This window comes from Pan troglodytes, chromosome 1 (assembly GCF_028858775.2).
Source record: "Pan troglodytes isolate AG18354 chromosome 1, NHGRI_mPanTro3-v2.0_pri, whole genome shotgun sequence".
In the NCBI taxonomy this organism is placed as follows: Eukaryota; Metazoa; Chordata; class Mammalia; order Primates; family Hominidae; genus Pan; species Pan troglodytes.
Genome location: NC_072398.2, coordinates 118,458,716 through 118,519,663, shown reverse-complemented (window position 1 = coordinate 118,519,663; position 60,948 = coordinate 118,458,716). Strand labels below are relative to the sequence as shown.

Below are 60,948 nucleotides of genomic sequence, written 5' to 3'. Positions count from 1 at the left end.
GCTGGACTCATCTAGGTTCATGGGATGCTTGGCAAACTTGGCATATTCTCTTCAAACTCAAAGAATGATAAATATTTGAATGCCAACTTGTGAATTTACAATTTTCTATAAAACTACCAAGTAAACCAAATGCTGGTGACCACTGTCTCGTTTTTCAGCTACCTACTATGTGAAAAATCAAAGGAAGATTGGTAAATATGAACAAAGCTGGATGGTCCTGTAGTTTAAGTTGAGCTAACTTAAATTTCTTCTTTGAACAGATAGGGTATATATAAATGCACAGAGTATATATAAGCTCTCTGAGCACAGAAACAAATCTCACATCTGACGGCCAGAGGTCACTCTCCTCACCATCTTGATTTTGGTGGGTTTTAGCCAGCTTCTTTACTGCAGCCTGTTTTATCAGCAAGGTCTTTATGACATGTATCTTGTGCTGACCTCCTGTCTTATCCTGTGACTTAGAATGCCTAACCTCCTGGGAATTCAGTCCAATAGGTCTCAGTCTCATTTTACCCAGCCCCTGTTGAAGATGGAGTTGCTCTGGTTCAAACAGCTCTGACAATAACAATTAGAACCCCATGTGAAGTAGATTTTTCTGGATGAAATTGTTTAGAGAAGTTCCATTGTAAACAAAGCCACATAGCATCACACTTTTTACCCAAGTTTTTACTATACTGCAGCCTTTTGTGTACGTTTTGAGAACATCCAAGACATAAACCTGACCAGAGAAGAAGGGAGATTGTATCCAAGAATAATAGGGATTTAGATTTGCTGGTCAGAATGGAGCCAGACATTCAGTTTGAGTACGGTTGATGGTACGTTTTTGAGATGGTAAGTAACAAGGCAATTTTTAAGAGTTCACCCTCTCTACTCTTCTGGAACCTCATCAGGACATTGAGGGAGAAAAAAAGGTAAAATCTTTGGCTGCTTTTCTAGTTTTTTCTTCTACTTTGCATAATAAGTTTGTAAGATGTTTTCCTCTGCCCTATTTTACCCATCCCCGTAGCTTTGGTTCCCACTGACATTGCATTTCCTGTTGCTAAAGCCTGTTATTCCTGGCTTCATTTGGTTGTTGGCCTGAGAGAAGGTACCGGGTAGCCCAGCTGGAGTATGACCTGGGTTCTGGACTTTCTTCAATTCCGTAGATTGAGTGTGTGGCCTCCTGCTGGTAGCTACTATGGAGAACAACACTAGCTTTGATTTATTTGAAAGTGATGTATTTGATTTAAAACTTTGTAGTGTAACTTAGCTTGTCCCATTCTAGTGTGTGTGTTATTTCATTCTGCGGGAAAAAAAATAGATGCAAAGGTTTGTTATTGTAGCCCCACCCCCTTAAATTTGTCTATACAGTCTTCTGAAGCACACTGCCCTTTTAGTTCTCTTCTTGGTACTGATGCTGTCACTATTAACCACTTATTATTGCCTAACACAACAGTCCCTTACGCTCAAGATGCTAGTATTTTGATGAATATAAGGGGCCACCTTATATACCAGTAAAAATTAAAGAGCAATACGGACTGGAATGCAACGAAGCGCCCAAATATGTGGCTCAGGGGTAAGGGTCGGTCACCAGCCTTTCCACATAAGCCGATGTGGCAGAGAAAAGCAATTACTGTGTATCCTGGCAGAGCCCCTTGTCCCTCCCTCCCACACGTACACACCTTTATCTCAGAGACACTGGGTTCTTTTCCCCAAACTTCTTTGACCCTTATGCCAACTACGTGCGTCTGAAAGCCCGAGAAGGGAAAATGGGGGAGGGGGCGTGTCGCCCGCTTCCACGGGTTTACGTCCCTGGAAGGCTGGGGGAGGCGCTGGATGAGCTTCCCCATTCCGGCCGCAGCCGACCTAGGTCCCAGTCCTGCCCTTTGCTCTCCTGCTTTTCACTGAGTCCCGAGGCTCTGGAGGGTGGGCGTGAGGGTAGCCCTGGCTGAGGCTCGGAGGTCCTCCCGGGCTGTTCAGAGGGCCCCAAGCGGTAGCCACGTTCTGATACTGGCTAGAAGCCAGGGGAGGGAGCTTGGGGTAAGGGGAGGGCCCTGAGGGAGGGGTCAGACGCTTTAGGAAAGAGTTAATGCGAAGAGGGGGAGGGGATAGGACGAAGAAACCGAAGGGAAAGCTCAGGTAAGAAAAGAACGGAGGAGGGAAGCCTGGTGGGGAGAAGGGAGCCCGCAGGATCAGGAGTCAGAGTTAGGGGGCTTCCCTCCTGCTGCACCCTCATCTCAGGGCCGCCAACTTCCAGCTGCAGCGGCGACTTTCAGTTTCATTTCCACGGACCCTCCTGCCTGGGCCGCAGCCGCCGCCGCGATGCCCAGTAAGTTCAGCTGCCGGCAGCTCCGGGAGGCGGGCCAGTGTTTCGAGAGTTTCCTGGTCGTTCGGGGACTGGACATGGAGACAGATCGCGAGCGGCTGCGGACCATTTATAACCGCGACTTCAAGATCAGGTACGGGCCGGCCCACTCCCGGCCCCGAATCGCGGGCCCAGCTTGCTGCCACGACCCCCGCGCGGGGGCCACCTTTCCCGCCCCGGGGCGCAGAGGGACGCAGCTCCCCCAGCGGCTCAGGCCAGTCCCGGGGCGGCGCAGACCTCCCCTCCCGCGCCTCGCCCACGCCCCACCAGCGCCGCCCGGAGCCCGCCAGTTCTGCCCGAGCTGGGCCCCTGCGCCAAGTCCCCGCGGAGAGCCTCCCGCGCTGCCCGCGCCCCCGGAGGCCGGAACCTGGGGCCGAGAGCTGGGTCCCGCGTCCATGCGCCGCTCGCGGGGGCTGAGGGACAGCGCTCGCGGTGGGGGAGGGGAGCCTCCAGAGGGGGCCCAGGCATCGCGGGAGCGCGGGTTAGAGGCTGCCTGTTGGGGGCTGCGAGCCCGAGCGCGGGCTTTACAGGGACCTTTGCCACATTGTTGAGGCGCTGCTGCCTCGGGGGTCCGCTATCTGGGAGAACTGAAGAGGCCCAGGGTAGAAGGGAGAAGCTCAGGAAGCTCTGGAAAGAAGAAAAGGGCACAAACTACGTGCGTACCAAACCTCCATTAGCACCTGTGGCTTCTCCATGGAGACCCAGGGGCAGGGCCAGCCTTCTGGAGGCTCCCTTTCACCCTGTGGCTGAAGGCTCTTTGGTCTCCTTTTCCTGCTACCACCCAAGTGAAAATCAAAGAGTCTTCTGTCACACCACAGAATTGTGCTTCAAAAACACGTTTATCAACAGGCTGCTGCCTTGCGTGGAAAACCAAGAAGCAGTTTAACAAGGGTAAACGTAAAGACTTGTACAAATAAACATAAGGTAGTGGGAATCTGGGCTTAATAACAGACCTCCCGAAAAAGACCTTGGGTTTTAGCAGACCAGAGGGCCAGTATGGGTGAGATATGGCTGCTAAAACAGCTGAAGTCTAAGATTGAGCTAACAGAAGTGTGATTTGGGGTGGGGGAAAAGGGTAGAGACTCTCCATATTGGTGAAATCGTGTCTGGAATATCGTTTTCACTAATGGTTATCACATTTGGAGAGGGATATTAACAGGCTTGAACAACATCTGAGAAGGGGCAAAGATGATGAGGCCCTGTTTTATGTCACCATGCTGGACACTATGGGGACTCTTAAGATGAAAAACACACAATCCCAGAGGAGCATCAGAGGCTATGATATGCATGCAATATACATGTACACAATATAGGATAGTACATGGTAAAATGGAGGATTATACTAGGGATGGTAAGAGAAAAATGCTGGAGGAAAGAGCGAGCATTTGCATCACATGGTATCAACACTTAAGGTACGTGAATTCACCTATATCCACAGAGTACAACATGGCTAGGAAACAAGTCACCTACTTCTTTTGGCTCTGTTAAGGAAAAAGTAATTGGTTAAAACAGTAAGGCTGACTTGACTCAAGGCTATGGTAATAGGGTATTGCAATAGGAAAGAAGAGAGTTGGAGCTCAATTCCGAATACAGCAAAAACAGCGGGGGATTTATGACCAATGAACAGAGTAAGGGGATCAATATATAGAAAATTACTAAGAGGAGCCATAAAGAGTGGGAGGATTTTTGCTCACCTGACCTAACAAGATTCTTGTTAAAGGCAGACCAAGGACTTGTACATCAAAGGCGGGAATGAGGAACTTGATCAGATATCAAGCGTGGTCATGCATCAAGGGTGAGGAGTCTCACTAAAATGACTTCAGTATTCTTGCTAAAACTGAACTAGGTGGGCCTAAGACTGAAGGGTTTGGGGAGGCAAGGTCAAGGGCTAGTCAAAAAGAGGGCTCAGGGGAGCCTAACAAAAGTTTGATCAAGGAGAGTCTTTGTCAGCTCTAAACCAAAGGTACATAGTATGTTTTAGTACTGGGGAAAAACTGGTTGTGTTGGATTGCATACAGAAAGCCAGATATACTGTATATTATGGGTGAATGTAGGCATTTTCCAAAGTAGTTTTTACTGTATGCACTTGTGTTTATGCAGATAAGATACCACTCCTCTGTAATCATTGGGGGATGTGATGGAGAAAATGGCATTGACTTTAGCCTTGAAAGAGATAAAATTTTAGTACATAGAGGAGGTGGAAAGGCCTTCTATGTGGGTTCATATTCTATCCTGAGACCCAGTGAAAGAAACTCAGAAATATTTGCCTCAAAAATAGAAAAATCAGACAGTACAAGGTAATTATCCTTGACTATTTTGGAGTGTTATAATGGATAAGATTGCACTCCTGTGTGACTCCAGAAGACAGAAGTGGGTTTCATCAACTATCCCCGCTCTGTACCCTCATCATGTTGGGGAAATGTATGTTCAGATTAAAGAACTTGCCTACACATCCTTTAAAGCCAGGCTGGAATGCTGTGAAGTCAACCTTCATTTCCCAGTAGGAATTACTTGCTTTTTCTCTGGGCTCTCATGGCTCATTCTTTATACCTTGGGTATAGCCTGGTATTATGGTCACGTTACACTCTGCTTTATGGCACGTGGTCATCTCCTCCTGGTACCAAATCAGTGTAATATGCTAAAGCCAGTGTATTATGCTAGCCACGCAAATGCTAGATCCTCTACCTTTAGTCAGGTTTATATCTGTCTGCAGTCCCCAGCATAGAGCTTTGTATGTAGTAGATGCTCAATAAATGCTTGCAGAATCTAAGTGAACTAGCAACTAGAGTTAACTAACAAAAGAATGGGCCATATAGCGGGGGGTATAGCAAGTCACACTCTTTAGGAATTCTAGGAGATTCCTACACTGAGAGGGGATAGGTCTCTCCAGCTAGGTTATTTTATGATGTTATAAAGTGCTCTGCTCTGAACTCTTGCCTTTTCCCACCTACCTTTATTCATTTAGCAAATATAGTTAATGAGGCTCTACTGTGTGCCTGTGCCTTGGTCCTTGCCTCCAAAGAATATAATCTAGTAAAGAGCAGCAGATAGGTGTAGACAAACAAATGCAATACAGTAGTATAGGTGCTAGTAATGGTGTTTAGATAGCCCTGCCATTTAGTGGTTGCATTTAACTTTGAACAACTCTCTAAATTTTCCATTTCCCCAACTGTAAGAGTATGTAAAATAGTACCTTTCTCTCGGGGTTGTGAGAGACCAAAATGAGTTGTCCTAGGCAAAGCATTTGTGTGGCTAGCATATTACACTGGCTTTGTAAGTGGTACCCCTCATTAGTGCAATGATGATTAGGAGTCCATTGTATGGGGTAAGGACTGATGTCACGAAAAGGTTTCTGAGAGAAGATGATTCTTGCTTTGGACAGGAGACTCATTCTTCTACAAGTACTGGCTGAGTGCTTCCTATGAATGGCAAAGCAAAAGTGAGTTGCTAGAAATATACAAAAGGAACCCAACTAACTAAGGAAGGAGGCAGCAGTTAGATAATTATTTAATTACGGTTGTGATGAGTGCTTGTACAGAAAAGTCCAGTATGCATTGAGAATATATAATTTGGAGATCTGTCCTAGTCTAGCAACCTAGACTAGATCAAGAAACTTAGGCAGAGGTTTCTTGGGGAAAGTGATATTTGAGTAGAATCTTGAAGGATTAATGGGACTTAGAAGGTGTAAAGGGCAAGGGGAGAGTGTACAGGCAGGAACAGCACCTTCAAAGGCTTGGGATGACCTCAGAAGAACGGGAGGCCAGCAGGGCCCTGGGTAGGCATTGTGAGGTGTTTTGTTTTGTCTTTAATCTTAATGGAAATAGGAAAACACAGAAAATTTCAAAGTAAGAGACTGACATAATCAGATTTAGAAAGATCATTCTGGCTTCTGGCGTGGAGAGTGGCTTGGTGGTTGGACCCCTACCCACAGTAAAAAACACATTTTACTTTGGGACCTGGCATACACAACCTTCACAAAACAATGCCTGCCCTTGAAACAATACATAGTTTCACTCCCTGCTCTCTGATATTTTTTATTCTATTTTATTTCAATTTTATAAAAACCCTGGCTTTGACCCGCTAATGGGAGTTGGAATCCATAGTCTATAGATTATGAAACTAGATGTCTCTTTAAGATCACTTCCAAATCTGATCATATGTGCTGAAATACCATTCCTCTAGCTTTTGGCCTTTCCTGAACTGGGTCTAAAAAGATTAGCCATTGTTCACCCAACAAACAGCAGGGGCGGCCTAAGGCAGGGCAGTGCAGGCTAAGGATGTCCACAGCACAGAAGTCTGCAGAGGGGCACAGTGATACAAGTAGTTGGGAATGGCTGAAATAAGGATGGATTGACAAGAGGCCAAGTGTGGTTGAGGATGTGTACCTCAATTTCTTTTTCTCTAAAATGGGATGATAATAATTACTACCTCAAAGGGTTGTTTTGAGGATTGAATGAGATAATGCATTCAGGAAACGTTTTCTGTTGATGTTATTGTATTTGCATTATCGTTGTTACTATGGAGGATCTTGGAAGGTGCCATATTAAAGACTTAATTTTGTGGACTATGGAGTTGTAAATTGAGGGAACAAGATCAGATTTGTGTTTGATGACAATTCTGCAGATATAGGGGGTGGCCTAGTGTAGGGGTATGAAGCCAGAGGTAGGCAGAACAGTTAATTGGGACCTAGAAAATTGAGCAAGGGGTATGATCAGGCAGCTCACAGAAGAAATATAAATGACTAATAAAAGAAGGAAAGATCCTTGACTATATTGGTGATCAGAGAAATGCACAGTTTAAAAAGATAGGAGTTTTTGTAATCAAATTGTCAAAAATTTAAAACATTGAAAATTTCTGATGTTAGAGCCTTGGGAAAAGGGCATTTTCTAACTCTTGTTAGTGAGAACATAAATTTGTACAACCTGTTTAAAGGACAATTTGGCAGAACTTATCAAAGTTGTAAAGGTTCATTCTCTTTGACCCAGGTGTTGTACTTTAAGGAATTTATCCCATTAGACTTGCCTACAAGTACAAGGGTTTGTGTGCAAGGATAGTTATTGTAACATTAGGAGTAGCCAGAAATTTCAGGCAGCTTGTCTATCACTAGAGAAAAAAACACACCATGATGCATTCATACATGCTATCTTTTGTAGCCATTCAAAAGGTCATGGTGGTTCTGTAAAGCATTGTTATGGGAGAAGATCCATGGTGGGAAGACACCTGCTGCAGAATAGTATGTGTAGCATGTATCATCTCATTATTGTGTTTCATATGCACAGAAAAAAATCAGGAAAAACATACATCAAATAGTGGGTTTAATTAATTGCTCCTAATCAAGCAAGTAGTTGGAAACAAGGGAATTAAGGGCTTTAATGTTTTATGTTAGATACTTGTTTAAATGTTTTAAAAATACTTTTGGGCCGGGCGCGGTGGCTCACGCCTGTAATCCCAGCACTTTGGGAGGCAGAGGTGGGCGGATCACGAGGTCAGGAGATCGAGACCATCCTGGCTAACACGGTGAAACCCCATCTCTACTAAAAATACAAAAAATTAGCTGGGCGTGGTGGCAGGCGCCTGTAGTCCCAGCTACTCAGGAGGCTGAGGCAGGAGAATGGCCTGAACCCGGGAGGCGGAGCTTGCAGTGAGCCGAGATTGTGCCACTGCACTCCAGCCTGGGCGACAGAGTGAGACTCCGTCTCAAAAAAAAAAAAAAAAACTTTTGGTGATCACCTTTTCATTTATCTCTCTTTTTTTTTTTTTTTTTAAATCTCTCTCTGTCACTTAGGCTGGAGTGCAGTGGCACGATCTCAGCACACTGCAACCTCCACCTCTCGGGTTCAAGCAATTCTCCTGCCTCAGCCTCCCAAGTAGCTGGGATTACAGGCGTGAACCACCATGCCTGGCTAATTTTTGTGTTTTTAGTAGAGACGGGGTTTCACCATATTGGTCAGGCTGGTCTTGAATTCCTAACCTCAGGTGATCCACCTGCCTTGACCTCCCAAAGTGCTGGGATTACAGGCGTGAGCTACTGCACCCGGTTCATTTATCTCTTTTTGCAGGCATGCTTATATCACACCTACATAAGTTTACACACGTGGGATCATTATCACATATCATTTTTATTGTGGACCCCTCCCCTTATGGGCATCCAACCTCCATTTCCACATTCCGCCCTATACTCAGGTACCTCTTGATATCAATCAGGGTGGTTTTTTTAGTCATTGTTTTATTTAAAAAGAATCATGTTTGGCTGGGCTCAGTGGCTCAAACCTGTAATCCCAGCACTTTGGGAGGCCAAGGCGGGTGGATCACCAGAGGTCAGGAGTTTGAGACCAGTCTGGCCAACATGGCGAAACCCCGTCTCTACTAAAAAATACAAAAAATTAGCTGGGCGTGGTGGCGGGCGCCTGTAATCCCAGCTACTCAGGAGGCTGAGGCAGGAGAATCGCTTGAACCCCGGAGGCGGAAGTTGCAGTGAGCCAAGATGGCGCCATTGCACACCAGCCCGGGCGACAGACCAAGACTCTGTCAAAAGAATCATGTTATTCACATCATCCACGTCCTACTCTCTCAACTGCGTGATGGGAATCACTCGTAGGCATATGGCATAGACCTCTAATGCATTGTTGGGATTTTTTCCCCAATATCATACTATAATAAATTTTAAACATAAAGAAAAGTTGAAATGAATCTACAGTGAACATCCACATACCCTTACCTGGATTTCTTTTAACGTTTTACACATATCTGCCCATAGATCCATCCCGCTATTCATTTAGCAAGTCATCTTAATTTTCCTGATGCATTTCAAAATAAGTTACAGACATCAGTGCACTTCACGCCAACAAATTATTATTAATTATTTAGCGTGATTATGATCAGCTAGAGTTCAAAATTTATGTTATGTTTGCCTAGAAATAAAAAAAAATTGTTTATGGGTTTTGTTTTTTTTTTAGACCGTTTTGCTCTTGTTACCCAGGCTGGAGTGCAATGGCGCAGTCTTGGCTCACTGCAACCTCCACCTCCGGGATTCAAGCAATTCTCCTGCCTCAGCCTCCCAAGTAGCTGGGACTACAGGCATGCGCCACCATGCCCAGCTAATTTTTTGTATTTAGTAGAGACGGGGTTTCACCATGTTGGCCAGGCTGGTCTTGAACTCCTGACCTCAGGTGATCCACCCGCCTTGGCCTCCCAAAGTGCTGGGATTACAGGCGTGAGCCATCGCGCCCGGCCATGGGTTTTTTGTTGTTGTTGTTTGGGTTTTGGTTTTTTGTTTTTTTAAGTCAAGGTCTTGCTCCGTTGTCAAGACTGGAGTACAGTGGCATGATCACAGCTCACTGCAGCCTCAACCTCCCAGACTCAGGCTATCCTCCCACCTCAGCCTCCTGAGTAGCTGGGACCATAGGCGTGTGCCACTATGCCCAGCTAATTTTTCATTTTTTGTGGAGATGGGGTCTGTATATATTGTGCAGGGTGGTCTTGAACTTTTGGGATTACAGGTATGAACCACTGTGCCGGGCCTTTAAGCAAAATTTGCAAACAGCAAAATGTTCAAATTGTAAGTGTACTGTTCTGTGAGGTTTAACAAATGCATATATCTGTGTGCAAACCCCTGTTGAGGTACAGAACATCACATCACTCCAGAAAGCTCCCTCGTGCCCTTTCCTAGTCAGTCCTCACTCTTACTCACCCAGAAGCAACCACTGCTCTGATTTTTTCATGACAGTACCTGTTCTAGAAATTCATTTAATGGAATCATATAGTATGTACTGTTGTGTAAGGCAACTTTCACTTAGCGTAATGTTTTTGAGATTCATCCACAATGTATCAGTAGTTTCTTTTTTATCACTTAGTAGTATTCCATTGTATGAATCCAAATCACAGTTTGTATATTTATTCCCCTGTTTATGGACAGTGTTTTTAGTTTGGGGCTCTTCTGAATGAAGCTCCTAGGAACATCTTTTTTTTTTTTTTTTTTTTTTTTTTGAGACAGAGTCTTGCTCTGTTGCCCAGGCTAGAGTGCAATGGCATGATCTTGGCTCACTGCAACCTGCACCTCCCAGGTTCAAGCAATTCTCCCGCCTCAGCCTCCTGAGTAGCAGGGATTACAGGTGCCTGCCACAACGCCTGGCTAATTTTTTTTTTTTTTGTAGAGACGGGGTTTCACTGTGTTTGCCACGCTGGTCTCGAACTCCTGACCTCAAGTGTTCCATCCGCCTTGGCCTCCCAAAGTGCTGGGATTACAGGCGTGAGCCACCGTGCCCAGCCAGGAACATCTTATACAAGTCATTTTGTGGACTTACATTTTAATTTCTTTTGGGATGTAACTAGGAGTGGAATTTTTGAGTCATAGGGTAGGCATATGTTTAGTTTTACAAGGAACTATTAGACCTTTTCCCAAAGTGCTTAAACCATTTTACAGACCAACAAACAATGCATGAGAGTTTGGGTTGTTCTATTTTTTATTTTTTTGAGACAAAATCTCATTCTGTCACCCAGGATGGAGTGCAGTGGCAGAATTGTGGCAGACTGCAGCCTCAAGGGCCCAGCTAATTTCTTAATTTTTTTGTAGAAACAGGGTCTTGCTATGTTTCCCAGGATGGTCTTGAACTTCTCAGTTGAAGTGATCCTCCTACCTCAGCCTTCCAAAGTGCTAGGATTACAGGCATGATCCGCTGTGCCTGGCCTGGTTGTTCCGTATCCTTACCAGTATTTCGTATTGTGAGCCTTTTAAATGTTAGCCATTTGAGTGGGTGTGGTATATCTTTTCAATGGCTGCATAATATCCCATGGTATGAGTGCTTACAATGTGTTCACCTTTCACTCTGTTGATGGGCATTTGTTTAATTTTCAATTCTTGACCACTGTGAGTGACTCTGCAGTAAGTATCCTTGCACATATGTCTTTATACATTGGTACTTTTCTTCCCATGGGACACATTCCAGGAACAGTGTTACTGGGTTTTGTGGGGTTTTGTTTTATCTTTTAAATTTAAATTTTATTTTATTTTATTTTTTGAGTCAGGGTCTTGCTCTGTTGCCCAGGCTGGAGTGCAGATCTGCAATCATAGCTCTCTGTAACCTCAAAGTCCTGGGCTCAAGCAATCCTCACACCTCAGCCTCCTGAGTAGCTGGGACTACAGGGGTGTGCCACCACACCTGACTAATTTTTTTTTTTAAATTCTTTGTAGAGACAGGTACCTGCTATGTTTCTTAGGCTGATATCAAACTCCTGGGCTCAAGTGATCCTCCCACCTCAGCCTCCCAAAGTGCTAGGATTAGAGGCGTGAGCCACCATGCCCAGTCCCTGGGATTTTTTTTTTTTTTTTTTGTGACAGAGTTTGGTTCTTGTTGCCCAGGCTGGAGTGCAATGGTGCGAACTCAGCTCACTGCAACCTCCGCCTCCTGGGTTCAAGTGATTCTCCTGCCTCAGCCTCCTGAGTAGCTGGGATTACAGGTGCCTGCCACCATGCCCAGCTAATTTTTTCTATTTTTAGTAGAAATGGGTTTCTCCATGCAGGTCAGGCTGGTCTCAAACTCCCGACCTCAGGTGATCCGCCCGCCTCAGCCTCCCAAAGTGCTGGGATTACAGGCGTGAGCCACCGTGCCCGGACAGTCCCTGGGTTTTAAAGGATACCTGTATTTTAAATATTTGTAGATGTTGCCAGATTGTTTTCCCAAAAGATGGCAATACTTGACTCTTCTACCAGCAATTTATGAGTTCACTTTTCCACATACCCATTATAGCAATATATGCTAGAACTATGTTCATTTTTGTCAGTCTAATGGGAATAAAATAATATCTCATTTATACTTTAATTTGCATTTCTCTACATTTGGAGCAGTTTTTCATACTCTTTTGGCCATCTGGATCTGTTCTTTTAATTGAACATTCGATTTTTCTGTTGAATTGTTCATCTTGTCAATTTGTAAGAAAATTTATATATTATAAAAATTAGCCCTTTGCCTGTCATCTGCATTATGAGTATTTATCTGGTATTTATCTGTTGAATGTGTTTGTATTACCTTTTGCTAGAGAAAATATTTTTTAGTAGTCAGAAATGTTTGTTTTCTTTTTTAGAGACAGGGTTACCCAAGCTCTGTTAACCAAGCTGGAGTGCAGTGGCGTAATCACAGCTAACTGCAGCCTTGACCTCCTGGGCTCAAGTGATCCTTCTGCCTCAGCCTCCTGAGTAGCTGGGACTACAGGTGTGCACCACCATGCCTGGCTTTTTTTTTTTTTTTTTTTTTTTTTTTCACTATTGCCCAGGCTGGTCTCAAACTCCTGGGCTCAAGCAGTCCTACCACCTCAGCTTCCCAAAGTGTTGGGATTAGAGGCATGAGCCACCACACTTGACCTAGTTTTATTTTATAGCTGCTGGTTTCCAGTCTTGGTTAGAAAGTTTTTCTTAGAAATATAGGGGATTATGGCCGGGCACGGTGGCTCACACCTGTAATCCCAGCACTTTGGGAGGCCGAGGTGAGCAGATCAGGAGGTCAAGAGATTGAGACCATCCTGGCTAATATGGTGAAATCCTGTCTCTACTAAAAATAGAAAAATTAGCTGGGTGTGGTGGCGTGCACCTGTAGTCCCAGCTACTTAGGAGGCTGAGGCAGGAGACTCACTTGAACCCGGGAGGCAGAGGTTGCAGTGAGCCGAGATTGTGCCGCTGCCCTCCAGCCTGGTGATAGAGCAAGATTCCGTCTCAATAAAATAAAATAAAATAAAAAATAAAATATAGAGGATTACATGTATAATACAAGGATTGGGGCTTTTTTCCGACAAGAATATAATAAGTTTGTGATTTTTTAAAAATAATTTTTGTATGACTGTTACCTAGACCAATGTTAGGTGAATTTGGGTAGTGATGAGAGACATAGAGAATAATTTGAGAAATATTTAGGGATAGCATCTGCAGTAGAATTTGGAAAATTTACAGAGATGAGTTCTGTCTGCCCTTGTGCCATGCAGGTTTTCAAAAATAGGAGGTTTCATGTTAAAATTTTGATTTTGTCTTTTCTTGAAAGTCAGATCTGGCCATCCGGGGCCTGCATTCCCTACTGGCCCCGTTCGGAGATAAGCAGTTACCTGCTTCAGACAGGGCATGCACTTCCCAGTTTGTTCAGTCCCCACAAAGCCCTCTTTCTGCCCAGCATTGATCTGGGAGCCTGGAGCCACTTTTCTTGGAGGTTGCACTTTGTTTTCTTAGCGTTGTGAGGGATATGCATGCAGTATTCTTACACTAGGGACTCTCAAAAATGGACTGAACAGGTGTCTGAAAGGGCTGCAAGGATCAAGATACCTGTGAAGCATAGCTGCTGTAGGCATTAGCTTGTGCCTCGATCCATGGGACTTTGATGGACTCTAAGAAGCCCTTGTGAAAGTTACTGATGATCTCCTGATTTCAGTCCCTGTATTACTGGACCCCTCAGCAGCTTTTGATCCTGATACCTGATTTTGAGACTTTGCTGATTCTCCTTTCTCTCTTGAGGGTTTCTTGTTTTCCCTTCCTCCCCGGGTTGTCCTAGTAGCTGCTCTCAACTACTCACACTCCCTGGGGAGATTCCTACACTTCCTTGATTATAACCACTACCTGGGGACTCCCTAATACTAGGCTGTAACCTTGACTTTGGCCTGAGTTCTCAGCTTCTGACTCGTGGAGCTGGTTGCCTCTGGACCACAGGAATCTCAAACGCATCATATCCAAATCCAAATGTCATGGTCAGTCCCTCCAACCCCTCCTCCTCTTGTCTTACATCCTATCTCAGAGATAGTCCTAGAAGCCAGGCCATTGATTTGGGGATACTAGACTCATCCCTCTTCCCAGCCTTCATTCCCCCTTCTGTCAGTCACCAAATTTCTGCTAATTTTACATTCTAAGTATTAGCGAATCTTGCCGCTCTTTTTCTGTATCTCTACCCACTGCCTTGCTCAGGCCTTTGTTATCTTTTAACTGGACAATTGCAAGGGCCTTCTTCTAACTGGTCTCCCTGCCTACAGTCTTGCCTCCAGCAAATCCATCCTCCAATCCTGATGCCAGAGTGATCTGAAATGCAAATATGATCTTGCCACTCCCCTGCTTAAAACCCACCAACCGCAGTGGTTCTGTAACCACAGTGTAGCCTCTGACGTGGGCTGAAAGTAAGTTGTTACTACTCCTACTACTACTGCTACTATTAGTACTACTATTTCTACTAATATAAATACTAATAATAGTAGCTAACATTTACTGAGCATTTTCTATTATGCTTTTGAATGATTTATTACCTTTTTAAAACAAATCATAGCCAATTAAATGTTTTCCAAATTGTACCAGTCTCATTTGCTTGGGGTGAAGGAGAGGGGCAGAGTTACAGGCAGCGGGCACCTGAAAAATACTCATAACCGTAAATGATCTTATCACATACCCTAGTGAGTGACCATGATGATTTAGCCTGAAGAGTTAAATAGGAATTACCATAGTCCTCATAAACAAAGATTTGCTTTTAAGGGAGGGTGTCAGTCATCTAGATCTTGAATATGTCCCTGAAGTATGTGGCATGTGGGAATGTCCTCAGGCTCCTGGGTATCAGTAGAGCGGGGAAAAGGACTGCAGACATTCAGAGTCAAGTCCAGGCTTGGCCTGTTGTGCAAAACTGTCCATGATCTGGTCCCTGCCCACCTCTGCTCCTCCTGCCACTCCCTTCCTTGTGCATTTCACTCTAGCACAATGAAACTGTATGTGATACTAATCATGGCTCACCCTTACTGAGGTCTCCTATGTGCCAAGCACTGGGCTAAGTGGTTCTCTGCCGTGTCAAAATCTCGTGTAAACCTCACAGCAACCCTACGAGGTAAGTCTCGCTTTCCTCCAATTTTATAGAGGAGGAAAGCGAGGCTCTGAGAGGTGAGGTCAACTGAGCTGACCTGGCTAGAGTTGTCAAGTGGGCCGCCCCCCTCTGCCCCTCCCTGCACATGTTCTTGCGTACCTCTCACATCTGCTTACACTTCGCGCTCCCTCTTGTGCCCAGGTAATGCCCACTCATCCTCAGGACTCAGTTCTTATGCTGCCTCCTGGGAAGGCCTTCATGGACACCTCCTCTGCCCCCAGACTGGGCTCAGTGTCCCTCTGTGGCACTGAGCCCCTCTGTGGCCGATGAGCTGCCCTCCAAGCACCACACTGGAATGTATGTGTTCAGTCTGTGTGCTCCTCGAGGCAAGCGCTGAGTTTCTAGCATCTTTGAACCCCCAGCATCCAGCATAGTGTCTGGCACATAACAGGCCTCCGTAAGTGTTTGTTGAATTGACTGAACTGAACTCCAGGCACTGAGCCTTGAGGTTATTGTCCTTCTGACCAGTTTTCCCTGTCTTCACCTTCTCTAGGCACAAAGCCAGGCTATTTGATCTCTGGAGAAGGATCCTTTCCCTTCCTGCTTGGGTTCCACCTGCACCCTATGACTTCGGGTGGAAACTGCTGTCTGATCAGCCACCTTGCCCACACACTTGGACATCTGTACTGTCTCTGATCCCTTCTCTCCTCACCAACAGGCTGGACCCCACATCCACCCCTCTGAATCAAATCATTCCGCTTCCCCTTAGCCTCAGCTCTTTCTTCTGGGTTGTTTGTATTTTCTTTTCTGTCCCAAACAGTTTCCCCCACAAAAAGAACTTTATGTCTTTCTCTGTCTTCCCTCAGTCCTTCCAGTCAGCAGCCTGTGATTGGGCTTTTCCCCTCAGAAACGAACAATCCAGAACCCACTGTTTAAAACAACTGTATTTTGCCTTGGGAAGTCCCATTGCCTTCCCTGAAAACATTAAACATTCCTCCGATCCCCAGCCTGAGTCTGTCTGTCTCTGGGCCCCATCCTGCTCCACAGCAGGGCTGGTGTGTCCAGCACAGAGTGACCCTCCGATGCCCTTTCCCACCCGCCGCCCTGCCTCCCTCGAGCCCTGCCTTCCCTCACTTCCCAGTCTCCTCTGCTTCTGGCAGCTTTGGGACCCCCGCCCCTGGCTTCTCCTCCATGCTGTATGGAATGAAGATTGCAAATCTGGCCTACGTCACCAAGACTCGGGTCAGGTTCTTCAGACTCGACCGCTGGGCCGACGTGCGGTTCCCAGAAAAGAGGAGAATGAAGCTGGGGTCAGATATCAGCAAACACCACAAGTCACTGCTAGCCAAGATCTTTTATGACAGGTGTGTGTGTGTTGTATGTTGTGTGTACGGGGAGGCCTGCAGGGTGTGAGGGAAGGGGGCTATCTGTGTGAGGAAAGAGTGGGTTACACAAGTGGGAATAAGTCCCCCTCCTTCAGGGAATGGGGGAAGGGCAGGGAACTGGTCTGCTGGGAGGGGGTGAGTTTCCTAAGCACAGCTGGCACTTTGCCTGCCTCCCAAGCCTAAAGCTTTCCCCAGGGTAACTCCCCAGTCAGACCGCTCCCACCCCAACCCCCCCTTGACTCCCCTTCTCCCCAGGGCTGAGTATCTTCATGGGAAACATGGTGTGGATGTGGAAGTCCAGGGGCCCCATGAAGCCCGAGATGGGCAGCTCCTTATCCGCCTGGATTTGAACCGCAAAGAGGTGCTGACCCTGAGGCTTCGGAATGGCGGAACCCAGTCTGTTACCCTCACTCACCTCTTCCCACTCTGCCGGACACCCCAGTTTGCTTTCTACAATGAAGACCAGGAGTTGCCCTGTCCACTGGGCCCCGGTGAGTGAGTTTCCAAAGGAAAGAGCTGGTGGACAGGGGCTTGTCCCAGGCAGTGCTCATGCTTTGGGAAACACACTGTCACTGTCCATGGGACTCTTGCCTTGGGATGGGGCTTCCTGGGGGAGTGTCCGGGATAAGGATATGGGTGGGAGGGTCCCTACCCCCATTCACTCATCCATTCTTCTCCAGGTGAATGCTATGAACTCCATGTCCATTGTAAGACCAGCTTTGTGGGCTACTTCCCAGCCACAGTGCTCTGGGAGCTGCTGGGACCTGGGGAGTCGGGTTCAGAAGGAGCCGGCACATTCTACATTGCCCGCTTCTTGGCTGCCGTCGCCCACAGCCCCCTGGCTGCACAGCTGAAGCCCATGACTCCCTTCAAGCGGACCCGGATCACTGGAAACCCTGTGGTGACCAATCGGATAGAGGAAGGAGAGAGACCTGACCGGTAACTCCTCCCTCCAACTCAGCCCTGACTGGGCTCGTATCTCAACCACATGGGCCAGGGCTTTGGGAAGAGCACAGAGCTGGGAGCCAGAGCCCTTTTCCTACAGGCTCTTCACTCTTCTGGGTCTCAGAGAATTTTTCTGTCAAGGAAGAAAGTTGCAGATGAACTGCAGATCTGAGGACAGAGTGAAAACAGTTTTAGGCATTGTCCCTGTGTGATGCATTATCAGGCAGATCATTGTAGACATCTCTGTTTTGTTTTGTTTTTTATTTTTGTTTTGAGATGGAGTCTTGCTCTGTCGCCCAGGCTGGAGTGCAGTGGTGTGATCTCAGCTCACTGCAACCTCCGCCTCCTGGGCTCAAGCAATTCTCCTGCCTCAGCCTCCTGAGTAGCTGGGATTACAGGCGCCCACTACAACACCCGGCTAATTTTTGTATTTTTAGTAGACATGGGGTTTCACCATGTTGGCCAGGCTGGTCTCGAACTCCTGACCTCAAGTGATCCGCCAGCCTCGGCCTCCCAAAATGCTGGGATTACAGGGGCGAGCCACCGTGCCCAGCCAACATCTCTGTTTTTTTAAACAGCTGTATTGAGATAATTCACATACCATATGATTCACCCATTTAAATTACACAATTCAGTAATTTTTTTAGTATATTCACAAATATGTGACACTATCACCACCATCGGTTTTAGAACATTTCATTATCCCAAAAAGCTATCACCCTTTTATCCTCCACCCACTTTGTTCAGCCCTAAGAAACTGCTCATCTACTTCCTGTCTCTGTAGATTTCTCTGTGCTGGATACTTCATATGGATGGAAGCGTAGGATATGTGTAGACATCTCTTTTTGTTTTTGCTAGACGTTCATAAAATACTGAGTTATAAAAGCAAACTAGCTGGGTGTGGTGGCTCACACCTGTAATCCCAGCATTTTGGGAGGCTGAGGCGGGCAGATCACTTGAGGTCAAGAGTTCGAGATCAGCCTGGCCAACATGGTGAAATCCCACTTCTACTAAAAATACAAAAAAATTAGCCGGGTGTGGTGGCGCATGCCTGTAGTCCCAGCTACTGTACTCAGGAGCTCTGGCAGGAGAATTGCTTGAACCTGGGAGGCGGTGGTTGCAGTGAGCCGAGATTGCGCCATTGCACTTCAGCCTGGGCAACAGAGTGGGACTCAAAAAAGAAAAAAAGCAAACTACATAATAGGACCTTCACAGACCATTGTGCTCTTTTTGTTGACTATATATGTATAACAGAAACTTACAGGGAAAAAAGTCTGGTAGTTAACATTGGTTATTCCTGGATGGTAAGAATGATATTTACTTATTACCTATTATCTGATTTTTTTCTCTAATGATCATTTATTACTTAGATAATAGTTTTAAAGGTTTCCAAGTATCGCATGTTCCAAAAATGAGAGTAGTCCAACCTTGGAGCGAGGCTGCTGACTTCCTTTCAGCAGTAGGATTGCAGGAGGGCTTTGTGCATCCACCCCAGAGGGGCGTTCTCAGAGTGTTGGAGGGTGAGGGGTTTTCTGTGTTTTCTTCCCTCGATTCTGCAGTGCTAAGGGCTATGACCTGGAGTTAAGTATGGCGCTGGGGACATACTACCCACCTCCCCGCCTCAGGCAGCTGCTCCCCATGCTTCTTCAGGGAACAAGTATCTTCACTGCCCCTAAGGAGATCGCAGAGATCAAGTAAGTACCATCCCTCTGCACCCCGCACTCTCCCGTCTTTTACCTACTGGCTTCTTTGCATTGCCCTGGCACCTCCGTCCTCAGCCTCCCAGGCTGTATTCATTCATTCCCTTACTGAGCACGCACCATACACCAAGCACCATTCAAGGTGAACCAGTCAAATGAAGGCCTGGCTCATTTTAATGGGGGACAATGAGCATTTTTGTTACAATTTCATGGAGTGGTGAGTGCTGTGAAGAACTAAACAGGTCAGGTGTAAGTGGCTCATGCCTGTAATCTCAGCACTTTGGGAGGCCGAGGCAGGTGGATCATTTAAGCCCAAGAGTTCAAGACCAGCCTGGGGCAACATAGTGAGATTCTGTCTCTACAAAAAAAAAATTTAATTAGCCAAGTGTGGTGGCACATGTCTGTAGTCCCAGCTACTTGTGAGGCAGAGGTGGGAGAATTCCTTGAGCCCAGGAGGTCGAGGACACAGTGAGTGAGCCCAGATCATGCCACTGCACTCCAGCATGGGTGACAGAGCAAGATCTCGTCTCTAAAAAAGATGAACAGAACTATACTGAAACTAAAGCAGGGTTGGGGAATGGGTTGGTGCTGCTTTGCAGAAGGCCAGTTAGTCCTGGCCTGTTTGAGGTAGTGATGTTTGAACAGAGAAGGACATTTGAATGAGGTGAGGGTGGGAGTCATGAGAGGATTGGAGGAGAATGTTCTGGCCATAAGAGCCACCATGCAAATGCAAGTCGGGTGAGGTGGGGGCAGGGGCATCCAAGGAAGCAGGAGCCAAGGCTTCCTTCTTCAGGGCCTCTGACTCTCATCCACTTCTGTATCCCTCTAGTCTTCTCTGCTTTTTGACGCTAGTTCCAGAGCTTCAGGTGGGAGAAGGTGGATACTCCTGGGCATAGGGGTTGTCTGGCCCATCCCGTTCCTGCCCCCACTCACCCCTCCCAACCATCATTTCCAGGGCCCAGCTGGAGACAGCCCTGAAGTGGAGGAACTATGAGGTGAAGCTGCGGCTGCTGCTGCACCTGGAGGAACTGCAGATGGAGCATGATATCCGGCACTATGACCTGGAGTCGGTGCCCATGACCTGGGACCCTGTGGACCAGAACCCCAGGCTGCTCACGCTGGAGGTCAGGGCTCAGATTGAGTGTGAGGAGGGTGGGCTCAAGCCAGCCAAGCTAGAGGCTGTGGGCAGAACTATTCCTGACAGCAGGGCAGAACAAGAGGAAGGTTGAAGTGGTTCCCAGGGCTCCACAAGAAGCAGGGTGGGCATCCTGTGCCCAAAGATGTGTTGGAGCAGGGAAATGGGGAAGATCTGGGTTCTAGTCCAGGCTTTGCTACCACCTTGGGTAAGTCCCTGGCTTTCTCTAAGCCTTAGTTCCCTTATCTGAAAAGCACAGAGCTGGACTGGATAATTCTTAGAGCTCTTTCTGGCTCTTGGATTTTCAATGTGTGCATATAAGCCCAAAATTACACACGAGAATGGATTTCTACACACAATTGCAGGTGGGAATTAGAGGGTGAGTTTGATCAAGGAAAGATTACTGCAGGAAGTGAGTTTTGAACAAGTTTTTTGTTGTTGTTGTTGTTTTTGTTTTGAGACAGGGTCTCACCCTGGTGCTCAGGCTGGAGTGCAATGGCATGATCTTGGCTCGCTTTAATCCCCACCGCCCGGGCTCAAGTGATCCTCCCAAGTAGCTGGGACCACAGACATGCCCCACTACGCCTGGCTAATTTTTGTATTTTTTGTAGAGATGGGGTTTTGCCACATTGGCCAGGCTGGTCTCGCAACACCTGGACTCAAGTGATCCACCTGCCTCAGCCTCCCAAAGTGCTGGGATTACAGGCGTGAGCCACCATGCCTGGTCCGTTTTTTTTTTTTTTTTTTTTTAATTATTTTTTTAGCAACCCGATTAACTGATGAACAGGATTTTTATAGGCAGAGCAGGAACTGAGCTGGCCAAGAGGGCAGCTGCACTGGAGGCTCCGGGTTCCTGGGCTCGGCATCTCTGGGCAGCTTCGGAGGATTTGTCTTCTTCCTCTTCCCCTGACTCCTGCTGGTATGAAAGGAAAGAGGGGTGCAGGGATAGCATAACTCCCTGAGTCTTAGGTTAGAAGGCCAGTCTCAGTCCTTGTCCCTTAAATGTCTGGGGAACCTGGGGGCTGGGCCCTCCAGCGTCCATCCCTGGGACAGAAGCTTGCTTGTGTTCACACCCCATAGGTTCCTGGAGTGACTGAGAGCCGCCCCTCAGTGCTACGGGGCGACCACCTGTTTGCCCTTTTGTCCTCGGAGACACACCAGGAGGACCCCATCACATATAAGGGCTTTGTACACAAGGTGGAATTGGACCGTGTCAAGCTGAGCTTTTCCATGAGGTGGGTGTTGGGGGAACCCTGAGCTGCTGGAAGGGTCTACAGACTTCTGACCCCAGGGGAGGAGGAGTTTCTCCCTGAGATAAATGAGACCCCGGGGCAGAGCAGGAGACTTTTCCTCAGGGGTACCCTGAGATGCTACGGCAGCTTCCTCTTCTAGAGAACTTGCATTGAGGTCTTGGAAAGAGGGGTTGGGACACTGGTTGGTGGAGAAAGTTCTGGCCCTTTATTGCCCACCTCCCCTGCCCCAACAAACTCTTACCACCTCTCTCTGCCCAAAGCCTCCTGAGCCGCTTTGTGGATGGGCTGACCTTCAAGGTGAACTTTACCTTCAACCGCCAGCCGCTGCGAGTCCAGCACCGTGCCCTGGAGCTGACGGGGCGCTGGCTGCTGTGGCCCATGCTCTTTCCTGTGGCACCTCGGGATGTCCCGCTGCTGCCCTCAGATGTGAAACTCAAGTGAGACTGTGGGCAGGGAGCCTCTGGAGCCACTTGGAGTGTGGGCACAGGGGATGGAGTCAGGGAGGCCTCTGGGTCACTGGATGACTTCAAGTTCACATTCCTGGTCCCTCTGCCAGGCTGTACGACCGGAGTCTGGAGTCAAACCCAGAGCAGCTGCAGGCCATGAGGCACATTGTTACGGGCACCACCCGTCCAGCCCCCTACATCATCTTTGGGCCTCCAGGCACCGGCAAGACTGTCACGTTAGTGGAGGCCATTAAGCAGGTGGGGTCTGAGCACAAACCTGGGGCCTGCACTCTGACTCCCCCAGCACCAAGCAGTTGTCCCCAGATTCTAGTTCCTTCCCACTCCTGAAATGCTCCTGCTTCTGAGCAGCCATCAGAAAGAGAGGTAGGGGCCGGGTGCAGTGGCTCATGCCTGTAATCTCAGCACTTGGGGAAGACTAGCCCAAGGAGTTCAAGACCAGCCTGGACAATATTGCAAGACGCTATCTCTATGAAAAATATGAAAAATAGCTGGGCACTTGAGGCTGCAGTGCGATTGTGCCACTGCACTCCATCCTGGGTGACAGAGTGAGACTCTGTCTCAAAAAAAAGGGTGGGGATTGGGGAAGTAGGAAGTTAGGGTAAATGTGGCTGTGGAGCACTGTTGTACGGGTAGGGTACTGCATGAATCTTGGAGTCACCATTCACATTTCAGTCATCACAGACTTGCCCTGCCCCAGCCTGGGTACGGCTGAGTCTCAGGAACCTGCCTCCCACACTGCGCTTATCTGCATCTCAGGTGGTGAAGCACTTGCCCAAAGCCCACATCTTGGCCTGCGCTCCATCCAACTCAGGGGCTGACCTCCTCTGTCAAAGGCTCCGGGTCCACCTTCCTAGCTCCATCTACCGCCTCCTGGCCCCCAGCAGGGACATCCGCATGGTACCTGAGGACATCAAGGTACTAGGGAAGTGCAGAGGGCCAAAGAATGGCAAATGCCGGGGAGGCTCTCAGGGCAGACACTGAGGCGAGGAAGCTAGGAGACCTGGATTCTGATACTTGCTATGTGACCTTGGGTTGGACAGGACCCCTCCCTGGGCCTCAGTTTGTCTGTAAGTGAGGGGGGTGGATAAAACATTTGGGGGGCTGGGTGCAGTGGCTTACACTTGTAATCCCAGCACTTTGTGGGGCGAGGCAGATGGATTACCTGAGGTCTGGAGTTTGAGACCAGCCTGGCCAACATGGCAAAATCCCGTCTCTACTAAAAAGACAAAAAAATCAGCTGAGTATGGTGGCGCGTGCCTGTAGCCCCAGCTACTTGGGAGGCTGAGGCACGAGAATTGTTTGAACCCAGGCGGCGGAGGTTGCAGTGGGCCAAGATCACACCATGGCACTCCAGCCTGGGGGACAGCGAGACTCCGTCTCAATTAAAAAAAATAAAAATAATTGGGGGACCCACAGCCAGAATCACAGTGGGAATGAGTGGAGCCAAGCTGATTCCTCTGGTCCCTTCACAATCCACAGCCCTGCTGCAACTGGGACGCAAAGAAGGGGGAGTATGTATTTCCCGCCAAGAAGAAGCTGCAGGAATACCGGGTCTTAATTACCACCCTCATCACTGCCGGCAGGTGGGGAGTGTGTGTGGGTGTGTCTCTGAATCGTAAGTGTAATTAAAGGGGTACCGGGCTGGGGAAATGGGGAAGAATGGTTTCCGGGGTGGGGTGGTGGGTGGTGAGGAGCCAGCCTGGGAAAGCATTCAGGTTTGGTAGTTGGGTGCCTGGATATGACCCCTGCCTGGCCTGACACCTCCCAGGTTGGTCTCGGCCCAGTTTCCCATTGATCACTTCACACACATCTTCATCGATGAGGCTGGCCACTGCATGGAGCCTGAGAGTCTGGTAGCTATAGCAGGTGAGGGACTCAGGTGGGGCTGCAGGTATACACCCTGTGTGGGTCAGAGAGGTTGCACCACTTACCTTTCTTCCCACACCTCTTCTGCTTCCCAGGGCTGATGGAAGTAAAGGAAACAGGTGATCCAGGAGGGCAGCTGGTGCTGGCAGGAGACCCTCGGCAGCTGGGGCCTGTGCTGCGTTCCCCACTGACCCAGAAGCATGGACTGGGATACTCACTGCTGGAGCGGCTGCTCACCTACAACTCCCTGTACAAGAAGGGCCCTGATGGCTATGACCCCCAGTTCATAACCAAGCTGCTCCGCAACTACAGGTATTCCGACGCCCTTGCCTCCCCTGCCATATCCTATGCCTTCACATCCTGCATGCAGACCCCACTGGAGAGTCTGGCTTGCTGTCAGTCCTGTTGCTCAGAGGTTGTGTGATGCAGAAAGACTAAACCGGAAGGTAGGAGGTTTTTCTAGCCCCAGCACTGACTGCTGCTTGTTGTCTGCGTGACTTAGCCAGTGGTTTCACACTACACCAGTCAGCTTATCTGCATCTTAGGGGGTGGTCAGTGGTTCCTAGAGGCTAGGGTGTGTCTGGTACCAGTCCCAGATGAAGTTTACAGGCAATCCAAGGAGAAATAAGAAAAATAGGGAGGAGGTCGGGCACAGTGGCTCATGGCTGTAATCCCAGCACTTTGGGAGGCCAAGGTAGGTCAGGCTCCCACCCCTGATCACTTGAGGTCAGGAGTTTGAGACCAGCCTGTCCAACATGGTGAAACCTCATCTCTACTAAAAATACAAAAATTAGCCAGGCATAGTGACAGGCACCTGTAATTCCAGTTACTTGGGAGGCTGAGGCAGGATAATCGCTTGTACCCGGGAGGCAGAGGTTGCAGTGAGCTGAGATCGCGCTACTGCAGTCTAGCCTGGGTGACAGAGCGAGACTCCATCTCAAAAAAAGAAAGAAAAATAGGGAAGATACAGTTTTTTCATAAACCTATTGTTATTCAAATTAAAGAGCTGTATACTTTTAGTGAATGAGTTCAGCCATCTAAAATGCTTAGATGAGTTTTATGCTGTCACTAAGAGCTCAATAAATGTTATTGTGTCATCACTGCTTATATTTTTTGATTTAACACATGGTCTCATCAAATAACGTGACAGTCAAGGAGAATTTGGTTTCGTACTGTCCTTGGTAAATTTGAAACCTGAAAATGGGCCCCTAATTTTTTAGTTTTAAATGTCATGGGTCTGTGGAGTCCCTGGACTAGATGCTCTCTGGAACCATATTTGGTTCTACTTTCTGTGGTTTACAGTGCCTGGCAGCAGATATTATGGATGAGTGTCCTGCTATCCAGGGAGCCAGTGGGGTAGCAGGCTATTGTGTGTGGGCCCAGAGTGGGTAGAGCGGAGCCCCTGCAGGGCAGAGGGAATCTGACCCTTGGTCTTGCTTTTCCTCCTCCGGCCTCCCAGGTCTCATCCCACCATCCTGGACATTCCTAACCAGCTCTATTATGAAGGGGAGCTGCAGGCCTGTGCTGATGTCGTGGATCGAGAACGCTTCTGCCGCTGGGCGGGCCTACCTCGACAGGTGAGGCTGAGCAGGGCAGGCCCCACCCCTGTACCCTGACTTCCCTCCCACTGAAGGTGCAGCCCCTCCCTTTGTCACCTTGGCCTAGGATCTCTTACTCTCTGGAAGGGTTTGAGAAGGGAGGGAATAGAGAGAGGGTGGTCTGGCTGACGGTTTCCCCCGACCCCATGTCCAGGGCTTTCCCATCATCTTTCACGGCGTAATGGGCAAAGATGAGCGTGAAGGCAACAGCCCATCCTTCTTCAACCCTGAAGAGGCTGCCACAGTGACTTCTTACCTGAAGCTGCTCCTGGCCCCCTCCTCCAAGAAGGGCAAAGCCCGCCTGAGCCCTCGAAGCGTGGGCGTCATCTCCCCGTACCGGAAACAGGTCAGGTCCTCAGTTACCAGCAAGGGTGGGGCCCCTCCCCCAGATGGTACCTCCTTAATATCCAGACCACTAGGCAGAGGCCCCAGGAGCTTAGGCCTCTGCTGGCTCCGTATCTCAGAAGAGCACCAAGGTCAGCTGCCGCCTCCCTTTGTTCCCCAGCTCCCTGGCCTCCTGCCAGGCTCCCTCTTGCATTAGGTTAATGGCACGAGAGAAAGGCACCTGTCCCCTCCTTCCAGGTGGAGAAAATCCGTTACTGCATCACCAAACTTGACAGGGAGCTTCGAGGACTGGATGACATTAAGGACTTGAAGGTGACATGCTGTTCCACAGTCACTCCCTGCCTTCCGTGTGCCCCCACTTGCCCACTTCCAGAGACTTCCTCAAGCTTCCACTCCAGCCCACATCCCCGTCCCACCCCTGCTGCCTTGAATAGAGCTCGAGCTCTCCCCGAGCCTCTCACTCCTGGAGATTCCAACTTAAGGGTCTGGGATGGGATCAGGAAGCCTGCATGTTTAACAAACACCTCCTGTCATTCTTAGACTCAGGCAGGTTTGAGGCCTCTGCCCTAAGGATAAAGTCCAAATTCCGTGGCCTGTCATGTGATGCTGCCACCCCCACCCCCAGTAGCCTCTCTCTCTTAAGGTTCTGGTCTCAACACTGGCTGCAGATAACAATCACCTGGAGAGCTTTTAATACCCCGCCCCCATGCCAGGGCCCCACCCACCAGCTCATACAGCTATCGGGGCAGAGCCAGGGCACTGGTAGTTTTTACAGCTTCTCAGGTGATTCTAATATGCAGCCAGGGTTGAAAACACTGCTCTAAGACTTACAGGCCTCTCTCTTGGAAATTCTGATTGGGGGTCCGGGTTAGGGCCCAGGGTTGTATATTCTTAACAGATCCTTAGTGATTATTTTCAGGAAAGTTTGAAAGTCACTGCTCTGAGTTCCCGTGTTCTTTGCAATGCTGTTTTCTTTCCTTAGAACACTTTGCAGGCCCCAGCCCTCAGCAGGATTCACCCTTCAGGTTTCAGCTTCCAGAGCCTACCTCCCATCCCCTTTCCCTGGGCCGTGTCGCAGCACTGGTTCACTCTCTGATCTACAATTGCCCAGTGACCTCTCTGTACCCTCCTTGGAAGGCAAGCTCCCTGGGGTAGGGCACCCCTTTGACACCCCTGGCTGGTCTCAGGCCCTGCCTCTTTCCCCACTAGGTGGGTTCAGTGGAAGAATTCCAAGGCCAAGAACGAAGCGTCATCCTCATCTCCACCGTGCGAAGCAGCCAGAGCTTTGTGCAGCTGGATCTGGACTTTAATCTGGGTTTCCTTAAGAACCCCAAGGTTTGAGGGCTGGTCGGGGTGGCAGGAATTCTTCCATCCTCGGGGCTCTTCCCTCCCATGACCACACCACTTCTTCCTTCCAGAGGTTCAATGTAGCTGTGACCCGGGCCAAGGCCCTGCTCATCATCGTGGGGAACCCCCTTCTCCTGGGCCATGACCCTGACTGGAAAGTGTGAGCATTCCCACCCCATTCTCCCTCTTAGTGGCCACAGCCCCTGCCTAGGGCAGGTGGATCTTTTTTAAGCGCTTATCGCTCAGTTAATCCTCAGATGTGTCCATTTTCACAGCATCCCTATTGTATTTATAAGTTAAATGACATCCAGAGGTTGAGCAAGTACAGCTCAGATGGGACAGGACCGTGGCTTAGCCTCCAGTCTCTGCTGGCACTCCTCTGTACCCCACAGATTCCTGGAGTTCTGTAAAGAAAACGGAGGGTATACCGGGTGTCCCTTCCCTGCCAAACTGGACCTGCAACAGGGACAGAATTTACTGCAAGGTCTGAGCAAGCTCAGCCCCTCTACCTCAGGTATGGCTGGGCCAGGGTGGGGACAGTGCCAGAGGAGGTGGTAAGGAAGACACAGTGTACTTTCTTTCTTTCCAGGGCCCCATAGTCATGACTACCTCCCCCAGGAGCGGGAGGGTGAAGGGGGCCTGTCTCTGCAAGTGGAGCCAGAGTGGAGGAATGAGCTCTGAAGACACAGCACCCAGCCTTCTCGCACCAGCCAAGCCTTAACTGCCTGCCTGACCCTGAACCAGAACCCAGCTGAACTGCCCCTCCAAGGGACAGGAAGGCTGGGGGAGGGAGTTTACAACCCAAGCCATTCCACCCCCTCCCCTGCTGGGGAGAATGACACATCAAGCTGCTAACAATTGGGGGAAGGGGAAGGAAGAAAACTCTGAAAACAAAATCTTGTTCTATGCAAAAGCCTTGATAATGTCTCCTCTGCCTGGCCCCAGCTTCCTGAGCCCCTAAGCTGACCCTGTAGGGAAGGGTGGGACTTTCAGCCCTGCTGAGGGTCACATCCCCTCCCAGCTGGAGAGGAACCCAACCCCCACACTCGGGGGAGGAAACCCAGTGGGAGGTGGCAGGGAAGCCACCCACAGGTTTCTAAGTTTAGCCCCCTGCTACAGACCACTCCCTTCACCCGCCTCCTTGGCCCAGAGCCAGGCATGACCTCATCCTTTGCTCTAAGACTCCACCCTGCTGGCCACTGGCCTGCTTTGTAGACAGGGGGCCAGGCTGGCAAGCAACTTGGACATGAAAAGAGATGGGACACCAAGCACCCAGAGGGAAAGACCGAAAGCTGCCACACACGTTGGAGCCTGTAGCCTTTATTCATGCCCCCCTGACCAAATGCAGTGAGAGACAAGGCCCCTGCCAAAAACAACTCCAGGGGCCTGGGACTCTGGGTCCCCTACCGCAGACACTTTCCTGTGAGCCAGAAGTGTATAAAGTGCTGGTGTGTGACCATCCTTTGGGGAAGGTCAAAGGGGGTAAGATCCCCAGGGGCCCTGAGGAAGGGCAGGGCATAGGCCTGGCTCCCAGAGCACTGGGAGGGAGGGCCCATGCCACCACCTCGGGGCTAGGAAACAATGCAGTCCTGGGCAGGAGGGAACTGAAAATGGGAGCCTTCAGCATGGAGCCCTCAGGAGGCTGGGGTTGTAGGGGGATAATTTCTGTACCCCTGTGAAGGGAGGGGGCATGTAGGAAAGGGCTTGGGGATCTCAGAGAATGGGACAGCCCCTCCGACGCTTGTTCTTGCGGACCTGGAGGCCAGCCCGAGTGGCCATCTCAAACACCTCCCGCACTCCCTCCTTGGTCTTGGCTGAGCACTCAAGGTAGCCAAAGGCACTGATCCGGTTCGCCATGTCCCGGCCTTCCTCAGACCGAACAGGCTCCTGAGAAGACAGAAGATGAGGGGTCAAAGGAAGCTGTTGACTACATGAACCTCTCCTGCCTCACCCATAAGTGTAGCAGCTGGAACAAATGCCTCCTCCTCCAGCCCTGACCCAGAAAGCGCCCAGGCCCCAGCTACCCTGGGCAGCTTCGTGGCCAGGGATCCAAAAATCCCTCCAGTCTACTCCCTCCATTCCCATGCAGCCCCACCTCCTCCCACACACAGCCCCTGGTTCTCTTGCCTGAATGAGCGTCTCCCACCTCCCGACTGCTCTGCCTCCATCCTCACTCTCTTCCAGTCAGAATTATTTTCCTAACACACAGACCTAACATCTCCCCAGTTTGAAACTTTGCCATAATTATCTTTGCATTTCTTATCCTCACAGCTTTCTCTAATAAACTCTAGTCCTCTGGCTAGAGAGCCACTTACAGGTCCCTGAATAAGCCAGCTCTCACATCCCTTCTTCCAGCCACTTACACAATGCCTGCCCTCATTCCTGCATCCACATCCCTACACCTCCCCCAGGGGCACTCTGATGGCACAGCCTGGGTACCCCAAGTGAAACATAAGCTGTCTCCCCGAGGGCAGATTTTCTTAATCATCTTAATAGTCCCAATTCTGAATGGAATGGACAATTAACTGGAATAAATAAAAATGCCAAGTGACTTTGGACAAGTCACTTCATTCTGATACCTCATCAGACACAACCCTATGGGTCCTCCCTCACCAGGAGATATTACTGTTTCCCCTAACACAAGGCAGTAGCTGGAGAGAAGTTCCCTTTGCCCGTCTGCAACCCCTCAGAGGGTGCCTTCTTCCCCAGGGGCTCCAGCCTGGCAGCCGTACCCACCTGCTTCATCTTGGCCAGCTCTCTCCTGGTGTGCTCGTCTTGCCTCAGGTCCTTCTTATTCCCCACCAGGATGATGGGCACATTGGGGCAGAAGTGCTTCACCTCTGGGGTCCACTTCTCCGGAATGTTTTCTGTGTAGACATGCACCAACAGGTGTCGGTGCCTCCACTTAAGCTAGAAAGCTCCCCTGGGGGGGCCCTCATCTTCCCAGAGCAGTCTTAGAAGCCATTCCGCATGATGGTCCCTTTCACAGCTCAAAACCTCAACAGTAGTATGCCCTCAGAGGGCCAGTTACCACAGTAAAGGAGACCAACAGGGCCTGAGTGCTCCCCTGCATCCCCACCCCCACCTCTGAAGATGACTGAAGACAGGCCAAGGCACGAGACCTCTGGCTGATTCCAAGGGGTTCTCAGTCCCCTCCCTCCAATCCCCTCACCCAGGCTGTCAGGGCTGTCGATGGAGAAGCACATGAGGATGACATCAGTGTCCGGGTAGGAGAGAGGCCGCAGTCGATCATAGTCTTCCTGCCCTGCTGTGTCCCACAGAGCCAGCTCCACCTGACACACAGGGCCAGTGAGTAGCTGGCCTGAGGGCCCCAACCGTGCCACCCAAAGGTCCCCTGAAACCACTGTCCTTCGGGCTCACTGAACTTCTTTATTTGAGCACCTGCTATGCGCCAGGCATTATATTAATCACTGTCCCACAACATAAATTAGGTCAGTTTGTTAAATCTAAGACGTGTTTGACCCTTGAGTTGCCACTGTGAGCACCATTATTTTGGTTAATTCTCACAACAACCCTTTGAGGGAGGTCTTACCATCATCCCCATTTTGCAGGTGGGGGAGCTTAAACCCAGAGGCAAAGGGACTCGGCCCAGGTTACAGAGCCAGTCTGTGGGAGAACCAGAAAGTATATCCAGGTTTTTTAAGACTGCAGATTTACTTCCTAACTTTTACTGGTTCCAGCAGGGAGAATGAAGCAAGGACAGGGGTAGGAATGGGGAAGGACATACTAGGTCATTCAGTGACTGGGGGGCGGGGTCTCAGGGTGGGGTGGGAAGGGCATTTCTGCCTTCACCTGCTTGCCGTCCACCTCAATGTCCGCAATATAGTTCTCAAAGACAGTAGGGACGTAGACCTCCGGAAACTGATCCTTGCTGAAGACGATGAGGAGGCAGGTCTTCCCACAGGCACCATCCCCAACGATCACCAGCTTCTTTCGGATTGCAGCCATGGTGGGGCTGCCAGGAAAGGCGTATTGGGGATTTGAGGAAAACCATTAAGTCCAAAAACACTTCTCTAGGGCCCCCAAACCTCCCTGGAAACGGAGGCATCTAGCAAAGGGACAAGGGGCTTGCTCAGGCATGTTCTGGCAAAACACCAATTGTGCGACAACAGAGCTTGAAATTCCTAATCTCTGGGTCAGGGACAGGTCTCCCTCGATGGGTTAGAATACAGTGGTGGGAGATGGATAATGACCCCACTTGGGAGCTGGAAAACATGAGTTTCAATCTAATCCACTTGCCAACCTGGGGACTCCAGGTAGCTAAAGAGCTGCTCAGGGATGCGGGACGTCCAGGGAGCAAGCTTCTATCTACTTCACACATCAGGGTTTTGAGTCAGACTTCATTGGTTACCAGGATTTTGATGCATTTACAGTTTAATAATCTCTAAGGTCCAATCTAGAACAGACTGTCCCTCAGCACAAGTCATAACTGTCCAGTCACAAATGAGGAGTCCCTCTCTAGGACCAGAGTAGCAGAACCAGCTACCAGGTGGTAGGTGGGTAAAGGAAGAATAGTTATAGAGCCCCTAGGTGCCAGGCACTCTGTCGGGCATTTTGGCAGGAATTATCTCCTTCGGTCCCCAGATGCCTGGAAGGTAGATGGTGCACTTTCCATTTTGACAAACCAGGAAACTAAGGCTCAGTGAGGTTAAGACACAGATTCAGAGCTGTGGCTTATAAGGGGCAGGGATAGCACCCAAAGCAGGACTGTGTGACTCAAAGTCGTGCCTCTTCGACATGTCACCTCAGCGGCAGGAAGGAGAGCAGAAGCAGGGAAACCCAGACAGAGGACAGGGGTAGCAGCCAGCCAGCTTCCCTGGTCCACCCAACCCGGTCCCCAAAGCCCCAAGTAATACAAAGGAGGCTCAGTCCCAGCAATGCCCACAGCTCGAGTTTGGGCAGGCTGCCTTCCTCCCCCCTTCCTCCTAGGCCTGCCAGCAACACTGGGTCACTCAGCCCCCGGCAGGGGACAATGACCACACTGTAGGGAGCCACACATCTACCACAGCACAGTGACTGAGAAGAATCCACCAGGGAATCACCTCCACCCACTCTGGAACAGCCCCTTCCTCCCTCAGTCCAGCTCACCCGCATGCCCTGCCCACCCCTCCCTGTGACTCAGGGCAAGGAGTCAGCTTCCCGGGCTTCCATGTGTCCCCCACCCCCAGCACACACGGCGAGCATCTGCACAGTTCATCACACCTTCGCAGCTTCCCTCACTTCCTCCTTCCCTGGGGAGGGGAACTGACCTCCAGCCGGCTGAAGTTCCCAGGCTGCAGGAAGAGAGGGCGGGCTCTGGAGCTGAGATGAAGTCAAGGCTGTTGGGAAGGGGGAGGGGGCTAGAGTCTGGGCTGGGAGGAGCCCCAAAAGAAGAGACAAATGAGGGCCAGTCCCAGCACCAACCAGGCAGGGAGCAGTTAAGAAAGCGACGGTAACCTGATCTCAGCCTCAAACCTAGCTTTTTCTCTCAGTCCCACATCCTGTCAAACTGGGCTGACTGAACGCCTCTACTCCCCACACCCCACCACCACCTCACACTGCCCTTTAGGAAGCGAATACTCCAGCCCCAGGCCTCTTCCCTTCAACAAAGATCCTGGGTGGCCCTTCCCTTGCCTCCAGACACATTCACAAAACTGTTGGTTTTGTGGACATGAGTCAGAGAATTTACAGGAGTTCAAAGTACACAGCCACACTCTTCCCACCACAAAACGGACTCTCTCTGATTCCCCAGAAGACAAGCAAGAAGGCATTCACCCTGTCGGCAGATCGCCTCCAGAAATGGAAACCATCCTCTAAAAAGAGGGTTCCTTGGGAATTCTATCCCGGTGACTGACGCTGGGGTTTCTTCCAACTCCTCCACCCACTCCATTAGTTCACCTTGCCCTGTTTTGTAAAGATGGGCTGGGGTAGCCCCAACCTGGGGTGGACAGTGTTGATGGAGGGCAATCACTACTGGGGTGAAAGCCAGTCACTTAGGCATGAGTATGCCACTGCTGTCCCCCCAGCAGGGCAATTCAGACGGCACCAGAGTGGTAGGATGCAGAGGACAGAAACCCCGGGTTGAGGCATGCGTTAAGGGACCTGGAGCCTCCAGCCCAATTAGAAGACTTTCCCTCCAGGCTATGATTGGGCCGGAACAGCAGGCACCCCAGGCCAGGACACTAGGCCCAAGGCCAAGATGGCATGGACAACTCCCTGTGAGAGGCAGCCCCAGAGGGACTGTCCCACTGACCCCTTAAGAGGGGCAACTGAGCCCCACACAGGGCCTGAAATGGAGCCTGGAACTTCTGGGGCCTTCCCCAAGACAACACAGTGTGGATACATCAGACCTCTCTCCAATCGCTCTCTTGAATTCCCAGATGATCCAGAGCGGCCGGTTGACTTTGCCGACCCACCCTACACCTAGGGAAGGAATCCGTTCTGGAGATACCAAGAGATACTGCATTCTCAACTTTAAAACCAGAGTGAGGGCGGGACTCGGCCTCGGGATCCCAGTCCCAAACCCCAGGATACTCTTTCTTGGTTCGAGTATGAAGAAGGAGGATTCTCATTCTCATTTTCTCTCTCTCTCTCTACACACACACACACACACACACACACACACACACCACACACAGAGTTGGATCCTTCCCCATCTCCCTTATCCTCAACACAAGCGGGCTCCAGGAACCGTCTAGGGCGGCGTCCAGACCCTGCCGAACAGTGGCAGGTCCCAATGGTCACATCCCGCCCCTATTCCCGCCATACCTCCCTCCTGGCCTGGAGGAATTCCCACCCCATCCCACTCTAGGTCCCCTGCGGCCGCCCACCCTGGGGGCTGGGGCGTCTGAGTTGAGGTTCCCTCGCCCCTCGCCCGGCGGGGCAGGTTCCGGGAAGCTGGGAGGAGAGGGGAAGGGGCTCCGACTCGGACCTCAGGAGGCCAGAGCCCCTGCCGGCAGGTCCGGGCCCCCTCGCTGCAGCCCGCGGAGGGGCCGACGCGGTCCGACCACCGCCCAGCCCGGATGCCGACTCCGCTTGGAGGGAACGGGGTCCACGCCCAGGCTGAAGCCCCTCCTCGCACGGGCCCCGATCTCCGGGCCAGCGAGGAAGCGAAAGTGCTCTCCCGGGGACGAGTTCCCAAGACGCCCCACCGCCCGCAGCCCCGGCCCAGGGTACCTTCCGCTCCGCCGCCTCCAGCTGCGCGGCCGGTGCCGGAGGCTCAGACTGACCCCAGGGCCCCGCCCCGCCCTCCTCCAGCGCCGCGGCGGGGAGGGCGGGCCCGGCACGGGGAGGGTCGGCCGGGGGCGGCCCTTGGCTCGGCCCGCCCCGGCCCCGCGCAGGGCCGCAGCCGCCGGCCCCCTCCGCAGGCCGGGGACTGGGGGCCAGGGGCGTCCACCCCTCCAGGTCGGGGAGAGCCACGAGGAGATTCCTGGACTGCGGAGGAGCCGGGCGAGTGGGGCGAGCACGACCCGGGTGGACTCAGACTCTGCCCAGCCTTCAATCCCCTAGGGGAGGACCGGCGTCGGGAAAGTTAAGAGGTGCTCGGGGTGGGGTCAGGAAGGGCCGCTGCTGCCCTCCTGTGGCCAAGCGGCCACCCGCTCCTGCTGCACCTGGGACCTCGCGGGAAGCGGGACTGGGAAAGGGTATCCCCCCGGAGGTCCCAGGGCCCGGCGCGGGTGTGTTGGTTGGGGGGAGATGTCCACCCTCTTGTTCCTAGGATCGTACAGCCCAACGTCATCCCCCAAACTTGAAGACCTCTCAGAGCCGTTCAGACCCAGACCACCGTTCCTCCTCACAATTCGCTTTCTTCCCTGGGCCTGGAATTTCCAGGAGTCCAATTCCTACCTACTCCTCAAAGGGTGCGCCTAGAAATGCTTCCGGATCCCAGCTGTGAATTCTGTTCCCACTCCTAGGTCTGACTTGGCGCATAGGATATTCACCTACACGCGTATCTCCTTTCCCTGTAAGGGAGCTGAGGAGGTGGGAGTAGAATGAGGAAGTCCACCAACATTTCATTGGCTTGTGCTTGGGACACTACACAGCTTAACCCTTTCAATATTCATCACAGATCTCTGGGGAAAATACACCCATCCCTTTTTGCCCATAGAGAAGCTGAGGTTCAGAGAAATCAAGTGGCTTACACAAATGTTTTTGACTTGTGACAGCAAGAATTCACACAGCCGGGCTTGTCTGGCTCCAAACTGGTGGTCTGGCCCTGCTACCTCCCGGGCTCCTCCAGCCTGTCCCTTCCCCCGTTGTCTAGCAGAGTGAGTGGCACATAATAGGTTGTCAACAAATATTTGATGAATGAATGAATGTTAGGAGTCATACAGACTTTAAATATCTGAAGTGCAATCCAGACATTTGACAAATGTGAAAACAGGTCCGCAGCAGTTTGGCCCCAGGCCTCTTAACTGACTCAATAAACATTTCTTGAGGGTGAACTGAGAGCTATGTTCAGAAGATCCATTTCTGCCTTCAAACAACTTAGAGTCTAAATGAGGAATGCAATTTCAAGATAGCTAACATTTATTGAATCCATATTACATGGACCTGGGTCCACATACATTAACTACAAGAATCCCATGAGGTAGCTATCTCCATTTTACTGAGAAGCAAATTGAGGTTCAGAGAGGTTACAGAGCTAGTGCTGGGTCTGACACTAGAACCCAAACAGCTGAACTCTAGAGCCCCTGTTCTTAATTCCTACTCCCTACTGACTCCTAATGTAGACAGTTACAATACCGGAGGTCATTGCTGTAGTGTGGGCATGTGTGGGCTGTGCGATACCCAGTCCTGAACAACAGGTGAAGTTCTCAAGATAAGGTGATGTGTAGATTTTTTTAATTTTAATTTTTTTTTGAGACAAGGTCTCTGTTGCCTAAGTGTGCAGTGGCAATATCTCAGCTCACTGCAGCCTCAACTTTCCGGGCTCCAATGATTTTCCCACTTCAGCTTCCCCAGCAGCTGAGACTACAGGCGTGTACCATCACACCTAATTTTTGTATTTTTTGTACAGATGAGGTCTTGCTATATTGCCCAGGCTGGTGAGGAGCCTTTTCTAATTATTTTGCTCATCTTTATTTTTGCTTCCCTTAACTTACTTTGGGTTTAATTTGCTGTTCTTTTTCTAGCCTCTTAAGGTGGAAACAGATCACTGATTTCAGATCTTTATTCTTTTCTACTATAAGCAATACTCTTAATTTCCTTGGATGCTTAACTTCTTCCCACAGGCACTCACCACTACATTCAGCTAATTTTTTATTTTTTTGTAGAGATGGGGTCTCACTATTGCCCAGGGTGGTCTTAAACTCTTGGGCTTAGCAGTCCTCTCACCTCTGCCTCCCAAAGTGTTGGGATTACAGGCGTGAACCACCGTGTCCAGCAGTAGATTTTGAATAAGTTGGAGCTACTAAAAGCCCACAGTTATGCAAACCCCAGGAAGTTGGTGGTGGTGGTAAAAAATGAGGCTGGAGAAGGAAGCAGTGGCTGGATCGTGAAGGTCCTTATATGCCATGCACAGGAGTTGAGTGTTGATTTTGTTCTAGGCGCAATAAGGAGCCACTAAATTTAGGAGGCCAATATAGTAAAAGGTGGTGGTGACTGAAGGCGGGGAGAGATGGAGATAAGTAGAGAAATACTTTTAAAGGTCTATAGTCAACAATACTTAGTGATCAATTACCTTGATGAGAAAGAAATGAAAGCCAAGGGTGACCAACTCCAAGATTTCTAACTGGAGCAGCAGAGCTGGTGCCCATTGAGGGGATATATCAGGAGAAGGAACATGCTATGGAGGGCAGTCGTGAATTTAGTTTGAGGTATTTGAATTGAAGTACCAGCAGGCTATCCAGGAGACATTCGGGAGATGACTGGTATGTGTGGGTCTAAAGCTCAGGAAGGGTCTGGGCAGATGGGTGAAGCCACAGAAGTGGACGATGACACAGCAAATGCGTGGAGTGGGAAGAGTGGGGGTGGAATAAAGAACCTGGGGGACACCACATTTCTAGAACTGTTCTGGTGCTCTTTCCACCACCCCACAGAGCTTTCTTCTTATCTTTCAGTTTCTAGTCAAAGCAAATAAAGACACACACCTTTATCCATCTCATTTATTTGCCAATAGCTGTAATTTTGGATATAGCGGACATCCCTTCTTCAGTTAAGTTGCCACTAAAGAAGGGTCAGGGAGACAACTTCAGAATTTGGGCTGTGAGAGGAGTAAGTATGGAGAGGCTAGTGGGAGGGATGGTGTTCAGCCCCTCAGGAATAACTGCCTGGCCCTCCCAGGGGGATGACGAAGACAGAGATGTCATCCCCGGAACCCAGCTTGTTGTTGGGGAGACGCCAGCCACGGTCTCGGGGGGTACCCCGGGCCCCCAGGACCAGAGCTTGGGCCAGAGCTGTATACCTGCCAGGAGCACACATGCACATTCATGTACCAACATGTATGTGGGAAGACAGATACACAGGCCCACATGTGGGGTCCCAAGCATTGCTTCCCTTTGACCCTTCTTTCACCAATGCCATCCCCTTACCACCATGCCATGCAGCCCCTACCTGCTGTGGTCATTAGGCTCATAGGCCGACAGCACCCTGTCCACAGTGGCAGCTACCTCACAGTCAGTAGTGACATCCCACAGGCCATCTGTTCCCAGGACTAGCACATCATCTGGGCAGTGCTCATATTGTGTCAGGTCATACACTCGTACCTGGTGTGAGAAAAGGGCAGAGAGGATTGAGGTGTGGGGTTTGCTGGACAGGGAGCTTGGAGATAAAGGGACTGCAGATGAAAGCTGGCCTGAGACTCCCAGAGAAGGCAAGGTGTGGTTTAAGGGGCTCACCTCAGGGAAGCAGGAGAGAAAGGGCTTGATGGGCAGGGTGGAACTGCAGACCTTAAGGTTGTGGTCTCCCAAGCCTCGGGTCACCCCAATGGTGGCCATCACCCGAGCCTGAAAGAAATGAGGAGGGAGTGCCACTATAGTCCTCTGCTAGATTCTCTGAAACCAAAGATCCCTTCCACCCCTACCCTCAGGTAGAACCTCCACCTCCCTAGACAAGTTGTGATAGGTCCTCCTGCCCTCTCCCACCTCTACCATGGAGTTTACCTTTTTGCCCTCCCCACAGACCAGAGGAAACCTGAGATCCTCCAGCTCGATCTTTTTGTAGGCCCTGGGGAGGGGGGAGTAGAGGAGGCATCACCCAGGCATCAAAGCCCCTCTCCCCTAGGAGCTGCATACCCTCACACAAACCCCTTAGAAGGGCCACATCCTCCCAACTCCCAGCCTCCAGCTTCCACCTTGCTGCGGGCGAGGGACTGGTTGTGTTGCCATGGGAACGGGCCCCAGCTCTGAGGGAAGTGTTACCAGCCGGTCATGTTCTGGTCCCGGTACAACATCCTCTGCCCCAGCTCCTTGGGCAGAACTCTGCGGGGGAACTCAAGGTGGGTGAATTCACTGCCTAGCAGCTCTGGTTTCAGGAAGCCCTGGAGTTGGGGATGATCAGAACAGAGAGCCAGGGGGCATTATGCTCACAGCACACGGTGGTACACAGATGACGTTAACTACAGCAGACCCTTAAATAGAGTTTACCATGTGCCACACGTTATTCTAATATTAGCAAATATTAACTCATTTACTCCTCACAACAGCCCTTAAGGCAGGAACTATTGATGCACAGAGAGGTTAAGGGAGGGAACTGCTCCGGTCACACAATTAGCAAAGCACTCAGACCAGGATGCATCCCGGGCTTCCAGCTCCACAGCCACATGCGTTTAGGCACTAAGCCGGACTGCCTTTCAGGGGCCTTTGCTGTTCCCTTCCCCCACCTCAGTCTCTACTTCCTGCCTCAGCTGGGGCCACAGTGGGAGCACTGGACCAGCCCAGTGCTGCAGCCTCCCTGCTGCAACCTCCCACCGGCTCAGCCCCGCACTCCATAGTCCACACGGTGGCCTTCCCAGTAAGGTGCTTTCTGTGCCTGTGGTGGGGGTGTGAGAGTTCTCAGGGCCATGGGTGCAGGGAGGCACAAGACCCGACAAAGAATGGGGGTAGGGAATTTGGTTCCTACTTACAAGCAGCTGAAGACGCTGGCGCTCAGTCTCCGGGGTAAACTCCCGGGACATTGGAATGATTTCACCATTCCGGACAATGATGGCCCTGCCCAAAGAAAGAAAAGGAATTGGGACCTGGTTCTCTTCAGACCCACTCATGAAAAATTCCAGAAAGACCAGGCCCTCTCCATAATGACCTTTCAGATCTCTTACCCAGACCCCCATATCTGCCCCTGACCCCACCCAATGGATATTTCAGGCCACTCCTTATGTCTGTCACCCCTCTTGACTCCCTCCAATCTTGATTTTTAACCCCTGCCACCTTACTCTCCTGTATTCCCCCAACTCAGAGAGTGTGGCCCTCTGTCGCCACCTTGGAGCCCCCTCCCTCATACCTGCTATCGCCTGCATTGGCCACGTACACCTTGCCTAGCAGGTAGATCACAACCAGTGCACAGCAGCCCCCCTCCACTTGGTGGCCACGCCGCTCCCGGGCCATCTGCTCATCCTGCCACATAAGGAAGGGTCAGAGGTGGGTAGAAGGAGAGGTTCCAGCACACAGTCACCCTCCCCCTACCCCCTCCACCTGTAGAAATCAATTGGCCCAGCCAGGCTACACTGGAAGACAGGAGGGAAGACTGGGGTGTAACTGCCCCTTCTCCCTCCCCTCTGAACCAAGCTCTGCTCAGGCTCTCAAAGGTGTTGTGGGTTCTCAGGGTAACCCCCTCTGGCTTCCACACAGAGTTGGCCAGAGTGGTTGCCCAGCAGGCCCTTGGCCCAGGTCACCCACTCACCATGAGCTGGAAAGCATTCTCAATGGCCCCCACTACCAGGCTCTCGTGGGTCACTTCCTTCTGTGAAGACCAGCAGGACTGAGGGCCAAGCAAGTGAGAGGGATCGGAGGAATCTGGGGTCCCCGGAGTGGTTGGGAGGCAGAGGGGTGGTGGCAAAGGGTCCTGAAGTATCTCTACCAGGTCCTTTAGCTGCTCTCGGATATGGCGATGCAGGAGCCGTGAGGCCATTTCAGCAGCTCCGCCCCCTGCATGCCCATCAAATAGGCCCCAGTAGTAGAAGCAGAGTCCCTGGTGGAGGAAAAGTTGGAGGTGAGTTTTGTTTGTTTGTGTGTGTGTGTGTGTGTGTGTGTTATGCAAGGTGAATAACAAGACTCTGGGCATCCATACAAACATCTGAGAGGTCAGTGTTTGCTACTGAAGGCAAATTAGGTTTATTCACATAAGGCTTCGTATGTGTCAAGAGAAAAGAAAGGCTCAAAAACCCAAACTCAGAGGGTAACAGATCCAAAACTCAGCACTGGCAATTAAATCATCCATAAATATGTGAGCCTCTACATTTTAGGTGGGAAAGTAACATTCATGCTTACATGGTAGAATCTAACTGATGAATACCAGGTAAAGGTTCTGTGCCAGAAGGTAGATAGCCAGTGAGTTCATCAGGTCTTCCGCATGGCTCAGATTTAAAACCAGAGGCCTGAGTCCCTGGGGAGAGGTGTCACTGTGTCTCTGGGAAAGGGGATGGGTCTTACCTGGCCTCGGCTAGGCTCCCTAGGTACTCCTGTAACACTCCTCCGACCTTCCACATACACCACTTCACAGCAAGCCTGGTCCTCATTGTGCCGACTCTTGCCAGCATTGATGACCCTGCCAGGCCAGAATGACCACATCAGGTTGGACACCAGACCAGGTCCTGGAATAACCCCCACCTTAGACACACACCGTCTCCTGCGCCCGCTGGCCAAGCTGAGAAAGGTCACAGCCACCTGGGATCCAGGCCAGAGGGAGGAGGAGAAGGGAGGGCTGGCAAGGTGTAAGGAGTACTGTTTGGGTGGCCAGCCCTACCACTTCACAGAAAGGCCAGCAGGAGCTTCTGGCCAACCGCTATGTCCCCTGCCTGCCTCACTTCCCCCATCCCTGGCAAAAAAAAAGAAAAAAGAAAAAGGCATTCCTAGTGGTGCTTCTGGGGGAGGGGCTAGATGGTAGCAGAAGTTTTACTTCCCTGCTAGCTAGACCCTACATCCCACCCTCAACCACTATCAACTCTCCCAGTGCCTTGTCCCCAGCACCTCATCCTCATGGGCACACCCACCCTTATCCTAAAACCATCCAGCGAAAGTTTCTGCTGCCTTAACAATGAGGAAGTTCTCCAGCCCAGATCGGGAAAGAGGAATTGAAATAGAGTAGAAGTGAAAGCCCACCTGGACTGGGCAGGAGCCACATACCCATAAACTCCTCCCACACAGGAGGCTAAGGGAGGTGGTGGTGGGTCCATGGGCCACCAGCCACCTTCCTCAGCGAACTGAGCGCCCCCATCTCCCTCGGTGCTCTGCGTTCCCGGCAGATGCATTTAAAATACACACAGCCCGGGGGCCAGCCGGCCGCTCCGGGCAGGGGGTCCGCTTCTTTGCCAGGCCAGCACGAGTTGGCAGGCTGAAGGGCATCTAAATGGGACCCTCCTCTACCCCGGGCGTCCCCCTCCCCGCTCCTGGGGAAGCTGGCGGCCTCCTGGTGTCGCGGGCTATTTCTGGGTGTGGAGGGGGAGGGGAACTACGGTAAGAGGGACAGGGAACTGGGGCGCTGGAGCCGGGAAGCGGGTGAGCGAGTCTTCCCAACCGCTATGTCCCCTATTAAAAAGAACCCCGCTCCTTCGTGAAACCCCTTTTCCCTTAGCCTTTAAGCTGCCGGGCCGCGACTGGGAACTGGCCAACTCATCCTTCGCGGGGCTCTCCGCCCTCCGGGCTCTGGGGCAGAACAGGGTCCTGAGGCGGCGTGGGCGAGGGCAGTCAATGAGCGGGAAGGACCTGAAGAAGGTGACACAGGCTGCGCCCCACTGGAAAGTGGGTTGGGAGGGTGTGCGGCCCGAAGACCAGAGGATAGCAAAGGTCCACGGAAAAGGGAGCTCCTGGCCCGGACGCGGCGTGGGGAACGCGTCCTAGCGCCGGGGATGCGGAGCTGGGGAGAGGGGTGGGAGCCCTATCCTGGTTTGGGTGCCCCAGGGGGCGCTCACTCGGCGTAGCCTGTGCTCCAGGGCAGGCGGCGGCCCGTGTCCGGGGGGCTTTGCACAGCCCGGCCCGCGTGGTCATCGGCGCGTCGCAGCCCCCCGGGGCTCAGCTGCAGAAAGGTCGGTCTGGAGAAGCTCGCTCGAGCCTCAACAGCCTTCGCGGGCGTCGCGCTCCCGCTCCCAGCCTTCGCGGGAGGGCTCCTGGGCGCTTCTGGAGCGGCGGCGGGCGGCGCCGAGGCGGCGTTGGGCAGGTCCGGGGATTTGGGGCGCGGAGGCGGAGCGCCCCCGGAGCTCACCAGGTGCGCCACGGCCGAGCGCACCCGGTTTAGCATGCTGCCTCCCTGCCCCGCCCTCGGCCGCGGCCCCGCCCCCGCCCAGGCCCCGCCCCCAGGGCTCCGCGTGGGCGGTGCTCGCGCCAGCCGGCCCTTCCCTGCTACTGGCTCCCGGCCAGCTGGGCGGGTCCCGGGCGAAACTTGCCCTTGCTCTGGGCCACCCCAGGAACCGGCCCACGGGCCCCCGGCCTCTGCCCCGCCCCATTCCGGCTTGGCCCCGCCTCCGTTTCTTAGGGGTAGGTTCTGTTGCTGTGGGAAGGGGGCGGAGAGAAGGAAACCTTATTTCAGCCGTGCGCTAGATTAGACACAGCTAGAATGTCTCCATTGTGACGGGGGCTGAGGGACAAGGGGGTGCGGTCTCCTCGCTCTCGGTTCGGTGTGGCCAGCCAGCCCAGAGAGCCAATGGAGCTAATGACCTCAGAGCAAAACAGGCGCTTGGGAGCCGCTGGGTATGAGGCGCCAGGTGTGACACCACCTCTGGATGGGGCTGCTGGAGCGAGAGCGGGCGAGCTGGTACCGGGTGGGGTTGCGGGATTAATGACGCAGGCTGCAGCCGACCACCCCGGAATCAGGAGCCGGGGTAGATTCCTGGGCTCCTGATGCGCTGTTCCCCATGAAGACCACCTCTAGATCTGGTAGAGCGGTTGCTACTCCCACCCTCCTTTCTCTCTCAGAACCCAGGTCTTTCCCACAATGTAGACCTTCCCTGACCACAGCAGGACAAGCTATTAATAGGATAATAACAACATAACAAATACTATTTATTGAAGAAGTACTGCATACTAGACCCTTTACAAAGCACGTTCCATACAGTATTAGGTTATTTATACTGCACACCAATCCTTCAAGATGGTTTTTTTTCTATCAGTTTCACGGATGAGGCAGGACTGGACGCTTCCTGTCATTTTACCGTGACTTGCCCCAAGAGGTCACACGGTCAAGTGAAAGATTCACACCTATGTCGGCCTCCTGACATTCAAACCTGCTCTGTCTTAAGAACCAAGCTTACTTCTCCGGATCAGGGAGGAAGGGCTAGAAAGGAGATCAATGGCAGAGAGAGGAGTGGGGGTTCCTCCCCTCCCATCCTTCTCTTAGGGCCAGGGCTGAGAGCAGTCCGGGAATGCTGAGCAAGTTCTGTGTCTACCGCCAGGGAGAGACAGAGGCCAGGCTAAGCCCTTGCCTAAGAAGAGTAAAAGCTCACTCACTGGAAGACCAGGACAGAGCCCAATGCCTGGTTGGCTGCCCGTTCTTCCTAACTTCTCCCCTCTGGGAGAGGGTGGTACTGACCTGATGCCACAAGAGCTCTGTCTCTAAACCTCCTATCAGAAAGTTGATCGCTAGGTATCCACAGACACCACCCATCCACACATCTCAAATGGGGACAAGGCCGTTGTGGCCCTCAAGCAAGTTGGAGGTAGCCATCAGGGACTACGGCACCCAGTTCACGGCTGGAACTTTTCTGGGCTCTGTCGGCCAGGTGCTTCCTGACCACATACCACTTTGTTCCCCAGGCTAAACTGTGTCCCCAGAAGGGATGACTTTCTTGGCAGCTTCCAAATAAAGATCCCACAGTGGTCATTCAGTTTGGTAGACTTACTATGCCTGCTTTGTTACACCTGAGCTTTAGGCAGAGAGAGACAGAGGAAAAGAAGTCACAGGAGAGAAAAAAAACAGACCCCAAGGCAAATAGAGCAGCAAAAGAAGACGGGGACAAAGAACAGGCTGCTTCTATAGGTTTTCCCCTGCTATTTGAGAAAAACTGGAACCAACTCTCAGATAAATAACAGCAGCAGCAAGCCAGCAACTGAAGAAACAAATATAACTCCTGGTTGTTTTTATTATTCAGTGTTTCTGGGGCAGTTTACTTACCACTTCTTCGTGTCACCCAGCTCCCTATTCCCTGCCCTTTCTAGCACCCACCATGGTGTGGCTGCAAGCTGTCCGCAAAGCTAAGCCAAGAGACCCCCCCCAGCCCCAGCACCAGATGATCAGCAGGGAGGATAACAGCTCCCTGGGGCTCCAGAACAGCCCCCAGCCATGGCCTAATCCTAAGGCTCCTCCTCCCTGAACCTCTCACCTCCTATTCCTGGCACCATTATGCCTCCTCCATCCTCAGACTGCCCCAGAACCTGGTGAGGTCATCACCTCTACTCATCCCTGAGGCAGCGGAAAGTGAGAGAGAAAAGGGGGTGGGGTATGAAGAAGCAGACTTGTGGGATGTTTTTCTCTGTGAAGAGTGAGACTCTGCTTAGTGGCTGGCCCTGCTGGGGGAGTGTGAAGCTTGAGCCAAGGAGGGGGACTGGACAGCCTCAAGACAGGCCCCTTTATCTCAGGCCACAGTGGTGGCTCAGGGCCCAGAACTGGTCATCTTCTGCCTTGTCTCTCCCCTTCACATCACCCTAAACCCAAAGGCCTCTTAAACTAAGAGGAAAGTCCCTTCAAATTCACAGAACACCACTTCCTCTCATTTGTCTAATACATTCGCATCCAAAACAGATCTCTGTAAAGAATTATTCAGTTGCAATTAATTACATTACAATTTTTCTGATAAAGAAACTGGGTCTCAGGCCAGGAGTGGCGGCTCACACCTGTAATCCCAGCACTTTGAGAGGCCATGGTGGATGGATCAGTTGAGTCCAGGAGTTCAAGACCAGCTTGGGCAACATAGCAAAACCCTGTCTCTACAAAAAATACAGAAAATTAACCCTGGCTTGGTAGTGCACTACAGACTACCCCTATAGTCCCAGCTACTCAGGTGGCTGACATGGGAGGATCATTTGATCCCAGGAGGTGGAGATTACAATGAACCAAGATCTGGGTGACAGAGTGATGAGATCCTGTCCCCAAAAAATAAATAAATAAAAAAGAAAAGAAAAAGAATGAAAGAAAGAGAAGGAAGGAAGGAAGAAAGAAAGAGAAACAAGAAACTAGGTCTCAGAATTTGGTTCCCATGTTGGTATTCACACTTAACTTCCATAGGGACCATTCGTAGCCTACTACTGTCCTCCTGCCTAATGCCCACACCCTCATACTTCCTCTAGCCCTCCCAGCCCCTGAGAGCACCACTCCTGGGAGAGGAAGAGACATTTACTATTCCCTCCTAAATATCATTCTAGAAGAGTGCTGCTGAACAGAACTTTGTGCACTGACGGGAATGTTCTACATCTGCTCTGTCCAATACAGCAGTCCCTATCTTCGTGTGGCTATTGAGCATTTGAAATATGGTGCCTACTAATGAGGAACTGAATTTTAAGTTTTGTTTAATTAATTTAGATTTAAATTTAAATATCAACATGCCACTAGTGGCTACCGTATTGGACAATGCAGTTCTGCAATCTTCAAAGCTCAAAAACCCTGAGGGTCTAGTCAATCACTCGTCACTCCCAGCTCCTTTCCCCCCAGCACCTCCACCTCCCCTGAGCCAGGGCACTGGGGGCCACAAGACCTTCAGGGTTTTGAGGGACCTCCTCTGAGTTGCCACCACGGAGGTGTCCATCCTCACTGAACCTGCGGGGGCCGGATGTCCTCTCTCCCTTCCTCTTGCCCTCGGCCGCCAGGGGCCGCTGCGTCTCGGCTGTGCCCATCCGTTCAGCCGAGCGCCTGGCACTGTCCCGAAGGAGGCGGCGGCGCCCACGCGGGGCTGGAGGAGCGGGGGTAGCCCGGGGCGAGGCGGCGGTTGCTGCGGCGGCTGCGCGCTCCCCGGCCTGCCGGCAGGAACCTTGGAAAAAACCCGGCTGAGTTCTGCAGAGCTGGCGGGGCCGGGCCCAGAGCTCCCCTGTGCCCAGAGCCCGGCCCGCCCTGCGGATGATGCCAACCTGACCAGAACCCCGCTGTCCCGGGGGCGCAGCAACTTGGTGAAGGGGACAGGTCTCCGGACTAGACAGCACCCAAGCTGGCCGCTCCCTCCCAAAGTCTGTCTTTCGGAGTGCTGGTCCCTGGCTCAGTGGCAAGGAAGACTTCAGGGCAGCAGATCGAACCAGTGGGCACCACCGTGGACCAGGTAGGTCCCAGGTGTGGGGGCTCAGAATGTGGAGGAATGAGTAGGCGTTAGGGGGGTTTGTGGGGAGAGAAGGTGAAGAAAGGTTGAAGATTCTTGTGGTTCACATCCTCAAACCCTTGTAATGCAGGCTGCTAACTCAGCCTCACTAAACCCCTGGATTGGGATTTAGGAAAAATAGGCTAGGAAATTGAGGCAGGAGCATGGAAGTCGAAAAACACATCCCAGAAGCTTCTATGTCCAGCTGTTTCAGGGAGGGAGGGAATAGAATGCCAGGGATGAGAGCCCAAATGAACACCCCCACCCCTCTGCTCCCCACCCCACCAAGGTCTTTTGGGCTTTGGGGTTCCTAGGAGAGATGCCTGAGTTGGATTGGAGGATGTTGCAGCTCAGAGTGAAATAGGATCACCTGAGAGAAGACAAAGCTGCATTTGTGATGGTCAAAAGGAGGGTTCCTGGAGGGCAGGGAGAAGAGATCTCTACTCAGGAAAGAGGCACATCTAGAAGAGTGGGAAGCTCAGCCCAGGGAGCACACCCATCCCCTGGGAACTGGCACCTCTTCCTCTGTGTTCCTCCAGATTCCCCTTATGCTCTCGCTCCTAGGAGCTAGGACTCAGGGGTCTCTGTCCTTCCGGGGCCCCACCATCCTATATGTTTCAGTTCTGCCTCCCTTTAGAGAGGTGAGGGAAGAGAGGTTCTTAGGGAGAAATGGAAAGCTATTGGAGGCTGTGGCCTTCAAAGGCTCAGGGACCTGGAGTGTCCCCATTCTAGCCCTCTGGTGTGGGAATGGGGGCAAGGGCTGCTAAGCCAAGCCAGCTCCATGTGAGTCCAGGAAGCAGGTGCCATAGTGGGTAGGAGGTGGAAGCAAAGAGGATCAGGGCCTCAGGTATCTTTCCCACGTGCCTCTTCCAGCAGGAATCTGTCAGGTTCTGCTCCTTCCTTGACCCTCAGCTCCTTCCCAAGGCCAGAGAGATGACAGCTGTGATTCTTAGACCCCTCCCTACCATCACCCTGCTTCACTCTTGGGATAGAGAAACTCCCTCAGGCCACCCTTCTCAGGCTCACCACCCTGTGTGATCCCAGAGTCTGCAAGGGCCCCTCCAGATTCCCAGGCCAGAAGAGACTGTCCCTGCCCTGGCACCTGAGAACAGCTTCAGAATTGGGCTGAACTTCAGTGCCCAGCCCACCCCCTTGCCCTCTCCCAGGTTCTCCTTCACCCCCTGCAGAGCCATCGGCTCCCTCTATCCTTTGCAACCCCCTATGAATCTTTCCTACTTGTCCAGGTGGAGTGAGTCTGAGGACAGCAGATGAACAGACAGAAACTGAAAGATCCCCAAAAAGGTAAGTGAGGAGACATTGAAGATGGGGAGTAGCGGGGGTGGACAGAGATCAAGTACCCTATCTGAGGAGCAACTGGGTCCTAGCAGTTGGTTTGGCCTCTGGTATTCCCAAAGCTGCACTGGCACTTGTGGGGGCCCAGCAGTGGTCCAGGCTCACCCCTGAGCTTTTGGCCTTGCTGCATCCTGGGACTTCTCCTGCTCCCTTCTATGGCTGGGCAGCTCCTAGCTACTCTGTGCCTCTTGCTTCCTTAGGATTCCCTCCATTTCCAGCCTACCCTTCAGGGTAGCTTTGGGAGGCCCAAACCATCAACGATGAAAGAGGAAAAGGAAAGGGGAAGAGAACAGAGGCAAGGTGGTGCAGTGGGCAGAGGGCAGGCTTCTAGGCTCTGAACTCTTCCACCCACATGCTGCCTGGCCTTGGGCAAGTCATTTGACTTCTGTTAGCCTCGGTTTCATCTCTTCCTTTTTAAATTTAAATTCTGTTTAAATTGAAGTGCTACTGCATTCCCGTGGTTGGCAGCTCAAAAAGCAAGAAATAAATCAGGAGAAAAATGTCTCTCTTCTACCTCCATCTCCCAACCAACCAGTTTCCCTTTTGGATGGCAAACAATATTACTAGTTTTAAAATATATTTTTCAAAGCTAGTTTATGCATATCTGAGCAACATAGATAATCCTTCCTTTATACACATTTTATTTTATTTATTTTTGAGCTAGGGTCTCACTCTGTTGCCCAGGCTGGAGTGCAGTAGCACAGTCATAGATCACTGCAGCCTCAAACTCCTGATCCTCTCACCTCAGCCTCTGGAGTAGCTGGGACTATAGGTGTGCACCACCATGCCTGACTAATTTTTTAATTTTTTGTAGAGATGGGGTCTTGCTATGTTGCCTAGGCTGGTCTCGAACTTCTGGCCTCAAGTGATCCTCCTGCCTTGGCCTCCCAAAGTGCTGGAATTAGAGGCATGAACCACCACTCCTGGCCTGCCTTATACACATCGTATACACACCATTCTACACTTTGCTTTTTTTCCCCCTTAACAGTGGATTATCACTGGAGATCACTGCATGTGTCAGGACATAAAGCAATTCCCCATTGGTTTTTTTACAGCTATCTGGATGGGACTGCATTTGTACAGACTCTTTACGATGTATTCAGCCAGTCTTTTACTGATGGTTGTTTAGGTTATGTCCTAGCTTTTTGAGCTTTGGTTTTCTCATCTGTAAAACGGGTAATAATAATGTTGCTTTGTAGGACAGTTGTGAAGAATTCAAGAGTGTGCATGTGAAGTGCTGGAACCAAGCACTCAAAGAGTAGGAGTCAGTATTATTGTCCCTCCCATGTCACGACCCTCCATGGGCCCATAGCTAGTTCATCCTCCAAGATGCCTCTTAAATGTTGTCTCCTCCAAAGGCTCTCCTTTTCTTCCTGCAGCACTCACTACTGCCTGCATGACTCTGTGCCAGGTCGAAAGATGCCTGGGGACAAGGTGTGCCTCCTCCCCATCTTTGTGCCTCCCAGAGTGTGTGGCACAGAGAAGGTGCCCAGGTGCACAGGGGAGCTTCTGCCTGGAGCTGAGCAGAATGTGTGCTTCTTTCCGCAGGATGAGTGAGAGGGTCGCGCGGAACTGGAGCACGGGCGGCTGGCTGCTGGCACTGTGCCTGGCCTGGCTGTGGACCCACCTGACCTTGGCTGCCTTGCAGCCTCCCACTGCCACAGGTTTGGAGGAGGTGGCAGGGCCCGGGGAGGGAGTTTCCCAGGACACCTGGGGAGCTGGACACCACTCCACCGTGTTCCATAGCAGGCAGGTCTCCCAGGCAGAGTAAAATCCAGAGATTCTAGGGGTTCCGGCTCCTCCTCTGCTCTTTACCCAGGAATCTCTGCCCACCCCAGCTGTCCCGCCCCAGAGAAGGTCTGGGCAGACCCTTTGCTCACCTCTCCTTCCAGGCTGGAAGGTGTTCTTTAGTGAGAGAGGCCCTCGGGTGAGGGCTTATCTCTAGCCTCCTGGCCTAATTCTGTGGTTTTCCTTCTGGGATGGCTAAAGCCTGTGTAAGCGGATGATCCTCCCCACGCATTGTAAGCCCTGGGGCCCTTGCCCTCACCCTGAGGAAGCTGGGGAGGCGGGGCTGGTGCGGGACTCTGTCTTCTGCCCAGGGGCCGTGCTCTGCCAAAGGGTGAAGAGCACAGGCCTCACAGGGGAGGGAGGAAGAATAGGAGCTCTGTGAAGCGGCGGGAAGATTTCATCCACTCCCTCCTCCCCTGCCACTGGCAGTCTCTTCCATAGCCCTCTCTGCAGCAGGGAGGAGGGGCTGGAGGCCAGCCCGGGTGGGCGGGAGGGAGCGGGGTCGGGCGTGTTGGGCGTCTGATCCTGGGCGGCTCCCCTCAGTGCTTGTGCAGCAGGGCACCTGCGAGGTGATTGCGGCTCACCGCTGCTGCAACCGGAACCGCATCGAGGAGCGCTCCCAGACGGTGAAATGCTCCTGTTTTTCTGGCCAGGTGGCCGGCACCACGCGGGCAAAGCCCTCCTGCGTGGACGGTGAGTGAGAGGCCAGGACCCGGGCAGGGCCCTGAGCAGAGCCATAAGGAGGCCTGTTCAGGCCTCGCCATCTGCTGGGGATACAATTTTATACCCGTCTCAGGGCTTTCATGAGCAGTCCCAAATGGTGGGGCCCCCTCTGGGAGAAGAGGGCAGACGTGGCCATCCCTGTGTCATAGATGAGAAAAGCTCTTGTTATGCGCACAGCCTCCCACACTCACGTGCCCTCTGCCTGTTGCACACACAGGAGCGTTCCCTCACACAGCCCCACTCCTCTCCCCACACACTTCCTCCAGCTCCTTCCCCTGCTGCTCCTTCCCCTGGCTGTCTCCTCGTACTCTCCTCTCCTTCTCAGCCCTTCTCTCACACTTTCCTATGTGGACACGTGTGATCCTTCACACCCACACTCATTACCCTAACACTCATTTGGCACCCCATACACATGCCCACTGTGTCACGCGCATACCAGCTATGCCAGCTATGCACTCCTGGTCTGTAGACCCCTCCAGACGACTCACACCCTTGCTCACACACCACAGAGGGAGTATACTGGTTGTGCATCGATGCTAGTGACATGGTCACCTTAGAGACATTTTTGCCTGCCTTCACCCATCACTGTCTGGGGAGATGCAGGGATCGGTGGGATTAAAGTTGAGAGGGTTACGTCCCCAGGCCTCAGCCTGAGTACTGCCTCTCTGGGCAGCCTGGAGTAGGGGAAAGACAAGGGAAATGCATGGCTCAAGGCCAGGGGTGTGTGGAAACGTGCACCTCATTCGCAGACCTTCTCTTGGCTGCCCACTGTGCTCGTAGAGACCCTAGAGCTGCACTCCGCCTCCTGCTCCCACAGCCTCCATCGTCCTGCAGAGATGGTGGTGTCAGATGGAGCCCTGCCTGCCGGGGGAGGAGTGTAAGGTGCTCCCGGACCTGTCAGGATGGAGCTGCAGCAGTGGACACAAAGTCAAAACCACCAAGGTACCCTGGGTGGGCACCTCATCCCACCCTCCCCTTCCCTCTCTACCAAGGGCAGAAAAGGGGGCACAGGAGCCTTGGAGGTCTAGGATGTCAGTGTCCCAAGGTGAGATCGTGAACCATGAAATTCACAGACAGTCCTCTCAGGTCTGTTCTCACTGGGGACTGGAGTTAGGGGGGTCAGGACTTGAAATCCAGTGTGTCCTGGGAAGATTCTTGATGTCCATATACCCTGGTTTCCTCCTGTCTGCCTGGAATTAGTTTGCCTCCAGAAAATATCAGGCCTATAAAAACATAGTCGAGAATGGGAAAAATTATCAGATAATTGAGGGAGGAATTGCTACTTCTACCTGAGCTCCAGATACAGTAGTCACTCTGCCACTCACCTCTACTGTGACCATCCCCCACCCCCACCCCATTCCCACTATTGTTGACTCCCTACAGTTCATACCTACCCTCCTCTAGTCAGATTTCTCTGTCTACTGTCACAGCACCCAAGAGGATTATTATTTTCATGGTTTGCTGCCTGCCCCACAGAACAAGGGGTAATTAAATTTTTTATCAAACTCGTTAGCAGCTCCATGTGTGTCATGGCTAATCAGCTGCATTGCTCTGCCGTCACCATTGGTACAGAAGAGTGACACTGCGGGGCGAGCCAGGGTTCTGCCTTTGGCTTTCCTTCCCTCCCACCACACACAGCAAACAAGCAGACACATAAGAAAATAGAGAAGGAGGGCTGGGTGCGGTGGCTCACGCCTGTAATCCCAGCACTTTGGGAGGCAGAGGTGGGTGAATCAAGAGGTCAGGAGTTCAAGACCAACCTGGCCAACATGGTGAAAACCCGTCTCTACTAAAAATACAAAAATTAGCTGGGCATAATGGCACACGCCTGTAATCCCAGCTACTTGGGAGGCTGAGGCAGGAGAATTGCTTGAACCTAGGAGGCAGAAGTTGCGGTAAGCAGAGATCATGCCACTGCACTCCAGCCTGGGCGACAGAGTGAGACTCCGTCTCAAAAAAAGAAAAAAAGAAAAAAAAATAGAGAAGGAAAGGCAGCCTTTGGCTTCTGAAGAGAGCAACCATTTTCACAGAGCACACAACAAAAGGAGCTACAGCAAGAAAAAGTTTGGCTCTAAAGTAGAGCATCCTCTCTCTATCCAGAGGCAGGGATGAGGGACAGCCATTCTGAGTATATTTAAGATCAGAAGAGAATGAGACCCACTACAGAGCTTGTGACATTTGTCACCATGTTATAGGTTTGGGTTTGTGGCCTGTAAGGAAGTGCTTGCAATTTGGGTAGCTACTCTGAAGCAAACAGTGGGGAGGCTTGTCTGACGTATGTTTGCATGGGTCACCAGGCCATGCTTTCCCATTCCGGCCTGCTTTAGGGTGAGAGGATTGGCAGCAATGTCCTCTAAGTGACCTGCATATTCTGGGTAGTCTCTGGCATGCTGGAATGGAATAGGCATTCCCTTCTCTAACCTTACCCTATCGCTTCTTCACCAGGTCACACGATAGCTCTTGGGGGTCACGGCCTGGACAAGAAAGGCTTGACTGAGCCGTGAACTGAAGAATGGTATCCAGTTATCAGCCAGGAAAGATGGAGATTCACTTACATGCCTCATGTCAAATGCAGCATCAGTCTACGGGGCATTTCAGTTAAGCTGCTCAGCAGATATGGATGTATCTGCAATCACATACCTAATGTGGAGCTGGGCTTTTCTGGAGACACGAAGGTCAACACACAATTCCTGCCCTTAAGGAATGTCCAGTTGAATTGGAGAGTTGATGACAGACAATTTAGATAATTTAGGTTAAAGTACTTGATACCAGACTGTGGCTTCTGGGCCACATGCTATGGCATGATGGGGGTTTGGGAATGAGATTCCCACAGTTCTTCAGATACCCTGTGGCCACAGGGCATAGAAACAAGAGGTCACATTCAGCACCCACCACCTCCCTCTTTCGCATCAGTTCTGAATCCCCAGCAAGCTGTTAACATGTTGCAGGAAAACACTCTCCCCTTATGCCAGACCAGCAGTATCTCATTTGGATGGGATTGGATTGACTTGCAGAAGGAAAGTAAAAATAAAGCCAAATAACTTCCCAAATCTTTGGCACAGGTATGGGCCATTCATTGGGTATGGGATGGACAGGACTTTAAAATCATCTCCATCCAAGCACCTCAGGTTTTTGTTTGTTTGCTTATTTTAACAGATGAGGAAGCAGCTCCAGAGAGGTGAGGCAGTTTGCCCAAGATCTCATAGCCTGGGCTCCCAGACCTCTAAGACTGATGACTTTCCACTAGCCTGAATAATAGGATTCCAACGTAGGCCTCCCATGTTAATTTTATGTCAAGTTACTGGAACCAGCAAAGTACAGGCTGGACAGCAGCAACATTTTTCTTGGGAGATGCTAGAGCAGAGACTTTTACTAAGGTCACCGTTCTCCTGTCTGAAATAATCCAGAATATCCACACACCGGGATGTGGGACCATCTGGTCTCCACTCTACTCTCATCCTCCAAATTTCAAGCAGGCCTTATGACACCCAGAGGTCACTCAACCCAGTTACAGCTGGGGCTCAGCTGGCATCTCCATTGCCCACTCTGACCCATCTCTTCTGGGGTCTTTGGGCTATGATTCTCAGAAGGTCTGGCTCCAGGAGAAATTCTGGGTGGGATGTAGAACTGGTTAGAGTCTTCTCTTTTCAAAGGCCCCTGCTGGGCAGCAGGGGTGGAAGGCTAGAGCCTCTGTTTAGAATTAAAGGTCAGTGCAGTCAGGCTGACACTAGATGGCTCAGGGATGACATATAGGCTTCAGGGACTCAGAGGCATGGGCTACTTAGATACCTCATCAGTAAGAGAATTGCAGCCTCTGAGACTGTGGGCGTTGAGATCACCAAGGCCTTAGGGAGGGGGGTGTCAGTAGAGACCCACCTGGACGATGCCGAATTCTGACCCTCAGAAAGACAAATCAGATGATAGTTTGTGGCTGAGTCTCAGCTTCTCCCTCCCTCCCTGCTCAGTAGAACCAAGACTGATATTCCCCTTTTCTTGCCCTACTCCAGTTTATTTTCTTGTTTTTGACAATGGGGTGAACAATGGTGCCAGCTTCTTACTAGACTATAAATATCAGAACTCACAACTCAGAATCTCTGCCGATGGTGGGCTCATGGGGTGGGGTAGTCAGGGAGTTGGTCAAAGATTGTCCCCTCTCCCCTCTCCCCTCTCCCCTCTTCCCTTTTCCCTCTCCTGCCATGATCTCAACTCGCTGCAACCTCCCTGCCTCGGACTCCCGTGATTGGCCTGCCGAGTGCCTGGGATTGCAGGCACGCGCTGCCACACCTGACTGGTTTTTGTATTTTTGGTGGAGACGGGGTTTCGCCGTGTTGACCGGGCTAGTCTCCAGCTCCTGACCTCGAGTGATCTGCCCGCCTCGGCCTCCCGAGGTGCTGGGATTGCAGACGGAGTCTCGCTCACTCAATGTTCAATGTTGCCCAGGCTGGAGTGCAGTGGCGTGATCTCGGCTCGCTACAACCTCCACCTCCCAGCCGCCTGCCTTGGCCTCCCAAAGTGCTAAGATTACAGCCTCTGCCCAGCCACCACCCCATCTAGAAAGTGAGGAGCGCCTCTGCCTGGCCGCTGTGCAATCTTCCAAGTGTGAAGTGACAGCCTTTCTGCAGGTGTACCCAACAGCTCCGAAGAGACAGTGACCATCAAGAACAGGCCATGATGACGATGGCGGTTTTGTCGAAAAGAAAAGGGGGAAATATTGGGAAAAGAAAGAGAGGTCAGATTGTTACTGTGTCTGTGTAGAAAGAAGTAGACATAGGAGACTCCATTTTGTTCTGTACTAAGTAAAATTCTTCTGCCTTGGGATGCTGTTAATCTATAACCTTACCCCTAACCCCGTGCTCTCTGAAACATGTGCTGTGTCAACTCAGGGTTAAATGGATTAAGGGCGGTGCAGGATGTGCTTTGTTAAACAGATGCTTGAAGGCAGCATGCTCTTTTAAGAGGCATCACAACTCCCTAATCTTAAGTACCCAGGGACACAAACACTGCAGAAGGAAGGCCACAGGAACCTCTGCCTAGGAAAACCAGAGACCTTTGTACACATGTTTATCTGCTGACCTTCTCTCCACTATTATCCTATGACCCTGCCACATCCCCCTGTCCGAGAAACACCCAAGAATGATCAATAAATACTAAAATAAATAAATAAATAAATAAAATAAAATAGTGGCTAGACAGGAAAAAAAAAAAAAAGAAGATCGTCATTGCCTCCTTTAAGGTTGGAGGATGGAGGGTGGGGATGGATTAAGGGATTGGCAAACTTTTTCTGGAAAAGGCCAGATAGTAAATATTTCAAGCTTGGCAGCTCACATACAGTCTCTGTTGCATACTCTTTGTTTTTATTGTTGATTTTTTGTTTGTTTGTTTGTTTCATTTTGTTTTAAAATATCTTTAATATACAAAAACTAGTCTTATTAATAGCTCAAGTCTTAGCTGTATAGAAACAGAATCTGGGTCTGTTTCAGAAGGATGCCAATCTGATGAACCTTTGAAGGCAGGCCATCTCTGCAGTGTGGGACTGCCTCCCAGCCTCCTTGCCTGACTTCTGTGCAATGGGAACCTGAGCATGAGGGCTGGGTCAGGTTTTGTTTTTCTCCTAATGCTTCTTGAGAGATTGGTGAGTGAATTATTTAGGCTACAAATGAGACAGCTTTAGCAGAGTCAGACAATAACAGCCTGTTCTCCTGGAGGCCAGAATAGGGGCTTTTCTCCAGTCATTCTGCACCCTCAAGACTGTGTCCAGGAAGGAGGGAGAGGGCTCGAGCCCCCTGCCCATCTGCTGCATCCACAAGCTGGTGGGCTCTGAGCTGGGGATTGAGCCTGAGAGCAGGGATCATGCTATACAAACTCTCTCCTGAGTTGCCAACCACTGCCAGCCTCTGCCTCAGCCAAAGTCTGGGTTCTGCAACCTTCCCTGACCTCCCTCATCCCTGCTACAGAGAAGACCTCTTTCCTTTGACACATGCTGGAATTTGCTAACTCCTAATTCATTTTTTTTAACTCCTCAAGCCTTCATTTCCTCCTTACCTTTTCGTATATTTTTTTTGGTGGGCCTTGAGGGGTATCTTTTATACAGCCAGAAGACCCCTACATAGGAGGGTCTGATGGAGAAGGGAAAGTGTCCCACCTCCCCCACAATAGCATCCTAGGGTCTTGTTTCCAACTGAATCAATATTTATGTGCATTTTTTAGCTACAGTTTAAAAATGCAAATTAATTTTCCTGGAACATAGGGTTCCTGGAGTCATTTATCTTCCTCTTCTCCCCTTACTGGATTGGAATCTCAGTCCCTGAAGTTAGCTGGTACCCACACTGTCCTCAGCTGTGAAGGCCTTAGGAAGGTTACCAACCACAGGAGATCATGTGGCTAATTTCCGTTGGCATCCTAGCAGTTTCATTAAGGTCTATGAGTGACATCCTAATTAATGGCCCCAGACAGTTGCCTGGATTGAGGCTGCAACTTCCTAAAATCACAAGCTTACAGCTAGAAGGGATTTTAATGTTTCCTTTCTTTCTTTCTTTCTTTCTTTTTTTGAGACAGTGTCTCCCTCTGTTGCCCAGGCTGGAGTACAGTGGCATAATCATGGCTTACTGCAGCCTTGGCCTCTTGGGCTCAAGCAATCCTCTCACCTCAGCTTCCTGAGTGGCTGGCACTAATGGCATGTGCTGCCACACCCTTTTTTTTTTTTTTTTTTTTTTTTGTAGAATAGAGACAGGGTCTTCCTATGTTGCCCAGACTGGTCTTGTCTTGAACGTCCAGCCTCGAGCAATCCTCCTGCCTCAGCCTCCCAAAGTGCTGCGATTACAGGTGTGAGGCACCACACCCAGCTTGCAAGGGATTTTAGAGACCAGTTAGCCAACTCCTTCATTTGACAGAAAAGGGAGGCTCAGAGAGGCTAGGTGATTTGTCACATAGTAAGCTGTCGATGTGTCCTGTCCAGTGATCCAGACGGTGTTCTTTCTACTACTACACATCAAGTTTAGATGAGGAACCTGAAAAGAAGCTGGGATTTTAACAAGGATGAATGTGAAAGTGTCCCATTCTAAAGTCAATCAACCTTGCGAGTGCAAGGGAACAGAATGAAGAATGGGAAACATGGAGAGACATATACACAGAAGGAGGGCAGGAGGAACAAAAAAGAGGGATTGAGATCACTCATTCAGAAGAACACAATGCACAGCACAAAATAATAAGAACAGAACTGATGCCACATCCAAAACAATTGATTTTTATCCTTTCTCAAGGAGACAGAATGGAGCCCCTGTTAACCTTAGAGAGATCAGCGAAGCCACTTGGATGTCTTCTGGGCTCTTCAGGCTGCATACTAAAGCCCATGGGCTAAATCTGGCCTGCTGCCTTTTTGTAAATAAAGTTTTATTGGAACTTAACTATGCTTATTTGTGTCTTCCTGTCTATGACTATTTTTATACTAAACAGCAGAGTTGAGTCATTTTGAGAGCCCATATGGATCACAAAGTCTAAAATATTTATCTAATCCTTTGTTTTTTGTTTTTGAGACAGAGTTTTGCTCTTGTTGCCCAGGCTGGAGTGCAGTGGTGCAATCTTGGCTCACTGCAACCTCCGCCTCCCGGGTTCAAGTGATTCTCCTGTCTCAGCCTCCCAAGTAGCAGGGATTACAGGTACACACTACTACACCTGGCTAATTTTTGTATTTTTAGTAGAGATGGGGTTTCATCATATTGGTCAGGCTGGTCTCGAACTCCTGACCTCAGGTGATCCACCTGCCTTGGCCTCCCAAAGTGCTGGGATTACAGGCATGAGCCACCACGCCCAGCCCATTATCTGAGCCTTTGTACAAAAATTTTGCCAACTGATGCCTTAGTGTTTTAGTTGAATCTTTCTCAACATACTTTTGCAATCTGGAAATGATGACTCTGCATTGTTTTCCTGAGTTTAGGGATATATATACATATATATATTTGAGGCTGTGCCTCTGCCTGCTTTAATCCCTTCCAGTGCCACCTATGATATCTAACAAGCAAAGAAATGAAGACGTAAAGACTAAGAAGCCAAGAGAAAGACTTCAGGACAGATGCTTCCCTAATATGTTGTCACACCCTAGATCAGTTCAGTTCATATTTTCCAGGTTCATGTAACTTCTGCTTTTAAGCTTAAGGAAAATAACTGCATGTGCACCCATGTGTGAAGATGTAATTGTGTATGCATGTATGCTGCTGGTGTTTCTTTTTTTTTTTGAGACGGAGTCTCGCTCTGTTGCCCAGGCTGGAGTGCAGTGGCGCTATCTCAGCTCACTGCAAGCTCCGCCTCCCGGGTTCATGCCATTCTCCTGCCTCAGCCTCCCGAGTAGCTGGGACTACAGGCGCCCACCACCGCGCCCGGCTAATTTTTTTTTTTGTATTTTTAGTAGAGACGGGGTTTCACCGTGTTAGCCAGGATGGTCTCAATCTCCTGACCTCGTGATCCGCCCGTCTAGGCCTCCCAAAGTGCTGGGATTACAGGCGTGAGCCACCAAGACCGGACTTGCTGCTGGTGTTTCTGTGTGTCTGTGGATTTGAGTATCTCCATGCCTACAGGCAAGGACAATATTCACAATACATAAAAACCAGTTTAGCACAGAGACTGACTCATCAAGACAGGTGCCAGCCCAGGGCACACTGGCAGCACACAACCCAGCACACAACTGCACATTCCCACTCCTCCTGCTATGGCTGAGATGGACTCCAGAACAGAGGAGGGCTCACTTCCCTCTTCCCCACAATGTGAGCAGCTAAGATGGTTTCTGATTTCCTGGGACTTGTGATTTGTCATCAAGCGTGAGTCTGGGCGTGTGCATGGGCACAGCAGCTACTGGGCTCATATGGCTCTAAACGCTCTATTTAAAATAGATATGTAGACTGGGCATAAGGAGGACCAAGCAACTACCTTTCAAACCATACATGAGGGTACAAACTCCCCTTCAGTCTGGTCTAGAGGAAGTGGATTCCAGACATTTTTAAAAGGCTAGATTGACCACAAGGCTGGGTGATTGGCGATATACTGTAGCTTCTATTAGTGAAACTCTACCATGTGTCAAACATATATTAAATGGGACTCTTCCCATCTCAAAATTCGGACAGAGGCCCTAAAGATCAGGTAAAATAAAATTGACTATCAACTATACTAAACTCCTCCCACATTCTAAATCAAAATGCTAGACTTGCAAAAGGGGTGATGAATAGCTGTTACCCACCTCCAGACTGCATGAGAAAGGGCTAAGAACTAAGGTTGAAAGGCAGGCGGTAGTGAAGATCTGACTGGAGAGAGTTGTCACTTTCTTCCACCCTGGCCAATGGTGTGATTCTTTCTTACTGTAAGCCACTTCAGAGGGGGTTCCAGAGAAGAACTCCAAGAGCTTGACTTGAATCCATTGGAGTGTATGGGACCCAGGAATTCAGACCTGAAAATAATCTGAAGGCGAGTGGCTATGGCTGGCTGGTTGCTCTGGAGAGAGTCCAGAGGACCACCTTGAGAGTGAGCTGCCCCCAAGAGCTCAGCAGAGCGCGCGATGTTTGCATGTTTTCCACAGGCCAAAAGTGGACTGCCCAAGAGGGCTGCCTGGAAGAGAGAGGTGAACCCAGCTAGGGAGGGATTACCGAAGCCAGGAGTCTGAGAGGGAGTCATAAGTGGCCAGTGGAAGGAGACATCACCCACATCAAGGGATTTGTAAACAGGGGATCCCCAGCAATAGGGCATCTTCCAGAAATCCAGGAAAGTATCCTCTCACACAAGATAATGCCCAGACTCTGAGACGGAAAGAGACTTAGAGAGACTCATAGACATTAAATAATTCATTCAATATCAAGCAGCTAAGTAAATGGCATGTGGTAGTTTTGTATTGTGTCAGTTTGGGTAAGCTGGAGCTACATTTCCCAGAATCCCATCCCCTGCGTGTTTCTGGTTTAGAGTTGGCCAAAAGATTAATTTGTGAATGATTTGTAAGGCAGAGAAGCGAAGCAGCTGCCACAATTACTTTCTGAAGGCTGTCATAGGTTAGAAGTGTCAGCAGGTTCCAGGTTATACTTATTCTCACCCACTCCACATTTAGCCTTACTTGGCAACTCCTGGCCCTTCCGACCAACAAAAACTGAAAAGCCCAGACCAACCCCAGATACAGAGGCAATAGACTTTCATAAACTTCTCCTCTCTAGGATCCTGCTCCAGCAGCTGGCATTCCTGAGTCCAGAAAGTTTGATTAGTGGCTTTTCTCTGGTCCTCCAACTTCTTCATTCAAACCTTTACTCTCCCAGTTTCTCCAGCAATTCTGTAAAGCCACCCTCCCATAATAAATCTCTTATTACACAACACTCTTAGTGTTTCTCCTTCCCTGATGGAACCCTGACCAATAACATTAGTATCAATCATGAACATCAAGTAGGTACTGGAAATGGCTCCAGAGGAATAGAACATTAGGGATAAAAATTTCGAACT

The 60,948-nt window shown here is 50.7% G+C and overlaps 4 protein-coding genes across 23 annotated transcripts; 2 read left to right on the top strand and 2 right to left on the bottom strand.

Moving 5' to 3' along the window:
* The first annotated feature begins 1,715 nt into the window (after positions 1-1,715).
* MOV10 (Mov10 RNA helicase) lies at positions 1,716-28,107 on the top strand. Of its 12 annotated transcripts, none has more exons than XM_009429263.5 (22): positions 1,811-2,118; positions 2,237-2,438; positions 14,345-14,485; positions 15,707-16,517; positions 16,794-17,029; positions 17,219-17,477; positions 19,043-19,177; positions 20,139-20,307; positions 21,399-21,553; positions 21,832-22,008; positions 22,128-22,275; positions 22,795-22,953; positions 23,518-23,621; positions 23,807-23,904; positions 24,000-24,216; positions 25,364-25,481; positions 25,657-25,848; positions 26,085-26,159; positions 27,057-27,182; positions 27,266-27,354; positions 27,587-27,708; positions 27,784-28,107. In XM_009429263.5, exons 4-22 carry the CDS (start codon positions 16,345-16,347, stop codon positions 27,873-27,875), a joined length of 2,844 nt encoding a protein of 947 aa, XP_009427538.1. In that variant the 5' UTR covers positions 1,811-2,118; positions 2,237-2,438; positions 14,345-14,485; positions 15,707-16,344; the 3' UTR covers positions 27,876-28,107. The 12 variants fall into 12 exon arrangements, 8 of the variants coding, with proteins under 8 accessions (XP_513630.3, XP_009427538.1, XP_063654267.1 ...); XM_063798197.1 differs by having other exon boundaries at positions 1,822-2,118; positions 2,221-2,438; XM_063798201.1 differs by having other exon boundaries at positions 1,828-2,118; positions 2,221-2,438; positions 16,314-16,517.
* A 391-nt stretch (positions 28,108-28,498) lies between these two features.
* Positions 28,499-34,701, bottom strand: RHOC (ras homolog family member C). 6 transcript variants are annotated; one of them, XM_054668838.2, is made up of 7 exons: positions 34,371-34,416; positions 33,545-33,617; positions 32,465-32,533; positions 31,008-31,170; positions 30,367-30,487; positions 29,931-30,061; positions 28,499-29,081 (listed from the first exon to the last, which is right to left on the bottom strand). In XM_054668838.2, the coding sequence occupies exons 4-7, from the start codon at positions 31,161-31,163 to the stop codon at positions 28,908-28,910; spliced, it is 582 nt and encodes a 193-aa protein (XP_054524813.1). In that variant the 5' UTR covers positions 31,164-31,170; positions 32,465-32,533; positions 33,545-33,617; positions 34,371-34,416; the 3' UTR covers positions 28,499-28,907. The 6 variants fall into 6 exon arrangements, with proteins under 6 accessions (XP_054524813.1, XP_003308367.1, XP_003308373.1 ...); XM_003308319.4 differs by lacking the exon at positions 33,545-33,617 and having other exon boundaries at positions 34,371-34,505; XM_003308325.7 differs by lacking the exon at positions 33,545-33,617 and having other exon boundaries at positions 32,418-32,533; positions 34,371-34,492.
* A 2,585-nt stretch (positions 34,702-37,286) lies between these two features.
* Positions 37,287-42,618, bottom strand: PPM1J (protein phosphatase, Mg2+/Mn2+ dependent 1J). 2 transcript variants are annotated; one of them, XM_016925539.3, is made up of 11 exons: positions 42,259-42,616; positions 40,781-40,895; positions 40,209-40,319; positions 40,032-40,091; positions 39,633-39,745; positions 39,259-39,343; positions 38,555-38,673; positions 38,297-38,360; positions 38,033-38,140; positions 37,749-37,900; positions 37,287-37,599 (listed from the first exon to the last, which is right to left on the bottom strand). In XM_016925539.3, the coding sequence occupies exons 1-11, from the start codon at positions 42,582-42,584 to the stop codon at positions 37,452-37,454; spliced, it is 1,401 nt and encodes a 466-aa protein (XP_016781028.1). In that variant the 5' UTR covers positions 42,585-42,616; the 3' UTR covers positions 37,287-37,451. The 2 variants fall into 2 exon arrangements, with proteins under 2 accessions (XP_016781028.1, XP_009427519.2); XM_009429244.4 differs by having other exon boundaries at positions 40,032-40,319; positions 42,259-42,618.
* A 3,571-nt stretch (positions 42,619-46,189) lies between these two features.
* Positions 46,190-55,300, top strand: TAFA3 (TAFA chemokine like family member 3). Of its 3 annotated transcripts, none has more exons than XR_010152804.1 (6): positions 46,190-46,584; positions 47,865-47,922; positions 49,522-49,637; positions 50,305-50,454; positions 51,265-51,426; positions 52,930-53,534. XR_010152804.1 is itself a non-coding variant. In XM_001155198.5 (6 exons), the coding sequence occupies exons 3-6, from the start codon at positions 49,523-49,525 to the stop codon at positions 52,979-52,981; spliced, it is 510 nt and encodes a 169-aa protein (XP_001155198.2). In that variant the 5' UTR covers positions 46,190-46,584; positions 47,865-47,922; position 49,522; the 3' UTR covers positions 52,982-55,300. The 3 variants fall into 3 exon arrangements, 2 of the variants coding, with proteins under 2 accessions (XP_001155198.2, XP_001155264.1); XM_001155198.5 differs by having other exon boundaries at positions 51,234-51,426; positions 52,930-55,300; XM_001155264.5 differs by having other exon boundaries at positions 51,302-51,426.
* Positions 55,301-60,948: the final 5,648 nt, after the last annotated feature.

Bases quoted from the DNA above. Each gene is read 5' to 3' on its own strand.
- MOV10 (XM_513630.8), top strand. From the start codon at position 2,302: ATGCCCAGTAAGTTCAGCTGCCGGCAGCTCCGGGAGGCGGGCCAGTGT. The intron at 2,439-16,313 runs GTACGGGCCGGC...TGCTTCTGGCAG, and splicing joins AACCGCGACTTCAAGATCAG to CTTTGGGACCCCCGCCCCTG. The intron at 21,554-21,831 runs GTGGGTGTTGGG...CTCTGCCCAAAG, and splicing joins AAGCTGAGCTTTTCCATGAG to CCTCCTGAGCCGCTTTGTGG.
- RHOC (XM_003308320.4), bottom strand. From the start codon at position 31,163: ATGGCTGCAATCCGAAAGAAGCTGGTGATCGTTGGGGATGGTGCCTGT. The intron at 30,062-30,366 runs GTGAGGGGATTG...ATGTCTACACAG, and splicing joins CGACAGCCCTGACAGCCTGG to AAAACATTCCGGAGAAGTGG. The intron at 29,082-29,930 runs GTGGGTACGGCT...CTGTCTTCTCAG, and splicing joins AGCTGGCCAAGATGAAGCAG to GAGCCTGTTCGGTCTGAGGA.
- PPM1J (XM_009429244.4), bottom strand. From the start codon at position 42,584: ATGCTAAACCGGGTGCGCTCGGCCGTGGCGCACCTGGTGAGCTCCGGG. The intron at 40,896-42,258 runs GTGAGCGCCCCC...CTGGCCTGGCAG, and splicing joins TGGAGCACAGGCTACGCCGA to GGTCATCAATGCTGGCAAGA. The intron at 39,344-39,632 runs GTATGAGGGAGG...TTCTTTGGGCAG, and splicing joins GCCAATGCAGGCGATAGCAG to GGCCATCATTGTCCGGAATG.
- TAFA3 (XM_001155198.5), top strand. From the start codon at position 49,523: ATGAGTGAGAGGGTCGCGCGGAACTGGAGCACGGGCGGCTGGCTGCTG. The intron at 50,455-51,233 runs GTGAGTGAGAGG...CCTCATTCGCAG, and splicing joins AAAGCCCTCCTGCGTGGACG to ACCTTCTCTTGGCTGCCCAC. The intron at 51,427-52,929 runs GTACCCTGGGTG...CTTCTTCACCAG, and splicing joins ACAAAGTCAAAACCACCAAG to GTCACACGATAGCTCTTGGG.